Below are 72089 nucleotides of genomic sequence, written 5' to 3' on the forward strand. Positions count from 1 at the left end.
TTTTTGTCACAATACAATTTGACAGAGTTGCATGCAAAGCTCATTTGCTTTGTTCGCTGATTTAGTAATAGATATTTCAAACTCGGCTGACTATTCAGTGATCATTAAAGTGCTTTTGTAAAATTAGTTTCAGGTTTTAAGTGTTCCTGTTTATATAATTATTACATAACTTCCGCTCCAGTATATGATGACATAATTCATTATTGAAATATGATATTGAGACGGAAGACAAACTACGGTTCATTTCATTACAGCCAGCAGATCAACTTAAGGAAAGGCAAACAATGCTACCTTTTAGGGTTTAAATCTATTCACTGTGGATAACTAGTGTAACTGTCGTATTGTTCATGTCCTGGTAGCTAAGTCCGACCACACTAATGCGTTTTCAAAAGTATCCGTTTTCGTCTCAACGAAAACGAAGCAAAATATTTTGCACCACACTACACGTTTTCGTTTTGTTTTTTACCTGTCCACACTAATCCGTTTTCGTATGAAAACAAGTACTTTTTGATGGGTTTTCGATTATCGTCCACACTAGAACGACCGAAAACGTTGATGGAAACGACAGTATATGACGCTTTTTTTGGTACGGTTTTCAAAACCTCCGCTTTCACCTATCTACAGTAGAAACGGAGCGTTTTCAAAAACCTCCGCTTTTGAAATCGTTTTCGAAAGCCTTCGTTTTCATCAGCGTTTTCGGTAGTTTTGGTGTGAATGATAGGCGAAAACGTATCAAAAAGTAGGCTTCAGTTTTCACGCGAAAACAGATTAGTGTGGTCATGGCCTAAGCCTTGTACTTGACTTAATTTGCATTATTCTCCAACTCCACTCGTTAGATATCCCGCGGTATTTGTACCTAACGAAATTGGTCGGGTTAGCTGAAGCTCCTCTTAGTTTTCGTAAGAGTACGCTAGCCAATACTCAGTTCACTTTGTTTTCGGTAAAGAAAAACGTTTGATAGTAAATCTCATGTTATGTATTTCTTAATTTAGTGTAGTACCGTTGTGAATTTTCATTAGTGATTTATATGTTGTTCCCGTTTTATTTGCGTGTCAAAATATTGCAAGACTCGCAAACATGTACAGCGATACTATAGACAGAAATGTCCAACAAAATGCCTTCGATCTTGATACTGATAATTGGTCTTCGGGTCTATTTCCAAGTTGGGAAACTGGGAATGACCATTACAAGATGATGGAATCAAAGGTTCTACTCCATTTATAATAGTCCGGCGGCATAGCTACTCAATTGTGCGATTTTTGATACAAGCACCAAACTTTGTAGGATTTTGAGCATTCCAATACTGATCAATTCTAATTCCAGCTAGCTGGCGATAATTAGGTTTTTCACTCATTATACTCCCCCGCGAGGTTCTTGTTGTTTGTTCTTTTTAAAATTTATGCACGTTTTTACCTTACGTTTTTACATTATTAATGTATGTAGGATTAGAATTGTTGTTTTTTTCTCCCTGCATGTGTGCAAGTACAGAGAATTTCCCCCTAGAAATACTAAATAAATGGAGGCCTAAAGGTGGCTCAAAACAGTTTTCAGTACTTTCCGAGACCTAGATTTTGATGGGTCATTATAACCACTTTTATCACTTAATGCTACAATCGTGGTTTCAGAAAGCTGCCCAATTATTGGTGAACACATTATTATCATGTTTTGAAAATTTAAGGAGGCTCTGAACCCTATGTTCAAAATTTTTTCGTACTTTACCAAATGTTTCATCTTATCCTGCTAATCAAAATTTGATAAAATAAGAAGAAAATCACGGTGCCGTTTTTGAATTATAAGCCCTTAATACTATAATTAAGGGTGATTTTAGCAGGTCATACTGTTACTATGGCAACCTATTGTGTCACGATAATGATACCAACGTGTTCACCAATGACTGGGCTGGTTTGGGATACTATGATTTTGTAGCATCAACTGATAACACGTCGTCGACAACCGCCACACGTTTTCACAGTACCCCTTAGTGAAGCGCGCCACATACCAAGATAGATACGCATATAAACAAGCAACCATTCCAATTCCTGTACTTCCTGACTGCACATGTCGGTAGAGAAGGGCAGATGCAGTCACGGTGGATTACCCTACCAGCAGCAGCTCCCAGCTGTAAAGAGCTGGGCCATTTTCGTTACACAAAGAGCTATGGCAAAAGATGGTACGAGTTACTACCCTGCTTTGTGTGTGTGATGGCCAATACATTCGCGACTAAGTTTATTGTGATACGGCAAGCCGTAGAAATTCGTTCGATTTTCAACAAACGTAAGATTTTATTTTTTCGTTTCCATGGCAACGTGTATTTAAGGGTATATGCCAAGAAATAATGAACTTGGTAAAACAAGTTTGAACCACTGACATGAAAGAATCTGCTGATAAACTAGGATAAACAGAGGAGGTTCATGAAAACTTTAATAAATTGTGGTTTCCATGGAAATCAGCGAACGTCCATCTTGGCACTATATACCTGAAAACGCTCGTATTGGTGAGCGCTCGTGTGTCAAATTTAATGCTTGTATCAAAGAGTGCACAATTTACCTGAAATTTCGAGTTATGCCTTTGAACTATAATTAATGAATGAATGAATGCATGCAATCATGATGAATGCATTGTACATTAAACGCGAGACGTTTTAATGCTAGCCTGGACAACCTTTAGCCTGGACGTAACGCTTCTGACACCCATCTTTAAAGAAATAGACCAATAAAACAGTTTCTCTAATGTAATTTGACCGTCTTAGACTCAGTACACCTCTAATTCGAAACATATCTTGAACTTCTCAACTTCCTCATCTAAGTTTTTTTGTAATCCAACACGAGCGACAAAAAGTGTTGTTTCTATTTGGAACACTCCCATACTATTGGAATGCCCACAGGTAAGACGACTCGACTAGTTTCTTTCTTATTTTAACCGTACAGCTACGGCAATTAAGGGAGATCACAAATTCCGCTGATAACTCAGTCCATCTGATAACTCACTTTTCCTCTAGGCTCTTGTGAATGAACTACGCTATGGCTAAGTCTTGGGGTATTTCAACCCTGCCCTCGATCGAGGAGATTCTTGCCTATTGAATCAATGAGAACAATTTCGCCAGCTTTCGCCTCTATACTGCCGGGATTCCCGGAACAGGTCTAGTCGCAAATAAAAAAAAAAATAGAATAAATCACTCCGTGGTCATGGATTTAGCACTGCTATGCAAACTGGGTCCTATAAATGGAAAAAGGAAAAAAAATCAAACATTGTAAGAATCCTAACTGGTTGGCGGCTAACCAGTTGGCTATTTACAAGGTGTGGAAAAGTCGAATTCGGGACCACCAAACACAAATCAATCTAGTGGCAGGTAGTGTCACAATATTGCCTTCTATGTTCTTTATTTAACAACGCAACGGGTACTACACGACAACATGAGCGGACAATGTGGACCATATCAGAGGTTCTACTTCAAGCTCCCGAGGCCCGATGGGAGCACGTGGCATGACGTAATATAACATCTCCCTTCCTTTAAATGTAACAACAACAACAACGAAATGGAACGTATTCTGTCCCTAGAACATTACAATACTGATCAAAAGGGACATTCCTCAATGTGCTTATTCTAATAATCCTATTCCTGTGTGTCCTTATTCTTATAAGTCTAGCTTTTGTGTGGGTGTCACAGTTCTCCCAGATCTGGTCACATATCCCCCAGCCGTGCCTGAGGTCCTTCCCGGAGCGTTGTTCGGTGGGGCTGTATCGTCAGATCCCGGTCTAGCTGCTATACTGTCCTTCTGTGATGTCTGCGTGAGGCTAATTGGGGCGGAGCTAGTTGCCGCTGACCTTGGTACACTGGGGTTTCCATCCGTTGGCGTTGTGGGTCACTTGCTGCAGTTGTATCTGGTCTCAGTTGGGACCGTGTTCTTCGATAGGTGGCACCTGTACTGCTGGATCTGATGATATAAGACCTTGGCTGTTTGGCTGGCTTGATAATAACACCGGGATCCCAGGTCTTTGCTTGGTGATCGTACATGCGGATAGGTTGGTCAGTTTCAAGTGGCTTTTTGGATGGTCCAGAATTCAGAATTCTGGTTGTAATAATGAGCTTGTTTCTCTTGACGGGTCATAAACTTGGTTTTCACGGCCTCATGGTCAGTACTGTTGAGAAGGACCCTTTGGCAGAAAGGTAATCTGGTTTTAAATTTTCTGGTGGTGGGCAGTTCGGTCGGGGACTTCAGCTGGTGATCCAAAGGAGTGGCTTGGTAGGACAGAAGAGCAAGGTACGGGTCTTCTTTGTTTTCATCACACTTTTGGAGGATGTTCTTTACAGTCTGGACCATTCGCTCAGCAAACCCGTTTTATTGGGGGTACATTGGGGAGCTGGTAACGTGCTACACTCCATAGACGTTCATAAAGTCCAATGTAGGATCCTCCCCTGTCTCGTCACGGATCTGTTGCAGCTTTGTTGGAGATGCAGGGAGATTCTGTGTGATGTGGTGGACGCATATTTCTGGAAGTTGACCGTTGTTAGGGGGAGGCTCTGGGCTGACTCTTGAGAGAGTGTCGGCTATCGGCACATCGGGACCTTTCACGTAGTTGACAATGACATCATATTTTAATGCTCTCATTAGGAACCTCTGTAACTAGGTGGGCAACTGGACAATCTCTTCTTAAAAGTCGACTCGAGAGGTTTATGATCAGTGTTTACTGCGCAGTGCTTTCCAAAAATGTAATAGTTAAACCTCTCTAGGTCCCATACTACACCTAATGTTTCTCTCTCGATGTTGCTGTATTTTCTTTCTGTATCTGTTAGTGCTTTGGAGGCATAGCATACAGGTTGTCCTTGTCGCAAAAGGACAGCAACTAGTCCCTTCTGGGAAGCGTCAGTTTCAATGACAGACTCGACGCTAGGATCAAAGTATCTGAGAACTCCCATTGATGTAATTTCTTGTTTGCCCTGGTTGAATGAGTGATCATGTTCATGTCCTCATATATAGGCTATGTCCTTCTTGGTGAGTTTACGCAAGGGTGCTGTGTGGCTAGCCAATCGCACTGAGTATCTTGTGAGGTAGTTTACAAGGCCTAAGAAGCTTTGAAAGTCTTTGCGGTTCTCAGGTGGGGTTATCTTCTGGATTGCAGATATCTTACTGTCATCCGGTTTAATGCAATGCCAGGTCCACTTGTGTCCAAAGAAGCTAACTTCCTGACATTGAAATTGCACTTTGTCTTTGTTTAATTTGATTTCTCTCTCCCTGGATCTGATCATGAGATTTACCATATTTGCATCGTGCTCTTCCTCTGTAACTCCGTATACGAATGTGTCATCAGCAATGCCGGTGACTCCTTTCAGGCCCTCTAGTGCTGAGTCTAAGTGTTTCTGGGACACATCTTGCGATACAACAAGGCCAAAGAGGAGCCGAGTGAAACGATATCTCCCGAACGGGGTGTTGAATGTAGTCAGGTAGGAGCTGGCTTCATCTAATGGTATATGCCAGTACGTAGCCTTTCTTTGCATCAACTACACTAAAACATTTAGCACCACTAAGCTGCGTGACTACTTCATTAATTGTTTTAGTGTGGTAATGTTCAGGCTTTATTGCCTTGTTTAAGTCACGTGGGTCGAGGCAGACTCTGATTTTGGTGACTTCCCCTTTGTCATTAGATGTTTCAGAGAGGAGAATACTGTTAACCCAGTCTGTGGGTTCGCTTACTGGCACGAGCACACCAAGTTCTACCATGGCATCAACTTCCTTTCGAAATCAACTTCCTTTCGGTACGTGGTGTGTGAATGACAGGTTCTGCATTGGGGTCCAGGGTGATGTGATAAGACTTCACGTCAAAGGTTCCCAGGCCCTCAAAGCAGTCTTCGAGCTTGTTGAAGAAGTTTACCTTGTTCCAGGGGTCCAGTCTATTTTTGGTACTTCGAAACCAACCAAGTCACTCATTTTGGCTGAATCGCACGATAAGACCTTGTAGTCAACACTGTAAAATCGCACGTACCGGTTTCCTTGGTTGTCCTAGTACTGAAACTCCTCCGTCGGCGTAAATCTATCCCGCCTCTGACATCCATGTCACAACATTGCCTTCTATGTTTTTTATTTAACAACGGAACGGGTACTACACGACAACACGAGCGGACAATATGGCGCATACCAGAGGTTTTATTTCAAGCTCCCGAGGCCCGATGGGAGCACGTGGCATGACGTAATATGACAGGTAGGAGGATTTGAACCCGGGACCTCCAGATTACAAATCTACGCCGTCTCCGACCCTTCCAGTGTTCAAACTGCACTTGGTCCCTGAAATTTGATTGTTTTCAAATTTTGCATGTCCAGGCGTATGGTCTGCTGGGAAGAAACAGCAGTCCTCTCCAGTACTCTTTCTCGCCGTTTTCTTGCTCTGCTAGCCCAACACCCAGTACAGGCTATCGGTCAACCGGCCGTCGATAAAACCTGGACGATGATACATTTCGGGACACGCCGAAACAATAAAAAAATTATGAAAATTAAACTATATATATATGCGACTGGATTTACGAAATGAGGGGTTTGGAAAAGGAGTTTTTTTATTCGCACTAAGTGAGCTACACATTTGGATTTTATGACTCTTAAAGGCCTACAAATCACTCTATAAAGTGACTAAAAAAATGGAGAAGAACGCAAGAACGAAAAGCAGACAGTGGAGGAAAATACAAAGACTGACATTCCTTTGAATTTTTATATCGTGTATTTTAGAGTCTCCCGAGAAAACAATCGCCTACACCAGGGTGAAATTTCTTTTAGAGCCTTTTCATTAATCGAGATACATACATGTATACATAATGAAAGAACTATAAATGCATGCAGAATTAACTGTTCAAAAAAGCTAGCTAACCACCAGGAAAGTTGTGTGGAACTAAATGCAAGCAAACTGGAGTTCTTTATAGGGTGATATGCATACAGGCAAAATTCAGTTTAATGGATAATAATCTACTTTGGTTAAACTTGATTCTAATTTTCTCCCGGGTATTCTTTTGTGTTCCGGCATGTTCGTGGATGTTCCGAATGGTCCGTGTTCCTGTGTTTATCGACGTCCTCACCAGGCTTACTTTTCATTGAACAATCACTGATCATATCAGATTCATTGTAAGTGAAAGAAGTTCTGCTTACAAGACTCATGCACAATACTGAAGTGAAGTAATCGAGCCCAATCGAACTTCAATCGGTTCGATTGGTTTCGATCATGGTTGGTCAAGAGAACGCAGACAAACTCGCCAAAACAACAAGCCAAGGCCTTATTCAGTGGAACACAATTAATCGAACTCTTGAAGTTCGATTGGGTTCGATGGTTCGAGGGCCAAAAGTTTGATATTTTTATTCAAAACCGGCACCCCGTTACAAGGAAAAGTTCCTAAATTGAACTTGAAATCAGATATTATACAAGTAGAAGGGCCGCAGACATTAATCTTTTGCCAAATCTCCAATCATGACACAGCTCGATTTCCATTACTCCGGGTAAATTTGGGAAAGAATAGCTGTTATTGAGTCTGCGTTCAAATACTTTGTATATTTTGTTTGGAAAGGTAAACAAAAGAGAGTCAATTCAAAGCAGAATCCACTTTTTCCCGTCTCAGATATATGTCAAACCGCTGGGGCATTCCTACGAATTGAACGTCTCTTTTACAGCGCTGACCTTTTTTGAACGCTTTGATCGACTTTTTTTACCCGGTTAAAATTTTCGAGTTGAGTTCATAGACATCTTACGGTTTGCGGATAGATGTATTTTTGTCGATATTTGAATCCTCGATTAATTTAAAGTATTACTGTCGGGTAATGTTTCGTAGCGAAGTGTAGAATGGTCCAAAAGTGCAGTGCAGTACAATGCTCTATAGTGTAACGAAATGTAAAGTAAGTTCGTCCTGTATTGAGAATGTGTATTTTGTTTTGCTTTGAGTCGTCATTATTTGTCCGGCTTTTGATCTTAATTACTCTGCGTCAGTTGCTGAGCTGAACAGCTTTTAATTGCTGTCAGTTTTAATTTGATACCTCGCTTTAATGCTCTTATAGTCGACGAATATGTAAGTCTTTCTTTATCACTTTCAGTCTGAATAGGAGACGCCCTGACCTTTTGGTTTTATTCATAGAAGCTTGGAGGCACTGACATTTGTAAATTACAATTTGTTTGTCAATATATTGCGCTCTGTATTTCATTCGCCTGAAACTTCAAAAAGTAAAGAGGTCAAATTTTTATGAAAGAAAAAAAAAAAAAAAAAAAGAAAGAAAAGAAAAGAAAAGAAAGAAAACAACGATCAATGATTACTATAAAAACTGACAGCAGTCAGGTCTTCCGCCCTCTCACCCACCAATGCAACGTAATCATCTGCGGTTGGTTTAATTACGGGTCATTAGCAATTGTTATATCTCGTTTCCTTTCGCTACGTGCACCAAAATACCATATTGTCCTTATTGCCCGTGTATTTAGATATAGTGAGACGGTTGATTAATTAAGCTAGCACATAGTGCGTGCGGTGGACGCCAAGGCATCACTCGTATGCAAATTCAGTACGAAATCTCAGAGAGACATTCTAGCAAATCAGCATTCTAGTTTTGAACTGCAATATTTGAACATTGGACTTTTTTGTTGAGATAATTTTCTGTATACAGGTCTCTGGGGGTTAAAACACAAAGAAATATCTAGACTTATCTAAAGACAAATTGTGACGTCAATTGTCTGCAATTCGTCTTCCGCCCTTTGTGCGCACTTGTCGCTTGCGCGTGATTTGGTGTTAAAATAGGCGTCACTCGTCACGTAACTGACCTGAGTACCTGATACTAAGGCTAGACAGGAACATTTACTACGTCCTGTGAGGAGAAGCTGTCCTAGAATTGGAAGCAATGTTGTACACTTCGGTTGTGACCGTTTGCCTGCTTTATTTTCTGCACAGTTTTGGAACTGTGCAATGTCGAAGCTCAAGACACCTAAACGAATATAACAATCGCTCAAGTCTGACGCGACGGTGTTTGCGGAGTTGCTTTCTGGTAAGAAAGATTTCAATTTTGATTTGCAAGTTAAAACATTGTTGTCTTTCTGACAGCGGAATTTGTACGGACAAGTGCAAAATACGTTTTGGGTAATGAAATGTTCTCTGTAAGAATACCTGACGATCGAATCTTACTACAAACAATTGTCGTAATCTGTTCGTTGCAGCGATATGTGAGCAAATGCCCCTCTCGTGCCATGTCTACGTACTTGAATTGAATTTCGTCACGTTTTCCGACGCAATGAGTTGATACCTGAAGAGAATGTTTCCCATTCAATTGCAGGTTGTAGAAAAAAGTGTAGGTGAAAACCCCTCGCAAATGCATTTTTCTTCTGTTAATTTATACAGGCTACCGGAATCGATTTCGACTCGGCGGCGTTTATTTGACTTTCATTGTAAATCAATTGTAAATCAATGACATGTAATATTCAGGTTTGGTTGTCACAAATCAAACCGTTGTCTTGTGGATATTTTGATGGTCAATTAAAGTTAATTCTGCGATTACAGCCTGGACACCCACATAAATGAAACACGTCTGATTTCCCTGGGCACGTGGAATCTACGGAGAGACAAATGTTACCTCATGACTAGTTTACTCGCCGTATCCTAGTATCATAATGAGAGGAAGCCTCAGCATTTCACCTGGTTATTTTAAGGGTCTGGTATCTGCCCTTTACTAAATACACGCAATTATTTACTTTAAGAGTCGTTTGAAACGTGGGATTTTTCATGAACCGAACTATAAATCCCTGTTCCAGGTCTACCACAAAGATTAGGTTCGACGGTTCAGTGATTCAGATTTGAACCTCGATCCTCGAGAGGAGTCCAAATAATTATCAAAATTCGCTGCAGATAACTGTGGGCTGAACAAATCAGGCTCCCTTTGGACTAGAATTACCTCAACTATTTAATGGATTTTCCTGCTTGCGTGTTCCGGTTGCTGAGTGATATTTACCGAATCCACTTTCTTTAAAATCAAGTCATTATTCAAAGCAAACGTGTAGTCCACAGAAAGACTATTAAGAGACGTATTTTACATACTGTATGTAAACAAATGCAAGTAATTAACTTTGTTCTCTGTTTTCCTTCACACGCTAGGAGGTGTTTTATTTGTTCTCTTTGGCACTCGTACGTGCACGTATTTACAGCAATATGACAAACATTTTCCGCTTCTGCGATTTGCGTATCCGCGACGCCGCAAATTCGAGAATATCAGATGTCGCCATGACATGTCAACAGGAAGTTTTTACAGAAACGGTGAGCTTTCACCTTGGCCAAAAAGGAAAAGGAAAACGCAAACGCCGCTGCCTGATAGGTTTTAGTCTTATGCCTAATGATGGAACTGAAAGTTTCAATAAGCCTTGATATTTGCAAGTGTAAAAGATTTACAATTTGCAAGTGTAAAAAGTTAAAACAGGACGTCCAAGGGAATTCATACTCTTTTAGGACCTTTCGATTTTTACAACAGCAGTATCATGTCTGACAAGACGTGACAAACTTTGATCTTCTTTCTTATCACTTAATCTTATCATACGGGAAATCAAACTTTCAGAACTAATGCACCAATGTTAACAATCTAGCTTGATGCTAATCTGTTGCGGTTTTCGGTTTTTCCTCTGTAATTAGTATTTGGCTTTCGAGTTTTGGAGATAAGAAAAGCTGTTTATCGGGTTGGGTTTGCTTTTGCTTCGTTCCTAGACCTGTTTATTTAACCTCTGTCAATCCGTGTACGTTCACGTGCTGTACGATATGGATAATAATCGATGCTCGGATGCAGCCAAGTGTAGGCCATTTGGTCGAAACGCCCCTCTCGTGCCATGTCTACGTACTTGAATTGAATTTCGTGATGTTTTCCGACGCAATGACTTGACACCTGAAGTGACTGTTTCCCATTCAATTGCAGGTTGTAGAAAAAACTGTAGGTGAAAACCCCTCGCGAATGCATTTTTCTACTCTTAATTTATACAGCTACCGGAATCGATTTCGACTCGGCGGCGTTTATTTGACTTTCATTGTAAATCAATTGTAAATCAATGACGTGCAATATTCAGGTTTGGTTGTCACTAATCAAACCGTTGTCTTGTGGATATTTTGATGGTCAGTTAAGGTTAATTCTGAGATTGCAGCCTGGACTACCACATAAATGAAACACGTCTGATTTCCCTGGGCACGTGGAATCTACGGAGAGACAAATGTTACATCGTGACTAGTTTACTCGGCGTTTGCTTGTATCATAATGGGCGGAAGCCTCAGCATTTCACCTGGTTTTTTTAAGGGTGTGGTATCTGCCCTTTACTAAATACACGCAATTATTTACTTTAAGAGTCGTTTGAAGCATGGGATTTTTCATGAACCGAACTATAAATCCCTGTTCCAGGTCTACCACAAAGATTAGGTTCGACGGTTCAGTGATTCAGACTTGAACCTCGGTCCACGAGAGGAGTCTAAATCATTATCAAGATTCGCTGCAGATAACTGTCGGCTGAACAAATCAGGTTCCCTTTGGATCAGAATTATCACAACTATTTAATGGATTTTCCTGCTTGCGTGTTCCAGTTGCTCAGTCATATTTACCGAATCCACTTTCTTTCTTGTTTCCCTTCGCTACGTGCACCAAAATACCATATTGTCTTAATTGCCCATGTATTTAGATATAGTGAGACGGTTGATTAATTAAGCTAGCACATAGTGCGGGTGGTGGACGCTAAGGCATCGCTCGTAAGCAAATTCAGTACGAAATCTCAGAGAGACATTCTAGCAAATCAGCATTCTAGTTTTGAACTGCAATAATTGAACATTGGACTTTTTTGTTGAGATAATTTTCTGTACGCAGGTCGCTGGGGGTTAAAACACAAAGAAATATCTAGGCTTATCTAAAAACAAATTATGACGTCAATTGTCTGCAATTCGTCTTCCGCTCTTTGTGCGCACTTGTCGCTTGCGCGTGATTTGGTGTTAAAATAGGCGTCACTCGTCACGTAACTGACCTGAGTACCTGATACTAAGGCTAGACAGGAACATTTACTACGTCCTGTGAGGAGAAGCTGTCCTAGAATTGGAAGCAATGTTGTACACTTCGGTTGTGACCGTTTGCCTGCTTTATTTTCTGCACAGTTTTGGAACTGTGCAATGTCGAAGCTCAAGACACCTAAACGAATATAACAATCGCTCAAGTCTGACGCGACGGTGTTTGCGGAGTTGCTTTCTGGTAAGAAAGATTTCAATTTTGATTTGCAAGTTAAAACATTGTTGTCTTTCTGACAGCGGAATTTGTACGGACAAGTGCAAAATACGTTTTGGGTAAGGAAATGTTCTCTGTAAGAATACCTGACGATCGAATCTTAATACAAACAATTGTCGTAATCTGTTCGTTGCAGCGATATGTGAGCAAATGCCCCTCTCGTGCTATGTCTACGTACTTGAATTGAATTTCGTCACGTTTTCCGACGCAATGAGTTGATACCTGAAGAGAATGTTTCCCATTCAATTGCAGGTTGTAGAAAAAAGTGTAGGTGAAAACCCCTCGCAAATGCATTTTTCTTCTGTTAATTTATACAGCTACCGGAATCGATTTCGACTCGGCGGCGTTTATTTGACTTTCATTGTAAATCAATTGTAAATCAATGACATGTAATATTCAGGTTTGGTTGTCACTAATCAAACCGTTGTCTTGTGGATATTTTGATGGTCAATTAAGGTTAATTCTGCGATTACAGCCTGGACTGCCCACATAAATGAAACACGTCTGATTTCCCTGGGCACGTGGAATCTACGGAGAGACAAATGTTACCTCATGACTAGTTTACTCGCCGTATCCTAGTATCATAATGAGAGGAAGCCTCAGCATTTCACCTGGTTATTTTAAGGGTCTGGTATCTGCCCTTTACTAAATACACGCAATTATTTACTTTAAGACCCGTTTGAAGCGTGTGATTTTTCATGAACCGAACTATAAATCCCTGTTCCAGGTCTACCACAAAGATTAGGTTCGACGGTTCAGTGATTCAGATTTGAACCTCGATCCTCGAGAGGAGTCGATATCATTATCAAAATGCGCTGCGGATAACTGTGGGCTGAACAAATCAGGCTCCCTTTGGACTAGAATTACCTCAACTATTTAATGGATTTTCCTGCTTGCGTGTTCTATGCTGAGTGATATTTACCGAATCCACTTTCTTTAAAATCAAGTCATTATTCAAAGCGAACGTGTAGTCCACAGAAAGACTATTAAGAGACGTATTTTACATACTGTATGTAGACAAATGCAAGTAATTAACTTTGTTCTCTGTTTTCCTTCACACGCTAGGAGGTGTTTTATTTGTTCTCTTTGGCACTCGTACGTGCACGTATTTACAGTAATATGACAAACATTTTCCGCTTCTGCGATTTGATTATCCGCGACGCCGCAAATTCGAGAATATCAGATGTCGCCATGACATGTCAACAGGAAGTTTTTACAGAAACAGTGAGCTTTCACCTTGGCCAAAAAGGAAAAGGAAAACGCAAACGCCGCTGCCTGATAGGTTTTAGTCTTATGCCTAATGATGGAACTGAAAGTTTCAATAAGCCTTGATATTTGCAAGTGTAAAAGATTTACAATTTGCAAGTGTAAAAAGTTAAAACAGGACGTCCAAGGGAATTCATACTCTTTTAGGACCTTTCGTATTTTATAACAGCAGTATCATGTCTGACAAGACGTGACAAACTTTGATCTTCTTTGTTGCCACTTAATCTTATCATACGGGAAATCAAACTTTCAGAACTAATGCACCAATGTTAACAATCTAGCTTGATGCTAATCTGTTGCGGTTTTCGGTTTTTCCTCTGTAATTAGTATTTGGCTTTGGAGTTTTGGTGATTAGAAAAGCTTTTTTTCGGGTTGGGTTTGCTTTTGCTTCGTTCCTAGACCTGTTTATTTAACCTCTGTACGTTCACGTTGTGTACCATATGGATGATAATCGACGCTCCAAATCAGTCAAATGTGGTCGATTTGGTCGTCTTAAAAGAGGCCTCTTCTAAAAACGTATATTTCTTGTCAACGCTAATATTGAAGGCCTCGTTCTAAGTTTAGCCACTCACGGATGTTTCACCCTCTAAAGTGCAGGTTTCCCTTATGAAACTCGTCTTCAAAGAAGCCCAAAATTCGACATCGTTGCCGTCATTGTGAACAGTACGCAGCAGCCAGGTTGCGTTTTCGTGATGTCATTCCGTCCAAGAGATTTTGTTTAAATGGCTTCTGTGAAGTGAATAATCGCTTTGAAGAAAACATTTTGCTGACCTTGTGAAGGATACAAAGTCAGTTGCAGGTTTTTCTCCTTGCCGCCAATTTTGAGTCGGACGGAATGATGTCACATAAACACGGCCTGGCTGCCAAGTACAATTCAAAACGGCGGCCTCCGAAGTCGCTTCATTCGAGACGTATTTCTTCAGGATAGCAGGCACTTCAGGGGCTGATATTTTGGTTGGTGGGATGGCTGAATGTGTACTATAGGCGAAGACAAAAAAGGAAAACTTTTTGGAGTGACCTTCTCCTTTAAGAAATTTTCAGCGAAAACAATCGCTCACTCCCGTCGACAAGTTCTTCTATCTGCGAGCGTCACTCCGGGACTCTCTTGCAGCCACAAGCGATGAATTGAGCTTGTCCAATACTAGCCTGCGTAGCAAGCGTTCCCCTACGAATAACGTTTTCTTTTACTGCGTTCTGGCCGGGTTCGAATTGGAGCGAGAGCAAAACAATCGACGAAGCAGGGGATGGTGGAGGCAAGCAAGGCTGTGCTTGTCCGCGAAGCAGTGGTCAAATTCAACCACACCCATGCTAAGAAGTGGAAATCGACAATGTTGAGATGTCCACTGCAAAAACTGAGAATTCAATCGCAGACAACTCAGATATGTCTGCCAGGGCAATGAAGAAGTTGAAGAACGGCTCAGACGTGAAGCAGCACGTAGAGTAGACAGAGAAAGGAGAACGTTGATTGAAAACCACTCGCTTTAAAAACGCCTATAAACAGTAAGCCATTCGGTCGTAGGCACCTCCACGGACAAAACATCTGCTTGAGAGTGGCTCGATCGTTTTAGTTCGTTTGCTTGTTGTTGTTGTGTCGAATTGAAAATTGCTTTTTGTGTAACAAGTCGAGTTATCCCTGTAGTACTCGGTCCCTCTGGATAAATTTTTCTAATAAACAAAATTATTAAATTAGTGTTTATTGCTTGAATAATGATTACCACAAAAAATACACAATGTTCTTCGGAGCTGTGTTCTTATTCTGTGAGACAGATTTAAGATCAATTTTATGGTCATCATCTATCCAGTTGACAAGTCTCATCACCATGCTGTTTTATGAAGTCACATATTACATATACACCAAGGGTAGATAGATAGATAAGATAGATAATCTATTTATCCACGGTACAAAATTCGTCAGCCTTAAAAATACCAAGTGTCAGCAATTTGATTTTGAATTCTTTCTGAACAGATATCAAGACATCAGACTTGCTTTGAGAAGTGCCTTGGAAAGAACAAGGAGGGTGATTTCAATTTGAATGCCACAATCCTGCGTATTCCACCTCATATAACTCCAACGTTAAAGAGAAGGAAGCGTTACACAGAAGGTAAGCACATTGAATATACACCTTGGTCAAAACATTGTCCACGGCATTACTATCAAATCGATCTCGATAAGGCAAAAGATATTTCGTCATTTGTTCTTAGAAACTCTTCACTTTATGGGTTATTCGTTACACGAGAAGTGCCCCCAGCAATGTTCTCTTAGGTCATTGGCTCCTGGCACGGCGTATAGCCTTAACAATTTGATTTCATTTGATAATGAATATTAAAAGAATAAAACTACGACGTTTCGAAGTCATCTTGACTCCATTATCAAGAAGAGGTGTTAGCTGTAGTCTCGAGATTAAATACAAATAAAGGTGATAGAGTACATTAGAATAATAAGTGTTTCGTTGTCATTGGTGTTCAACGTGACAGTGCGCGCGGTATATGTTTAAATAAATACTTTTGCACGTAGTCAGACTCAATACGTGCAAAAGTATTTATTTAAACAAATACCGCACGCACTGTCACGTCAAACACCAATGACAACGAAACACTTATTATTCTAATGTACTCTATCACCTTTATTTGTATTTAATCTCGAAACTACAGCTAACACCTCTACTTGATAATGGAGTCAAGATGACTTCGAAACGTCGTAGTTTTATTCTTTTAATGTTCATTATCAAATGTATTTCGAAATGTTCTCTTGTTAGAATTTGATGTCAGCAGTGAAATTTTAATTCTTAACATTTCAATGTGACCAAAGGCACACCACATCTTGACACAGTTTAGGGCATCACTTGTCCGATGTTGCGGAAACCATTATTGGCTAGCTATCATTTTTTGGCGTGGCTATTGTCTATTGCCTTTGCAATTTCTCAGTTTAACTTCAAAGGCGTTTTAAACACCAGGCATATTGGCGTTTCGATTAATGCCTTACATTATGCCAAAGAGCGCATTCGGAAGGTAATCTGCCGGGGGAGGGACTTCCATATAAAAAAAAAGATGAGGGTGCTCTTCGTACCTTCTGAGGGTTAAAAACGCGGTTTTGGTACCTCTTAGGGTGTTCAGGCTTCAAAGGTTCACAACGGGAGCTTTTGCAGTACCTTTTAGGGTGTTGAGCCTAAAAATATACGACAGTAGATAATGTGTTGTTTTAGAATTGGTACCTATTAGGGTGAAAAAATTTCAAGCCACGCCCACAAAACTCTTGGTACCTCTTAGGTTTTCTTTTTTCGAAATTTCCGACGAGCATCCCTGTTCTTTTTATATGGGAGTCCCCCCCGGGGGTAATCTTCAGTTCCATTTGAAACCCAAGAAACGCAGCTCCAACAGAAACAAGGTTTTTTGCGAAAGTAAACAAATGGTTAATTTACAGCTTAGGTTGGGACGAGGGATTACTTCTTTAGATAGAGATCTCTTCGATATGTTTGGCCAGCGAACAGGAGACAGCCGGCTCTACCACAAGGTGGTGAAGAAACGGAGCTGATGTTGCCTTCCATTTCATCACGTTAATTTGGTTTAACTTTTTTATTTGCGTTTCATATAGAAAAGATACTCTGTAAAGATAGGGCATTAGGCAACAACTCGTTTCCATTTGTGAGAACCACAGAGCGTAAACAATATGAAAACTCAAACAAGTGGTATCTCAACATATCGTGGGATCCTATATCAGGTAGGTAATCGTGTTATAGTATATTTATGAAAGTTTTAAATAATACTTAACACTACTTACAATATAATACTTGAACTACCTGCACCACGATCCAAAAACTACCGACGGTGATGAGTGCTTATGTTACTACGAAAACACATTCGAAATACTTAAAAAGGAAACTTAAATTGTGCCACAGTAGTTAGATTTCCGTAGGATGCTAATAGCGGAGCTCCGGCGGAGCCCCATACCCATATAAGGAAGAAAAGGAAACCCATGAATTGATTTTCTCATGGTTATCATGGCTAGCGGTATTACTCGTGGGCGCGTACGCACGACGGCGACGACGACGACGACGACGACGACGGAGTCGCGCAAGATGGCGGCCATACTCAAACTAATAGGCTGACAGAGACATGCACCCTCAGTTGGTAGCGGGTGAATGCCATTTTTCTTGGCGGGATTTTTAAAGAAAAACGATAGCGGAGGTTGATTTAATATTTTTAAGACAGGGTTGCGCTGAAGCAAAAGACAGAAAGCAAGAATTAACAGGCAAAGAAGTAGCGAAGAAGATCGCGAAAAAGACTGAGCGGGCCAGCGCTGGGGAAGGAGGCGAAACAGCACCGAACAATGCCGTGAATTATAGCTAGTCAAGAGCTAGAGAAAGGAGGTGAAATAATATACCGAACAATGCCGTGAACCAAAGCTGACGAGGGCTATAGAAAGGAGGCGAAAGTACCCGACAAATTGATTCAGAAGACTGCCGAACTCTCCATGGCCAAGTTCAAAATTCGCGCGAACGTGATGCTGTGCAGCCGTGCAAGAAAATTCAAAAGTCACCTGATTTGGTCAGGTGATGAACAAGAGAAATCAAACGTACCCGAGTGTTTTAGAGAAATTGCAAAACAATAAACGTAGTGGAGAGAAGTGGTTGATTCGTTGATCTATCGAAAATATAACTTCAGTTTAGTCTTCACAACTTTTGCTGCAAGTTTCTGCCTTGAAGATTTACACTGGCCGAACTGAATTGCCAACTTGCGGTAAGTGACTTTTGTTGTTGCGTTTGCTATGAAAACTAACAAGTTTCCTCGGCGATATAAGCTTATTTTCAATTGGAATCCATTAAAAGTCTTCCTTATTTGAAGCCATGCTGTAAGAGATTTTAAAAATTGCATCGTTTTAATTTCGCTCGTCTCTAAACAATAACACGTGGGTCGCTTTGGAGGTTGGAGGTCGTCAATTTAAGCTTATAACCTCACATCTAAAAATAAGCTTAACCAAAATCGTACTTGTAAACACGGCCGGGCGAATTTTGAAGTTTTCTCTGATTTAGTTAGCACTGCCGCTTCGTAGACTGCTAAAATTTGTTCTTCTGTTGTTGAAAACTGAACCAAGAAAGGTCTACAAACCATTTTAAGCCGAAGCGAACAGGATTTGCTAAATTTACTTTTGTTCCTATGTGAATATTTGCATATTGTGATTACAAAGTATGGAGATTTCCTCGTTTTGTTAGTTCAATTTATTCGGTTTGGCGAAATGCTTTTGTGAATTCCGCGGTTAAATTGGTTGAAGACTGGTAAAGCTACTGCCAATAAAATGACTGCAAAGCTAAATTAAGCCGTCGGCAAAAATACAGACTCTCAGTAATATTCAAATTTAAGTGTGAATAATTTTTAAACTTTAACACCGCAAGCTTAAACGAATTTTCTTTATCCTCTCTTTTATTCGGTCACCGTTCATTGAAAAGGGATTTGCTGTTGATACTCGAGCTCAGATGTAGTGATATGCATCTTGTGTTTATAATGTAGATTTCCTCGTTTTATTTTGTTGTCTGTCCAATTAGTTCGGTTTGGTGAAATGCTTATATAGTCCAAAATGTCGAGTAGACGATTATGCATGGCAATCCTGTCTGCAAATAAAGCTCTGCTTTGATTTTGATTGGCTATTTCATGTTATTTGTGCCATTGCTTTTGGTTGGGGGTACATGGACCCTATTTTCGTAATAAGAGGTTATTCCCCAATGCGGTATTTACACTTAATATGGAAATGTTCCAAAAAAGTGAGATAGTACTAATTAACTCGGTAAATTGAACAGTGTAATAGAAGTTCTTGCCCTGACCATTTCTCAGTAATAAGAATAACTTTTACATACATATATACACAATTTAGTTGGAGAGAGCACTCTCCTATCTCCACTTTCTCTCTCTTTGCTCTCTTCTTCACACTAATTCTTTATTTACTAACTTATTAAATGAATGTCACTGACTGTTTTCTTTGTTGTGCGTGCATACTTTTTTGCTGGTCGAAGAAAGTTTCAGTTTCTTCCTGGCTGTACAGTTTCCTTTCTCCTGTCCTGTACCAATTTGTTTGTGATATAACTTCGTGAATTCTCTATTCTCCTTAAATTTTATCTCATCAGGTTGATAGAATGCACTCTCAGAGTGTTCCATCATTGTCTTCAGTCGCTACAATTTTCCGGAAAAAAGCAATAGTTTTCTTAATTTCCTTTTACTTTGTGTTAGGACTTCTTAGCATGCCTGTAATTGGCCCATGGGCATTACAGGAGAATAATTTTCAAGTAAAGAATTACATTCGTTTTAGTGTTGAGTATTTTAAATTGTTATGAATTAGGCATTTCTTTTTATTTTTTATATTTTTTATTTTAGTCGCACGCAATGTTTTATGGTTTTACCAAGGTATACCATGTAAATGTAAATAATGCACTGGAATTGGCCAATCAGAGTGTGCATTATATCGGCTTTAAACACAAACCACATATTACAAATGACTCATATGTAAATGATATTTTTATTACAGAGAACTGGACAGGGCAAGAACTTCTTCTTTTGTGAATTTATATATTAATTCCTCTCAGTGCTGTCAAAATGTCTCAGGAACCTTCATTTCTGATAATCTGTTATTTTCCACCATACCTACAGCACAGAAGCTCACCAAATCCTAACTGATAACTAACATGTGTGTATCTCTAGCCTTTGCTGTGTGGTACATGTATATTCTGTTATCCTGCCTTAACTGCTAGGAAAAATTTTGGCAGAGCTGTTGCAACAGTTTCACTTAAATTGATTTCCAGTGACAGCGCTTCATGTAGCAGTGTTATTGAGTATGAACTTTATGGAGGATTTTAAATTTTTATTTTTTTATGATTACAGATGACAATAAAATATACATGTGTATACATAACCTGATGTTGGTGTTGGTTACAAACCGTAGTTCATAATAGTCATCCTATTACAGGTAAGGGGGAAAAGTTCCGAGAGTTTAGAACATTTCTTCCCCCAGCACACCTTCTGTCTATAGGTGCAATAATTGAGAGGTTATATATATGTACGAAGAGTAATGTAAAGTTACTGTATAAACTTAGCATTAAAATCTGACATTTGAACACCTCCTTTGCTAAAATTAGTCATGATTTAATTGTTATCACTCCCTGTGAATTCATAGAGATTCCAGAGGCAAATTATAACCTAATGTGGAAGTCCTGTCTTCAAGTGAGGGAAAATGACACAAAAGAGTTACAATGAAAGTAAAGAGAATTGTGAATGTTGATATGGTGTACATTAACATCATGTAAAGGTATTTGGTGAGTGCCAAAGGCATAACATTTCATGTATTGCTTTTTCAGGACAAATTATATAACAGTGACATTTTAAAAGGTGTGATCAGAAAAATAATGAGTACATTGTCCAGGCAGCATCAGTTTATGGACAGCATATGCAGACAGTAAGAGGAACTGTAAGCACTACCATGTAAGTTAGTTTTATGCTTATGACTTCTTGTTCTTGAATTTTGTGTCATTTCATCACAAGAATAGGTAACGAAAGATGCAATAGTTGTTGCAATATATTTTTGAAGGAAAACTTAGAAGTCTGCCTATGCTGGATAACAGCCATGTGTAAACTGAATGTGAAGCAAACAATATGTTAAATATGGGGCAACCCTAAAACCCAGAAACGGGAATCCGGAATCTGGAACCAAAAACCGGAATCCAGAAACTGGAAACCGGAATCCGCAAATCAAAGAAAATAAGTTCTTCAAATACGCGAAAATTGTTTTGCTTAGCTTTTTGACTGTAAAAAGTAAGCTGCCAAGTAAAGAGGACCTCAAACTTAACCTTTTTTGAAACGAAAATTCCCCGTCTGTTGAAATTGGGCAACCGTTATTTTTAGTGAGGGCTATGATTATGAGAATCTCAGTAAAGTGCGTCTTAATTTTATTCCAAGCACCTCGAGAGTGTCTAAAATAAGCTTGCTGGTAATTGCCATTTTGTTTAATAAGTGATCTTCAATTTACCGGAAGTATAAATTTATCCTTTATGTCTAGTACATACTGAACAAGATAGAAAATGTCATAGAGAACAGGATATCCATCAGTGGCAGCCCCCTGTACATTGATGGTCACGCCCCCCAATTTCGAAGTCCAAGGGCTAACCCATCTGATCTAAATATGAAATTTGATTTTTCCGACAGATACGAGACCAATTCCAGCTTAACACAATTTCCACACTGATACTGTGACAAATCAGCATTTCATATTCTTAGCGGCCATCATATTAAAACAATTTGTAGAAATGTTGCACACTTACTTCTGTCTGCTTCTCACTTGCTGACAGATCAGACCACATGCTGTTCAAAGATGCTAAAAGACTGCCAGAAACTCACTGCAATATCCTATAATAGCTTGTTGTTAATGTGCTGCTCACCAGTCTTCTCAGAGCAATTTGATCTAGACAAGAACCGGGCTCTCACCAGGGCCAGCTTGAACAAAAGATGGGTAACTTAGCCTATGAGCAGGCTCTCGTGTTTGGGCTGGGGGTGTGAGTGGCAAAGCCGCATGAAGGCTCTTGGTGACATGCCAATGCAGAAAAACACTAGACACCTATTTAGCCTGCTCAGACAATAGAGACAGATACTACCAAAAAATCAGTAACCCTGACTGGATAGTGATGTACCCAATGAATAGCTTTATGCAGCTTTTGAACAACGGGGTCAGATATATAGCTAAGGGTTGTTCAGAACTAGTCAATAATTTTTTAGCAATTACAGTCTGTGGCTGAAGTAAAGCCAAGAAAATAAATAACAACAAAATGATTTTTGCTCATATTTATTTATTAGACATTGCTGAAGTGAATTATTTCTATCATCATTCATAATATCTGGATTCCAGATTCTGGATTCTGGATTTCGGTTTCCAAATTCAGTGTTTTAGGGTTGCCCCAGATGATGTATGTGCATATGTTAATCTTGAATAATCTGAAATTTTAGAGAGTTTAAAAATATCATATCATATCTGTGATGGTTCTGAGGTGGAGGGCTGTTACATGTACATGTAAAATTTGTCTCGTGCACGATTTTTCACTCGTTATGATTCAGGTGCAAATAGTTTCTGTATCTGTTGATGTGCAACAATCTACACCAATATTTCAACCTAATAATGTACAGTGTATATTAATTACCCAAATTATGCTGTTTGTTTTTAGTTGGCCAGTGCTACATAGTAATGTGATGTTGAAGTGCACAAATTTACAAACATGCCCAGTGTCAACTTGTCAAATACATGTATATGAACTGGCCAGACAGTGTAGATTACAAAATTCTCTGTAAGGTAAGATGTTTCTTAAGCATTATTTTGTAATTAATGATTTCTCAGACATTGTTTTCTTCAAGAAAAGATTCATACCCCACATGGAGGTTTTTTCTCTATTAGAGCTCTTGATTCCTGATACTTTAATTTGGAATTTCTAAAGACTGGCCGTGAATGGGTGTTGGGTGTGAATATCTTCTGGAACGGCACATTCATTCATTGAGTAAGCAAGAACATCAGTATTTATCGTGACAAACTCAGATTTTCTTCTGGAAGCTGAACTCATATACAGTTGTACAGTTATATGTACAACCAAACAGCCTGGATGACCCTGTGATTGGGACGGTGCACATTGTTGTAACCCTCAATGTTCCAGTTGCTTGTTTGAAGCAAATTGCATTTGCTCTCGAAAGCAAGTGGCGAAGTTCATAACAGTTATGTAAGTTTGCTTTGTATCTCAGGGCAGAGCCTGCCACAATGAAAGTTGGAGTACCAACCCCTAGCATTTGATTCAATACTAACACTCAGTAAACAGCTAACAATGAAGTACACTGTATATCAAAGAAAGGAATTACATGCCTGTTCCTGTCAGTCAATATATGAACAGGTTACAGATGGGGAGCCTGTATTAAAACATCAAAGATTTTCAAAGCAACCATGCCCTGGTGAGATATTTCTGAGGTAATATAAATTTAAGGTCCTTATGATTGCTTATAGGCATTGATTTTTATTGTAAACAATATCTTACTGAGTGTATTTTTCTTGTGTGCTAATTGTTGGAGAACACAGAGGTCACTGTTATGACAGAGATATTAATTTGTGAAAAGTTCTATAAACAAATGCATCTGGGAACAAATTAATTTATCATGGATGCAGCTTCTGAGAGATCCCCAATATTAATGGAACATACACTGTTCATACAGTACATGTAAAAGAGTTCAGTAATTCATTACTTACGATTGTAATGCTTTGTTTGGTTTCTCTGTATTTACAGACAACTTGATGGGATTATAAATTCTGCACCAAGTTCATTGAATAAACTGACTTGGAGGTTCAGTTCTGCAACCCATCCTGTTTGTAGTAATATCCTAGCTGCAACATTGTGACAGATACACTGCATTACATTATTAAGAAACACATATTAACTAATTATTTTTAAGTGCCTGTTAATTTAATCAGTTTTTCTTAGAGATAATTTACTCATGGTTTATTTAAATAATTGGCTTTTTGGCTTTAAAATGATATTTATTGAGCTTTTAAATCAATTTTGTGATATTCTGCATTGGACATGGCATAAATTGATATTTAGCCAACACGAAATGGAGAACTGGTCTTAAGCAAAGTTGCAGGATTAGCATTTTTGTAGAAAGAAAGGTTTGAGAAATTTGTGACATTCTACAGACAGCCTTGCCATTCGCAATGTCCGATAAGGTTAATTTGTTCCATTCTGTTGTAGAAATAGTGTTCTCTAATTTATAAATTATTTCAATCTGTTGTTTAAACGATTGCCTTATAACCCCTCTCCTGGCTTTGGTGCATGTAGGATATTGATGTATTTTTTATCCATTTTGCTGTAAATTATCTTAATTGATGTGTCAATCAAAACATATCTTGGATATGCTGGGCTCTTCTGACAAATGTACCCATGCCTCATAACCTTTGAGTGCATTTGGTTGTGTAGTGCAGACAAAATACATGTACATAATATAACTTCCTCTTAGCTCACTGATAATTCTTGGTATAATTTAATCATAGTAAAATTAATTAATGGAATCCAATAACAGCTCTTGTAGTCCACAATGCCAGTCGAAAAAAAGAACAAATCACATTGAAATTGAATAATAAAATTATTATTAGAAGCCTATGCAAGTATTCATGATCAGCAAAAAAAAAAAAATAGTAATTACCATTCATGCGAGGGTGATTTTGCTCATTGCAAACCCGTCCAGCAGGAGGAGACTCCATACAATAGTGAAGATGGCTAAATGTATCTTTGGGGACAAGTTAGAAAACAAAACTTTCCAACTTTTCACATATGTATACTGTTTTGGTACTTTTGTGAGATTTCATTTGGTAGAGATTCAGGGACTGAGTATATTGTAACCACTGCATTTCAATCAGTCCCCACAACAAAAAAATGTGTAAACTTCTTTTGTGTGGGAGTCCCCATGTTAGCTAAGGAAGAATATAATGATTAATAACAATGCCTTGTCTTTCTGAATAAGGTAGGAAAGAACAAGAAATGCCACCAAAAAGCACAGAAGACCGTTCTGTTATGTGATCAAGATTTTTGGTGGCTTCCAAGAAATCCTTGAAATCATGGCTCTATATTTCATAATCACACCATCTTACACCTCGATCTGCTGATGTAATACTAGTTCCGGCTGAAACTATTAAATCATTCGCAATTTACCTCATACAAGTTGGATTATTTTCATTAGTAACAACATTCCGAAAAATAACTGAGGAGCTCCGCTTTTAGGCTGGCCTAAATCTATATATTATTTCTACATTAATTAACTTTGCGTTTGTCTACTTTTCCACAGGATTGTTTCATGGCTGGTTGCTTTTTTTTATCCTAATTGATCTTTCAAAGTTATCGATTCTTTATTGGGTATTCAGTTTTTGTTGATTTTCGGCAATTTCGGAAAGTTTTTCCATCATTTTACATTGATTCATTACTATCACTATGAAACGTTCATTTTTCAACTCAGTAGAGGTGATCATAAGGGCAGTGTATAAATGATTACAAATATCCTGTTGTTTAGTCGGATTCAAATGATAATTATATCATAACTTGTCGCCTACGGACATATAATAAACATTCTATTTATTTGTTGGTGAAGAAGGGGCGTTGTCTGAACCATTTTTGTTATGTTGTTTTTTGTTTTTACATTTTAATGTGATTCACCCTACTTAGCACTACTTCTAAGGACTGGTACGGCTACTTACATTACTAACAAAACTGGTTATACAATGCGATTACTTATACACCACTTGCAATACGATACGATTACAGATGCAATACAATACGAATACTAATTCTTCTTTCGATACTAATACTTACACTACTTACAATAAAACACGATTACTGATGCCACTGATGCTACTTGCATTGTTCAAATTTTACTGCTTCTGTTGTTGTAGGACAATGATGAAGATATTTATTATGACAATGATATCATAAGCGGAACTTTGGGGGCTATCCCTAGTTGGCCAGGATCCTACCCAATTCAGTTTAGTTACCTTAAAAATAAAAATACGATTATTTAATTAGAAGTTGGCACACACGAAAAAGGTCAATAAAATATAGACCCGCGGGTTCAGTTTGTTTTCGGAAATTATCATAGACAGTGAACCATTTACAAGCAAAGCCGTTGCAATAATTACTGACGTAAGGTCCTACAAGTTTGCAAGTCTGTAAAGCCGCACTGTAGCTGTAAATAAGATTTCGGACACTAATACGATGGGTATTTGCAAGTATGACATTTACATGTAACTTAACCCTTGATATGGTTCCAAAAAAAATTTCGTGAACTTTCATGTAACTGTCATTTTGTAAGAGCCGAGGTTACACGGATATGATATCCTTTGTTCAAAAATTCCTTTGTTAGATTCTACGAACTCAACGGAATACGCCCTCTTTTACACGTGTGACGATAACAGTCATACCACACGCTCGTTAAAGATGCAAAAGGTAAGAAGTTTATCAATTGCTGACGCTCGTAATGCTCCTCAGATAAGTTGTCCTGCTGCTGTTTCTACTTTTCTTGATAATGTTTTACCCCAACAATAGGCTTTTCATCCGTTTTAATCGATTAGTGAGACCATGCCAACACTAACGAGGGTCTGAATGGGGTTAACTGACTAGCCACAAAGGGCGAAAAATATTACTGACTATTGACAAAACCAGGAAAAAATTACCGACTAGCGACAACAACAATTTTAACCGACAACCGACATGGTCCGACGTTATAGGGATGTTTGAATTCAGAAAGAACAGCATTTTGAATTTATTTCTAGCTCAGGAAATCACGGTCCAGATCCTTTCGTGGGCTCTATTCCACCAGACGTAATCACATTAATTCCAAATTTGTATAGGTAATCATACGGTTTCGAGTTCAATTTGGAATTGATTTGCACGAGCTTCGGCTCGTGCAATTTCAGCTTTTTGAAAAATAGGTACCCAAAGGGTACATTTGTGGCAGACAATCTTATTTGCATTAACGGATATACACGAGCCGATGACAATGGTGTGGGATACCACATGTATCCCACACAAAACTCACAAGTGCAAATTAATTCCAAATTGAACGAGAAAAACCGTATGATTACTTATCGATAATATAAACATGAAAACATTCGCGTGGAGGAAGTGCCGGGATATCTTTCTTAAAGACATCTTTTTCTCATTCGAGAAAACTTTTTTCAAAGTTTCTGCACAAAATTTTCGTCATCATTTTACGTGATATCATTGGCTTGGAAAATTTCCTATTGCCTTTCAGTCAATCATAATCCAGAATTACGATGTGTAAGTTGAACTTCTGTCACACTTTTTGCACTGGTGTTACACTTGAACTGCACTGCTCTCAGCCAATCAGAATGGAGTAATTTTTTCATGTATATTATTAGGTCAATTATAGAATTTCCTGTCTTCAAATTACTTTAAAGCCCCGGGATCCTCCTATTCGGGGAGCAGCGGGGTCTCATTTCTGGAACAGCGGCCCGTAATGGAGCCGACGAGACGCCCTGCTGCTGTATTTTCACTGCCCGTTGTTTGTTCATGCGGTCGGGCCATGAGTGGGATTGTTAAGGTCATCGTGAGTTTTTTTTTCGAAAAGGTGAAGAGGTCGCCATCGAACGCCATCGGAGCCGGGTTCCGGTGGACAAAGAAACTCATAAAAGAGTATCTGAGCTAAAAAAACATCTTACAGAGTTTTTAGGACTAAAGGAGCAGGCACATCAATATAAGAATTGGCGGGTTCTCATTAAAGTTATTTCGCCTGGCCAAATCACCTGCAGGCGAATGCGAAAATTTTGCAATTGTGACGGATGGGCAGTGGCAAACAAAATTACGTATACCAAGGGCTTTAGTGGACCTTTATACTCTTTGTCTAATTTACCTCTCTTGATTTACTTCGATGCCCCGTAATCGACAGGAAAACAAAGTCACATCTAGAATAAAAGGTTTGGTGATTTTGTCGGTATACTATTGCAAACAAAAGTGGGGTAGACGATCACGTTCCTAAAAAAGCAGAGTTAACGAGGTTTAAGTGCAATCAAATAATGAATTATTACAAGTTTTACACTTCGTCTAGAGTTTAAAGTCTTAAACTGCACGAATTACATAAAAATGTTATAATTAACTTGCACTTTTAATTATTAACCGAGATTTACCGGCAACTGAAAAAGGTCGAAAATTTTAACCGACAGCCGACAAAGTAATGAAATTTTAACCGACAACCGACATGTGGACCCCCCTATTCAGGCCCTCAGTCAACTTCCAATCAAACAGTAAGCAACGAGCAAACATTCAAGCACTAAGCTTTAAGCATTAATATATTCGTTTCTGAATTGGAAAGTATAATATTAATATTAATAATATTAATATTATTACTTCCTTGGATTTTTTAGTGAAAGTCCATCTGCCAATTGGATAAAGAGGAAGATTGTTTCAATTCAAATACAGTCGAACCTCTCCCCAACGGCCCTCTTGGTGACAGAGGAAAGAGGCCGTTGTAGAGAGGTGGCCGTTGTGGGGAGGTAGGGGTGTAATATGACACCTGTTTTATCGGGGTGAACCATTTTTTTTTTTCATATATTTTTTTAGCATATATAAATCAAAACGTATCAATAAAACAGAAACTTGACAGAAACAGAGACCAACGACGCGCGGTACGAATCACGTTTGGCGCCCTTTTACAATAAGAAAATGGGGTTTTGTATGCACCTTTCGTCAATTACTGGTTAGCACTGGCCATTGTCGAGAGGTTATTTTGGCAGTCAGGACGCGTTTTAGTGGCCGTTGCCGTTGTGGAGAGGTGGCCGTTAGTGGAGGTTCGACTGTAGATGTCAGTTGACAACAAGTCCTAATCGTAAGAATTTTGTTGCAGAAACCTTTCGATAAAGAGGAACTGAGAACAGCTCAGTTAAAGTCGTTCTTGACTTGACCAGTGCCTTTTTAAGCTCTCCCCAGATCCCCATTACTAAATTTAGCAGTTACATGTTTCAAACCCCTTAGGACTACATTCTTCTCTTTTCAGAACGAGACGTTCGCAATCTTTAATGAATCCGAGTCTTGTTGGAGTTACGATATGGATTTTAGATTTAAAGTAAGTATTATATTGTCATAGTCACTACACATATATGTTTATGTATGGGTGAATAAAACAACATGGCAAAAATCAACAAATAACTCTTTCTCCCTCTCTTATTAAAAGTTAAGAGGTTAAGAGCCTCTGCCTCTAAATTTGGAGAAATGACCAAACGTAAATTACTTACTGTGTGAATGTGAAATCAAGGCAAGTTTCCTTCTTTCTGTACTGGCCTGTTGAAAATGAGGAGGACAGCCTAGTGAGTTCCGACGAGAGCGCTTTCCATTTGCGCGGAAAAAAACCGCCCTATGGAACAGTAAAAGTTTTCAATAAACAAAATGAACCTGAACGTGATAAATTTGTATCATTTGACAGCATTTGGAAACCTTCCAGTGAAAAGTACAGTTTCATGATCAATTTATGTCCCACCTAAACCTTGGGGCTGCGTACTTCATCAAGAAGCATCGGAATAGTGTGAAAAAGCAAATGGTACAGTAATTTTCTGATCATTCCGGTAAAAACAAGAAAAGAGGGATACCTCAGAAAGTATTCCAAATTGTCCGAAAATGTTCCAATGGAAACCGGTTTTTCCATCCAAATCGAAGCTCTCATTCTCCTTTTGGAACAAGAGATAACATCCCTCAGTGCATATTAGGAAACCGACAATCTTCCTTTCTGCAAAGCTTCGTTGAACTCTCTGCAATATATCAAAAACGTTTTTCTAAAACTCCGCTGTAAAACCGTCTTTACCTTCTAAATATTGGGCAACACCTTTCAGAGATGGCGGAGTCTATTTTGAATTGGGGAGGGGGTGGCCGAGGGGGAGAGGGGGCTTACTTGTAGGGGGTCTGGAAATATTTGTAAAATTGTTTCATGTATTTTTTGTTTGAAAATGGGAAAGAGGGCTAAAGCCGTTCCTGTCTTTTTTTATTTCTTCGAGGCACAGGCCATGTTCAGGCGTTGTTTGATCCTCGTTCGTCAGTTTAGAGAATTCTAAGTTCTCAACAAAGTTATTGAAACTTCTTCCCTCTCGCAGTTATATGGAATATCAGCAAGTTTCATTGTTGTTTTCAATCGTTGCGAAAATTGCACATGAAATGCAATTTATCTTTAATTTTTCCAGGGACAAATTTAATCGTTAGCAACCCTGGCGCTGACAGATTCGAATTTTCAGGAAACTTTACAAGGATTTGAGCCAGCGACCTCAAGATATTAAATGCACAATAATCCTTAACTTCAACAATTGAGCCCAGATCGTAACGTTGTACGAGATTTAACAATTTTAAGTTTCGAAGCAGTTAACAATTACTCGACTGTTTAATAATTCTGCCCAGCTAATTTCTGATGCATGACACTAATACTCAAGAATACAAATTATGTTTGGAATTGAAGAGAATGCATCAGGCCGAGAGCGATTAAAGGAGACCTATGTATTCACGGACTAAGAATACATGGGAAAGTTATCGTAGAATGTATAGACATGCAGTTTTAATAACAATCACAGCATACAATGATACTCTCCCTCAAATGTGAGGTAAGAGGTCTCATATTTACGCTGTAGAATTATTTGATTACTTCATTTGCTTTGTTTGATATCTTGTTCTGGTAACAATGATTATTATGTTTATTTATTTATTTATTTATTCTTCCTTGCTGACAAAAGGTAGTCGTACTTCCATGTTTCTATACAGATGACTTAGTATTCCAAGGTAAGCCTGCGCTGATAGAGTAGAATTCTAAAAGTAGGGGCGAGTTGTCCTTAAAGCTAAAGGCACGCCTAAAGGAATTAACTATCCATACAGGACAATTATGTAAACATTATTTTGCAGCTTTGAGTTGGTTTTCCTTCTTGTCCTCTCCTTCTAGGAATGGAAATGTACCCCCCTTTTTTACGATACAGCGTATTCTTGGGTCATCTAAGCAACGTGCATTTTTAGTAGCACCCATTAAGTAATTAAAAAAGAGTAACAAGTGAGAAAAGTGATTACTCTGCTCTTTTCTAATCACTTATATTATATATTTGATACAGATAGAAAGATTATATTTTCACGCAACCGAGAAAAAACTTTGAAATCGATGAAGAATCTTTTAAGACTTAGACTATTTTTATCGATTTTCGTTGGAGAATTAAAAATCAGTACGAAAAGATGACTAGTCCTTGTTTTCCTTTACAAAATTTTAGGTGAGTTTTACCAGAATCGAATTTTTTATCAATCTGTTATTGGTGCTTTTGATCAAAACTTTGCAGTTCTGGAAAGAATCGGGTATAAAAATGCAAAAATTGTCTTAAGAACCGTAAATGCTCAATTTAGAGCCCAGGCGCTAAAATGTATTTTCGATAGCTCAATGGAGGGTGGTTACTTTGAGAAAGAGTACTCTATATTAGCGATGGGCGCTAGTTTCTTTTGGGACACAAGTATTTGATTGTGATAAGGCACTCAAATGTACAACAATAGAAACTTGAACTTGAGAACTGTGGCAATAGAGAAAAGAAGGGGAACGGGAACGAGCACGAGAACGGGAAGAGTGCCGGCATGATGAGTCACTAAGCCTCGAAACGAGGTTCACTGTACTGCTTCTCATTCAAGGAAATAAGCAATCCTTTTTCTTACCTTTTTTTAGAACTACCCTGGATTCATTTTTCAACGGCAGCACCGAAAATCACAGGTGAGCTATGCAAGAGGATAAAATGAAGAATACATTCTGACCGCCCTCTGTTTAGCAATTTTAAGCTAGCGGATAACCAAACGTTTCTCAAGGCCATCATCAAATATTCTGAGCTACGGTTTTTAACCAGATAAGTACAGTATAGAGATGCATCCTGAATTACACTCTCAATTGGTACGATGACCTATATACATTTAGTTAATGTATTTTATTATTTTTACTGAAATATTACTTCATCGTGATTGGCTGAGAGTTGGCCAATTTATCATTAATTCTTAATATGCACTGCGGTGCAAATTAACGGGCGCGTCTTCGTAATTTTCTCAATCATATAATAAATGAGTAATCGTATGAAAGCTCGCGCAGTTAAAGATTTACACTACTCGTGATATTTGAAAATTCTTTCAAATTTTGAGAGAATTTAAAATATCGCTTTTAGCTAGTGTAAACTGCTTAATTGAACTCGCATTCATACCTTTACTTATACTTATTTATTTTATATCTTGCTTGTGTAATAATTATTTAGGTGGCAGTAGGATTTGGATTTAAAAAGATATATATTAATACACGAAAAGATGTATATTGATTGATTGGTTTATTCATTTCAGCCACTGTGCCCACTACAAATCAAATACGCAGTACAGGTAATGTAGCCAGGAAGTTGAAGTTTTTATCTGTCATGTCTGCCAGAGCGTGTATCTAACACAATATCAGTAAACGGGCTTCCGTAAAGAATCAATTTACAATTAATTAAATTTATTTCATGTCTTGTGCGCATGTAATAATTACTTAGGTCCATGTGTGTATATTTAACAAACTGACGTCAGTTTTTCATGCGTCTGTCCTGTTATTTATCATAAATTTCGTCATAACATTGTCAAAGTAGCTGTGGATACGCAGACATACTTTGACGATGTTATGACGAAATTCATTGTCAGTAACAGGACAGACGCATTAAAAACTGACATCAATTTGTTTTTTGCGATAACAAATTGTCAAATTGTCCGCTCTCGCTCGTTGACGCATCGCATATATTATAAATTCATGTGTCTGTTTGCTTATTGACAATAAAAATTAGCCAATGAGCGCGCGAAAATTTCTGCAGTTATCGTAAAATTAACAAATCGAATGTGGTTTAGGGTGGTCTATACTCTTATTGACAACGATATGCCTCGTCACAGTGGTCAAAATGTTGTGGAATCACGAGGCGCAGCCTCGGTATCATGAGATATCCCACGTGTAATTTGTGGTTTTTGTTATACACACGAGCCTTTAGGCTCGTGTGTATACAAAGAAAATAGAAGTGGCAAGTAGGATATTCCGTGGTATGTCACGAGAGAGCGTTGCATAACTATTTTATACCATGCCATAGAAGATACAGTGGCCAACATACGCGCGGCTCATGATGGGAAGGTTGGATGTAATACCGCCAAATATACGACGGATTTCCTGCATTCTGATTGGCTGTATTTTCTATGGCATGGTATAAATAATGATATAGTTATGTAGATGAAAAAATAATACTCTGGATTCAGTTACTCTTTGTTTTTGTTCCTTTATCAGTAGTTCCGCTGACTGTCATAGGAATTACTGTAGTCCTGGTATCTGTTATCTCGGCGACTTATCTTTTTCTTTTTCTGTCTACCAAATTTCAGATGCGTAGTTTAGTTTTATATTCAAGCTAGACAAGAGATTTACATAAATATCAGTATTACACTTCTGGACACGCTATTACAAACCATGTATGGTGCGTTACACATAATTGCCAATTTCTCGGCTATTTTTGATCCAAACCAAGCACGAATTTGTTGTTTTAATATCAGTCTTAGAGGGATACTTTGACCAAATCTAATTTTTAAGCTGTACCAGTTACATATTTTATAATATGACCGACAAAATTAATTCACTGTGATTGGCTGAGAACAGCCAGATTAATCGTTTATTTGTAATTTACGGATTAATGGGCGCGCTTTCGTTATTTTCCCAGCCATATAATAAAAGGGTGATATGAAAGCTCAAGCAATTTTGGACTTGTACTATTCAGGAAATTTGAAAATACTTAGTGTAATTTGGAGAGAATTTAAATATCGATCGTAGTGTAAATCCTTAATTACACTCTCAATTGGTACGATGACCTATATGAATTTAGTTAATGTATTTTTTTATTTTTACTGAAATATTACTTCATATCGTGATTGGCTGAGAGCTGGCCAATTTATCATTGATTCTTAATTTACACTGCAGTGCAAATTAGCGGGCGCGTCTTCGTAATTTTCTCAATCATATAATAAATGAGTAATCGTATGAAAGCTCGCGCAGTTAAAGATTTACACTACTCGTGATATTTGAAAATTCTTTCAAATTTTGAGAGAATTTAAAATATCGCTTTTAGCTAGTGTAAACCGCTTAATTGAACTCGCATTCATACCTTTACTTATACTTATTTATTTTATATCTTGCTTGTGTAATAATTATTTAGGTGGCAATAGGATTTGTATTTAAAAAGATATATATTAATACATAAAAAGACGTATATTGATTGATTGATTGATTAAAAATGTTCGGTGTGTAGCCAGGCATGTTAAAAATTGGTAAAAAGGAATTAAATGGTCGTCACTGGCTAAAAATATGGTTATCGGACGTTTCGGCCACTACTGTTGCCTTCTTCAGCAAAAGATGAAAAATGCAAATGTTAAACGGCGTCCTGCTAGAATATGTAAAAGATGTGTGATAAAACTAAATGAGCAATAGTCTCTAGAGTATTCTTAATGAGTGTAAAAATTCTTAATGCCATTGTACACGTTCGGTAGCGCTATGTGTTCGTTTATAGCGTTCCTGTCTCGCACGGAATGCCAAGCTTCAAGAATTAGTCTTTGTTTCCATATTGATGATCTGTCGACAATTTCAACGTTCTCCAAATCTATTTGGTGACCGTTGAGCATATGGTGTTTGGCCAATAAAGAGTTTTTGTCCAATGTTGCTATAGCCTTTGCGTGTTCTTTCATACGTTCTTTCAATTCCATCAACCCTCACATCAAATTTACAATCGAGATAGAATCAGAAGGTTCCATTACCTTTCTCGAGACAAAAACAACCAGACAAGAAGATGGCTCGATCGCTGTGTCTGTTTACAGGAAAGCTACTAACACCGACCGTTACCTTGATTTCAAATCACACCACCATCCTCAGCATAAACACTCGGTCGTGCGCACTCTCATGGATCGCGCAAGGAACATTCCTTCCACGGAGGAGGAAGTTTCACGGGAAACTAAACGAGTAACGAAAGCCCTTGCCACTAATAACTACCCTGCAAATTTCATTCACAATGGCCGCCAACGGAGTAGACAACAAGAAACAAATGATACCGACCATCGCGGTTTTGTCATCCTCCCCTACGCCAAAGGTTTTTCCGAAAGAGTCGCAAACGTTCTTCGAGGTTTCAATATCAAGGTCGCCCATAAACCTATTCGTACCATCTCGAACATACTCAAAAAACCTAAAGACAAGATCGAGAAAGAGGCTTCCAGAGGCATTGTTTACAAGATCAAATGTAAAGATTGTGACTGTGTTTATGTTGGTCAGTCATCACGCGCGTTAAAAACACGTATGAAAGAACACGCAAAGGCTATAGCAACATTGGACAAAAACTCTTTATTGGCCAAACACCATATGCTCAACGGTCACCAAATAGATTTGGAGAACGTTGAAATTGTCGACAGATCATCAATATGGAAACAAAGACTAATTCTTGAAGCTTGGCATTCCGTGCGAGACAGGAACGCTATAAACGAACACATAGCGCTACCGAATGTGTACAATGGCATTAAGAATTTTTACACTCATTAAGAATACTCTAGAGACTATTGCTCATTTAGTTTTATCACACATCTTTTACATATTCTAGCAGGACGCCGTTTAACATTTGCATTTTCCATCTTTTGCTGAAGAAGGCAACAGTAGTGGCCGAAACGTCCGATAACCATATTTTTAGCCAGTGACAACCATTTAATTCCTTTTTACCAATTTTTTGATTGATTGATTGGTTTATTCATTTCAGCCACTGTGCCCACTACAAATCAAATACGCAGTACAGGTAATATAGCCAGGAAGTTGAAGTTTTTATCTGTCACGTCTGTCAAAGCGTGTATCTAACACAATATCAGTAAACGGGCTTCCGTAAAGAATCCATTTCTTGATTTTCACCTTACGTCACGGCGACCATGTTGGAGCCCCTAAACAAAGAAACGATGGCCATGTTGGAGCCCAAAATTTAACCTCTGGAAGTTAAACTCTATTTTTATGTAAATCTTTTCTTTGTTTCGGTGAGAAAACACGGCTGTTGATCCCGTGAGTGAAAACCAAGGATTAATTATATTTATTTTGCCTTGTGTGCATGTAATAATTACTTAGGTCCATGTGTGTATATTAAACAAATCGAATGTGGTTTAGCATTGTCTGTACTCTTATCGACAACGATATACGTCATCACAGTGGTCAAAATGTTGTGGACTCACGAGGCGCAGCGTCGATATCATGGGATATCCCACGAGTAACTTTTTTTTTCTTGGTATACGCACAAGCCTTTAGGTGAGTGTCTATACTAAGAAAATACAAGTGACAAGTGGAATATTCCACGGTATCACACGAGAGAGCGTTGCAAAACTATTTTATACCATGCCATAGAAGATACAGTGGCCAACATAGGCTGCGCGGCTAGTGATGGGAAGGTCGGATGTAATACCGCCGAATTTACAACGGATTTCCTGTATTCTGATTGGCTGTATTTTCTATGACATGGTATATATAATGATATAGTTATGTAGATGAAAAAATAATACTCTGGATTTAATTACCCTTTGTTTTTGTTCCTTTATCAGTAGTTCTGCTGACTGCCATAGGAATCATTGTAGTCCTGGTATCTGTTATCTCGGCGACTTATCTTTTTCTCCGCAAAAGAAGAAGGGATAACCGTGACTTGTCAATAGGTTCGTGCCCGTGTTAATGAAGTGCGTTTTAAGTTTCAAATTCGATATCAATACAAACAAGTTCATTTCGTTTGCTTGTTAATACTGACAATACACTCCATCCACAGTTGGGTTGCAATATTTACATAAGGACACAACACTATTTGGGAACAGGAGACTATGATCTAACCAGATAATAACTGGGGGGGGGGGGTGGGGGGGCGGGGATGAGGGTACTCCCAGAAACATTGGGTCTAGGTGTGCGGCCGAGGGCTTTCCACAAGTTGCGCGAGATTTCCCAAAAGGTTGCTCAAACGTTGCTCAAAAGTTACTCAAAAGTTGCTCAAACAAAGTCAAAAGTTGCTTTTTGTAACGAAAGTTGTTCAAAAGTTACTCCAAAAAAACACACAAAAAAGTTTTGTTGCTCTCTTTCTTTAGTTGTCTGATGCAAAAGTACAACAAAAGTAAGATTTCTAAGCATTTTGTACAATTTTGCGGCGTAACCAGCGTTGCTAACTACCTTTTCCTTAACAAGAAGATCTGTTAGATCTTATAACCGCGCTTTTAAAATTTAACTGTTTGCTTACCACTACAGTCGCAACGCAGTGCACATTCCAAAGCAGTCCTTAATGATTCTTTTGTTACTGTAGACATCACATCACTTGATTAACACAAACTCTATTATTGCACCATCAGTCGTAGCTGTTGTGAAATCTCCGATGACGTAATGGTCTTAATCTGGAACCTTCTTCGGGATATGTATGGGCATGAACGATATAAACGATACCATAATAACACTATCAACAACAGCTTTGTTTCTTAAAAGTCATGATTAAATTTAATTGGTGTTTTCCACGAGTAAAGGGCTAGCAAAGTAGTCACAGGAGTCATATAATGTAAGACTTCCGTTATCCACGGCTACCTTAAGTATGGTGGTTATTTCCCTACCAATGACGTAATCCTTACATATTCTGACATGTTCTTTGCTTGGCTTGCAAATATTTAATTTTTCTTCTGATTACCCAACTCGCTGCGATGAAACAGCCAAAAAATTTACTTCATTTGCCTAAAACCACAAGAGCTATTCGCAAAATTGCAAATAAATTGATGACCGTCGCTTCTGCCGAAATAAACCTGCAAAGTAAACACGATCTTATTTGTCACGTAGCGAAAGTGAAAGCTGCAACGTCAGCGCATTCCATGGCTGACGTAATACCTTTTTTTAGCGTATTTATTATTTCCCTTCGAATCCAACGCTTCGATAAAACCAAAAGAAAATATATTTTACACACAAATAAAGAAAACAATATCCGTAACATTGTCGTTGTATTAATGTTTCAACAGCTTTTGGCGAGTAAACATCACAGGTTGCGTCATTCAAAATTTGGCCGAGTGGAAGTTTGGGTCTGGTCACCGACAAAACTAAAAAAATAAATAAAATAAACCACGGGTAAACCATGAACCGCGCTCGGCCCTTGTGCGGTTCATTAAAACCAAAAATTGTAGGCGTAAAGACTACGCATCAATTTAAATGTTAATCTTGTAAAAATTCTTCGCCTGAGACACTCGACTCCTTCGTCCGCCATTTTGAATTAAAAAACAACCCGCTGACCTAGCAGCCCGGCTGCATGCATCTTACACCCATGATCTTCCGCAGGGGGGAGGGGGATCTGGCTCCTTTTTCACAGGAAGTTAATAAATTGTCTGCTAACACATTTTGAAATATGACAGGAAGGTCAATTTAAGCAATTAAAAGCTGTTCCGATTTCTCAGAATTGGTAGAAAACTAGAAATTGCTCCGAATGCAAAAAGATGCTCGAAATAAAAAAAAGTTGCCCGAAATACCAGAAGTTGCCTAAAAGTTGCCGAGCAACTTGTGGAAAGCCTTAGTGCGGCCCGCTTCCCAAAAACCTTACCCTATATTTATGACCAAAATCTGCGATTTTTGATTTTTCTCACCCTATTTGATTTTGATTCCCTATTTATGACCGTTGCGGCTGGAAAAATTGCCCTAAACATAGTTTGTGAAGCTTTTGTTGATGGTCTTATCGATATATAATGATAAGAGAGTAGCTTCCTCGGAAAAAACATACTCAGTTCAAGACTAGAGTGCAAAACTCAAACCCTATTTATGACCAAAAGGGCCATGTAAGGGGATGACAATAGTACTTAGTGGGAAATATTAAAATTGAAAGTTCAAGCTAAAAAATATTACATACAATCTGTAGTCCCAGCTTGTCTCTCTGTTTGTTTTTGTATTTTTTTTACAAATATCCTATGTTTGCAGATGATGCTGATTACGACGCCTTCATAATATTCAACCAGCATGACCAAAAATGGGTAGATGAAACCCTTCTGCCAATCCTGGAGAGGGAGTTTCATTACAAGTGTTGTGTCCACTACCGAGATTTTGTTCCAGGAGAGCATTTTGTAGTAAATATGACAGAGAGCGTTCGCAAGAGTAGAAAAGTAATTGCCGTCATATCGAAGACCTTCTTCTCAAGCCAATGGTGTAATTTCGAGCTACAACAAGCTATATATCAGCACTTGAAGATAGGAGACAACGGCGTTATTGTTATAAAAATCGATAATGTTTCTACTGAGATGTTCCCGAAGGCTATTCAAACGAAATCTTTTATCGATTATTCAAACAGAATCGAGAGACCATTTTTTAAGGCGAGGTTGTTAAAGGTCTTAGAATCCAGCAGTAACGCGTATAAAAAGGAAATAATTCCGATGCAAATTGATGGCTAGTACGTGGCTCTGTTGAAGGATCGGAGGGTTTCACGGTTCGGCGCATGCCCAAACATTCGCGCCAGTATAGTAACTTGTTTCGCTTTCTTACTGAGGGACATGTTTTTCAGCAATCACAGACTATCATTTGGGTATGCAGAATGATTGTGCCCAAATTTGGCGGAAGATATCGACAGATTTACGTATAGGAAAGAGCGAATTTAGTATCGAGCATCGAACTGTTATTCGGGCCGAACGATTTATTCTGGACACACACAGGCGTTATTTACTCGCACCCGATTGGTTCATAAACCTTGGAATTGAGTGGTGCTTGGGAGTTGGTAAATACCAAAACAATACTGATGAGAAACACCTCTATCGGAGCGTGGACGCGACCGACCGCGCAACTTTCAAAGAAAAATTTCGCTGAATCAAATGGGCTCAAGTTACTACATGCGCGGAGCCGTGAAGCAATCCCCTTACATCATTCGCTATACCTAGGCAGACGCTCTCTGGGGTCGTCATGCAATTTTCCTTAAAAATAAGTATGGTTCTTTATAAAAACGAGTGATTTGTATCGACTCCTAAATGACAATGCAGAGAAATTCCTTATTGTTTTTCAAGAGGGCACGGTAACAAATCCTGCAATCTGATTGGTTCTTAGCATGGTCCGGATTTTCCTATCTCTGAAAGCTTTCGCAGCGGGTGATATCGTCGTGTTGATCAATTTTCGTGAGTGAACTAGCGGAAATCGTGAACCTTTGCCCTTTTTGCACTTCCATCGACGATTAATCTACACAAGTTTGTCTCTATTCGCTTTAAAATGGCAAGGAAAGTCACTATAAGTAAATTCAAACGAGTGTTTCATTTGTGAGAGTTGTTTTGGTTCGGCGCTGTAATGGCGCGTAATCTTGAAGTTCTCTCGACCTACAAATGATTTTAAGTAAATCATGAGTCAATTTCAGTCGAGATTACCTCTTTGTGATCGTTCGTGTATTTGAGGGAGTTTTAGTGGAATACACTTAACTATTCAATTTCCGGTATAAAAACCTGATTTCAAGTGATTCGCAGCGGCTGACAAAAATTGTTTTTGTAGTACAACTTCAAACTTTACACAAAATTTCACACCGTAAAACAATTTTGTAGAACTTAAGTGGTGAATTATATGCACTAAATATTATTTGTAAGAAATGTATCTGCTCTCGACATGTTTTTGTGTACTGTGTATATGTAAGAAAACAAAATAAAACTAAAGTTAAAGTCCTACAGTATCTGAGTTAGTCGTACGTTGGGAGGACTTTTTACGAATGGTTTGTAAGCCGATTCAGAGACACAGTGGCGTGCGTAAACAACCAATTTACCGCAGGAAAGTGAAATAGTGAAAAACTGTGACTTGGACTTGAAAATGGTGCCTGAAGCCTGCGGCCTCGCGGGCAGAACTTTCAAGACCTCGGTCACAGGTTTTTACCATACGCACCGACCTTAAGCCGAGAAATAATGTGCTTATTTTTTCCTGCGGTAAATTGGTTCTTTACGCCACTCTGTCTCTGAATCGGCTTACAAACCATTCATAAAAAATCTTTCCGTAATCAAAATTGATGACTGCCCTAGGCCAGTGGGTCTGATCAAGACCAATGGAAACAGAGTGAAACAAATGTAAATGCAATAACGCGGTTCAAAATGGCAGATGATGCAGTTAGCTGCGTGGCCCAGGAGGTTGAGCTCGGGACTACCAAGAACTTTGAGAACTAACAACTGGTCAGGTCGTAGCTTGAAACCGCGGCTCCCGGATTTCATGTCTCACTCTATAGCCACACATTCTAAAATGGGTCGGTACAAAACGAAGGCAACGGACTGTAGCGTGCTTACTGCAGACTACAGAGTGCAGACTACAGAGTGACGACTGCAGAGTGCACACTGGAGAGTGCAGATTGCAGAGTGTAGACTGCAGACTGCAAACCGTAAACTGCTAACTGCAGACTGCAGACTGCATATTGCATACTGGAAGGTGCAGAGTGTAGAGTGCGGGCTGGAGAGTGCAGACTGCAAACCGCAGACTGCTAACTGCGGATCAGGTGTAAACCGAACACTAATGGTAAGATGCAGACTGCAGAAGCATTCAGACCAGAGGTGAAATGCAGACAGCAGACTTTCTAAGTGTGTGGTGTTACCAACTCCACCATTAAGAACTAGAAGCTAATGGGGCTGGGTATATTAAAGTAAATAAAGTGAACCGTGTATTTTGGACAAATTTTGAGGTATCTGGAAATCAGGGGATGAAACGCTTTCTCCAGTGTTTGACATTGTAGCCATGGAGAGTGAATTTATTTATACTTTCAAGGTTGTAAAAAAATCTGTGGCAGCTTTAAACCTTTTGGAAGTTGGTCAAAATATCGTTTCTCTCTCCGGTAAAAAAAGCAGCAAAGCCAAAAAAACAATATAAAACAAAGCAAAGCAAATGAGGCAAGAAATCAATAAGAGAGCTCGCGGATAGATTTTATATTGGCCTTTGACTGGTCACTTTACCACAGCAACTAATTTCTGGTATCTCCACTTCTTTGGTGGAGAAATTTTCGATTTAAAGTCGTCCTTCAAACTGCCGCGTTGGGCTATAAGTAGATGAAATCCTTGTGAGCGAACTCTCACTTTAAAGTTTATTTGACATGCATTGTCCTTATCATGCTGTAAAAGATGGCGTACAAGTCTGAAGATAAACCATTAAAAGAAGAATTATCGAGCAGCAGTATCATCTTGTGGTATTGTTATTATTCCATTTTCCTACGCAAGGTAAATTATAGACTGTAGCCGAGTAAGTAAATTTTACATCACATATTTTCAGATCTTATACTACAAGTTACACATTACCAAAACAGTTTGTTCCTAAGAAGTTCCATGAGACGGAAATGTTTCCGTTTGTAAATTAACGCCTGACAAAGCGGGGAAAACACTGGTACGGTTCAGTCCCACTTCAAATCACGAGATTTTCGTATGCAATTCGAATCTCGAAATAATTATCTTTCTTTCAAGATTATGCGTGGCATGGAAATACCTCTGGTATCTAACAAACACGGACCTGACAGCGCTCTCTGTATTCAACGGCAGCTTGCTTGCAATAAATTTCGCTACAGCTAACAAATCTTTATGTATTTCTCATTTAGTGTCAAAAGAAACACGGTACAGTCGACTCCTGATAACTTTGATGACTCAAACCCTCACTAATTCGAACCTCGCTCTAACTCGAACCAAAATTGATTTCTCCTGGATTTCCGTCATACATTTATCGCAATTTTTCCCCGCGATAACTGACTGTTTAACTGGAACCTCCTGCTTACTTGATTTAATTTTCATTTCCGTTTCGGTTATTCTCTGTATCATTTCACCTTCAATAACACGAACCATGTTGGCCAACACGTGACAGCTCAAGACAATCAGTACTGTAAGCCCGGAAAAACATTGAAACTAATAGTCGCATGAAGTCCATGAACACTTTAGCAGTAGCCCGCCGTTGTTCCTTTCGAAACCTGCAAAGTTCATTTTTTCCAGGTTTGACCCCGTTTCTCCAGGTGTAACGACTTATTTTTGTGGGTGTGACCTTTTTTCCACGTGTGACTCATTTTTTCAAGTGACCCATTTTTCCAAGTGAGACCCATTTTTCCAAGTGTGACCCAATTTTTCAAGTTTGACCCATTTTTCTAAGTGTGACCCATTTTACCAAATGTGATAAATTTCTACAAGTTTATTCGATTTTACCAAGTGTGTCCCATTTTTCCAAGTTTGAACCATTTTTCCAAGAGTGACTTATTGTTCCAAGTGTGAACCATTTTCCCAAATGTGACTCATCTTTCCAAGTGTGACCCATTTTTCCAAGTGTGGTCCATTGTTCTAAGTTTGACCCATTTTTTCAAGTTTGACCCATTTTTCTAAGAGTGGCCCATTTTTCCAAGTGTGACCCATTTTTCAAAATGTGACTCATCTTTCCAAGTGTGACCCATTTTTCCAATTGTAAATACTTTTTCAAGTCAGACATATTTTTCCAAGTATGAACTATTTTTCAAATCTGATTCATTTTTCCAAGTTTGACCCATTTTTCCAAGTCTGACTCATTTTTCCAATTGTGACCGATGTTTAATGGAGTGACCCATTTTTCTAAGTGTGAGTCATTTTTCAGTGTGAACTAATTTTCCAAGTCTGACCCATTTTTGCTATTGTGACCCATTTTTCCAAGTGTGACCGTTTTTTCCAAGTGTGACCATTTTTCTAACTGTGACCCAGTTTTTTTCAAGTATGACTCATTCTTCCAAGTTAGACCCATTTTTCTAAGAATGACTTATTTTACAAAGTGTAACTCATGTTTTTCGAGTGTGGCCCATTTTTCCAAGTGTGATACAATTTCTAAAGTGTGACGTATTTTTACAATGTGACGTATTTTTCCGACTGTGCCCGATTTTTACAATTATGAGTCATTTTTCTAAGTGTGACCCATTTCTACTGGGAATGTGAAGAAGTTGTGACCAGGTTCAAATCGTTTGCGTGTTGTATTGAAACCTAAATATCGCTGCAGAGTTCGTAATGAGTGTTCCGCGCGTGTCGTTAATTTTAGCATCCACTGATAAGTTTCAATGTCAAAAGCGAAGAGACTACGATTAATTTCGTCAGTAGAACAAAAAGATATTATTCTGTGACGATGTTACAGTTATAATGGTTCTTGTTTACTACTGGAATGAGAAGATACGTTTTAATGAAACTAAATCTTTTCTCCTCAATGTTATCAGGGTTTTCGCTTATTCACATTAAGAGTGATTTTCTGAGTGCGTCGAGGATCGGAAGACAGTCACGAAAAATCGATTTTTCTTTTATTTCGCCAAAACATACCTTTGGGTTAACTTATTCAAGGAAAAATAGTTTAAAGTTCCAACGATTTATTTTACGGCCAAAATTTAAGAAAGTTCGAAATTTGCATATAATGGCGGTTTTCACGGCTTAAAATGTTTAGAATTTCACGCTTCTTTACGAAAACAGCGGGGACGTAAAAACAATCCTATGAAAGCAAAACTTAGCACAAATATTATTTCATTCTTATACTTTAAAATCGTGTAATAAGTTTCTTGAAGTTTTGTTTGTAGCTTTGTAACGAAGGGTATTTGTACAGCCGCCATTTGTGTCTCTTGCCAAGGAACAAACAAAGGCCAACTTTGACTAGTACAAATGGCCTCTGGTATATATCATTTGGTCAAAGTATCTACATTTTAGGAAACCTTGGTTATTGTTTTTTTCACCCGAAAAGTTATAGCGCTGGGAATTAAAATGTTCTCCGTCAGTAAAATAAAATGTTACGGCATGTAAGCGAGTTCAAATTTATGCAAATCACAAGGTTATTCTTTGGAAGCTAGTCAACGGTTTAAAACAAAAAACAACGACTTACCGTTACTTACGTTCCTTCTGCTGCTATAGAAACGATTTTAACTTCCCAGTGCCCTTGTGGGCTGCTCTTTAAAGTATTTCCAGTAAAACAGCGAGCATAAACGGCCATAAAATTCGACAAGGTCGACAATTTTTATATTTGAGATGAGACACTGAGTGCCATGGCACACACAGTCCTGGCTGTTTTCATCGTCTTGCTCAGTCGAGAGTCCTTTAAAAATATGATAGAATATTCGCTTCAAACCGTAGCAAATTAGTTTCTAATATCCATATGCCTCATGTCGACTCATGAGTAAATAAATCAGTCTCCGTACAATGAATTAACCACTCGACTAACCTCTGAGGTCAGGAGGTCACCTGATATCTCATTATGTTACTTTTTCCCGGTTTCACATTACAAGCGTAACGCCGTATTTGAGGACGCTTGCGCGAAAATTTTCCAGTCGATAGATTTTTTCTTAATTTTTGCGGCAGTCAGATAATGAGTTACTTGAGTCATAAATGGAAAAATATAAAAAAATGAGGGTCACCGACTTCGTTTCAGAGATAAAGCGTGTGGAAAACGACCTGATTTTGAAAATTCAGCATGGTCTACAGGGGTTTATAGTTAAAAATATCGAATGTGAGTCAAAGGAGGCAAACGATCTTACTGGATAGCACCCCTGCCTGTGGTTTTTAAAGGAGCGACTATCTGGGTCAGATCTCCAGACATCGTCAGTCACACGAACTAATAAGTGGAGATAAATAATGCCCTTGGCAATGAATGCGTAATTAGAGGCACGAAAGGAACGAGCTGAATACGCGAATCTCACGCGAAATAAGCTTTGCTCTTGCTGCTCGTATATCACCAGCCTTTGCTAACTAAAACGGCACAGCCTGTGTTTCTGTGTTTTAGTCATTTCAGTCACTTATGACGCTCAATTTTGTTGTTACGATTAGGTCTTAGAAGTAGCGCTAATCCACCCCCACCCCACTCCCAAGAAAAGTAATTTCAAAAGTCGATCGTGACGGCTAATACTCCCGAAAGCAGAATGCAACCTGCGTTTGTATTGAGAGACACTAGCCTGCGAGCAGGCATATATTGGAGAAGAGAAAGTAGGAACGGAAAAAAGGAATTACAAGTGCCACCCAAGCCTGTTCGCCTTAAAAGAATCTACCTGGACATACTTAAAAAAGCCATATTACCATTAAAACGGATTAACTCGGTGCTGCTCTAACTGAGGATCACGTATTAAACGTTTGTTTAATTTTCCACACAAAATGTCATGCTGCTCTTGACAGACATTGCAATAACTTTATAAGGAAGTGAACATGTTTGATTTGCATTAACAAGCGCAACTTAAAACTATTAAGAGTACAACTTCAACAAGTAAGTAATAAATGTCTGAATTTTTTTGACGCCTTCAACGACACAGGCAAATATTGAACCTCCTCAAGATATGTGATTGTAAAGTTTTACAGTAATCAAATGAGAAGGAATGTCTTCAAATATGGCCGGGATAAGAAATTGAACGGTAAATTTGGAAAGAAAATCTTAAGCCTATATAACAGAAATTTCAGATAAGAAAAATAAAAGAATGAAACAAATGTAACTAAGCCTTTATTTCATAGAGTAAGTTTGTCACTTTTGCTAAGCGGCACGAAGCGTTACTGAAAGCAGGTAGCTTGCGTTACTCGAATAAATAATAGGCAGAATTTAAAACATTATTATCTTCGGCGATCCAGCTTTTCCTGTAGATAAACGGTTTCTTATTTTTGAGTATTTATCTTTGTGCACGTTTAGATGTGTGCCAAATGTCACTAAGCGCAAAACTATGAATCACGTCGACATCAAAGAGATCAATCCAGTGTTGAAATTATGTCAGAGTATCATGCATCTATGAACGATATCTTAGAAGCTAACAATTATGTCAAAATGTTGCTTTTTCAATTTTCTTTTTAAATCAAAATGTCTTTAAAGAGATTTTGAATACCGTAATTCAACTAAATACCGTGATGTTCAATACGGCGTTACGCTTGTAATGTGAAACCGGGAAAAGGTAACATAATGACATTATCAGGTGACCTCCTGACCCCAGAGGTCAGTGGTTTATTCAGTGTACGGGGACTAATTTATTTACTCATGAGTCGACATGAGGCATATGGATATTAGAAACTAATTTGCTACGGTTTGAAGCGAATATTCTATCATATTTTTAAAGGACTCTCGACTGAGCAAGACGATGAAAACAGCCAGGACTGTGTGTGCCATGGCACTCAGTGTCTCATCTCAAATATAACCATTGTCGACCTTGTCGAATTTTATGGTCGTTTATGCTCGCTGTTTTACGGGAAATATTTTACAGAGCAGCTCACAAGGGCACTGGGAGTTAAAATCGTTTCTATAGCAGCAGAAGGAACGTAAGTAACGGTGAGTCGTTGTTTCCTGTTTTAAAGCGTTGACTTCCAAAGAATAACCTTGTGATTTGCATAAATTTGAACTCGCTTACATGCCGTAACATTTTATTTTACTGACGGAGAACATTTTAATTCCCAGCGCTATAACTCTTCGGGTGAAAAAAACAATGACCAAGGTTTCCTAAAATGTAGATATTTTGACCAAATGATACATACCAGAGGCCATTTGTACTAGTCAAAGTTGGCCTTTATTTGTTCCTTGCCAAGAGACATTAATGGCGGCTGTACAAAATACCCTTCGTTACAAAGCTACAAACAAAACTTCAAGAAACTTATTACACGATTTTTAAGTATAAGAATGAAATAATATTTGTGCCAAGCTTTGTTTTCATAGGATTGTTTTTACGCCCCCGCTGTTTTCGTAAAGAAGCGTGAAATTTTGAACATTGTAAGCCGTGAAAACCGCCATTACATGCAAATTTCGAACTTTCTTAAATTTTGGCCGTAAAATAAATCGTTGGCACTTTAAACTATTTTACCATGAATAAGTTCACCCAAAGGTATGTTTTGGCGAAATAAAAGAAAAATCGATTTTTCGTGACTGTCTTTCGATTCTCGACACTCTCGGAAAATCACTCTTAATAACCAACACGAATTGTAGTTGAAGAAAAAGGAAATTATTTTTGTTCAAGATAACTTAAGGGAGGTATATGTAGTCTTGAGCGTTTTATTGTATTAAACACAAGGACTCGGCTGGTAGTTGAAAAATAAAGACTGACGTGTATGTTGCCGGTTTGTGATTTTCAATCCGGTTTGGAGCGGAGTGTGACAGTTACATACATACATTGGGTTGTCTTAGAGTGCATAGTGTTCAGTGTAATGGTGGCTAGTTATGAACGAGAGGCCCCTTGAGTTTTGAAACAGTTCATCAGTTAGTAGGCCGTCGATAAAACCAGGAACATGGAATATTCCGGAACATCCCGGAACATTCCGGAACATCCCGGAACATCGAATAATTATCATAATTACGCGAAAAATATGTAAAATGAAATTTTAAAAAACTGAATCAAACAAAAATAAACTGGTATCAGCTCGGAAAATAGAAAAAAAAAAACCAGTAAAAAAAGGAAGACAGAAAGAAAAATGAAAGTGACTGCAATGAGTGAAGGCTCCTCTTCTTTCCCGCCAATTGCGTCACGTCGCTTTTCAGCACTCTGTTTCTCAACACAAACATGGACGATTCTGACGATGAATGCCAGGTAATTCATTGCGTCTCCTTTTTTGATCCGTGATTTCTTCAACATCTGAGGTGTTTGTCTGAGCGTCATACAGTTGCTTGTTAAGTCAGTATTCATAGTTTTGTCCCTATTCCATCTTCACGTTGGTATTTATCATTCCCAGTAATCGCGCCGCTCCGCTAGGAACGCCTGGCACTATGACCCGCTAAGTGCAGACTCGGCCTTTCCGGAAGCCCGAGTAACAAGCAAGTTATTATTAACAAACTAGTGGTAATCAAAGATTTATAGAGAAGCGCGTTCACGCGCGGTTTTCGCATGTCTGGTTTACTTTGGTGGTGTTCGAATGGCTCGATAGAAAACTACGTTTGATCGAATGTCAGATAACGATCTACACGTGAAGTTGAACTAGCGATGAATAGATTATAGCCTGCGGTAAAAGTATTTTTAATTAATTAAGTATTAACTTGTACTGGACAAACATTTTCCAGGAGATGCATTTGAACTGCGGGCGACTAGGTACGAGTTAAGAGTGCCTGCCTGTAAAAATCAGACAAATTCTTAATTTCGCGGCAAGGGTCGAAAATTCGATTTCGCTCATATTCCTATGGTAGATAGGCTAGGGTATGACAAAAACTACTGGATAGTCTTTTTGGCCAAATATCCTTTTATTTCAAAGAAATATGCACATTACCAAATTCCGTTAAAATCGTCATTTGACGCACCATTTTATTAAACAAGTTTGAGAGCCTCGCATGCAAAACCACATCATTCTTCCGTCTTTAAAACACTCAAATATTTTTGTGCAATGTTTAATTGTGTACTGGGTTGATTTTAGGGAATGTTGCGGTTTTTGTTGGGTGCAAAATGATTAAATTTCGAAGACATGTATTTTATTCGCTTAAAAGTACTTCGTAAAAATAATTCATTTTCACCATGTGCGAAACCTTCAAATGGATTAAGCTTCTGGTGGTTGAATGGCAGAAGGATGGTCTACAGATTCCTGTAAAAATGTCTTTGGGCAAATGATTGTGAGCGACGCGAGAGCTTTTCAAAGTACGTTAAAAATGCAGATATTTGACCGTCCGTCGTCAAATTTCAATTTACGGGTTAGACATATGTTTTAGCACGCGCCACATGTCTTGAGCTATATTAAGTTGAAATAGACACAGAGCTGATAATTTCGAAATGTTCTAACCTTAAATGCTGTAAAAGGCAGGTCCAAACGCCGATTTGAAGTGTTTCCGTCACCATTCGTCGCACATGAAGCAGAAGTTTGCTTTTGTTTACACAACGTCCGATGTACATCGCCAACTGTCAACTTATTTAATGGTGGAATACCATGAATCTATGACCCTCTTTCGACACATATGATCAGCACTGCATCTAAGTCAAAAACGGCTAAGTGATTTGTAGATAGTTGCTTGCTTTGCACTCCACCAAAACATTACGTTTGATCATCGTTTGATCTATTGCTGCTTGAATCCTTGCTTGCAGCGGTTCGTTGTTTGTTCGTCACGCAATGCTGTCATCCCATTTTAGGGGCTAGGGGTAGGACAATTTCTATCCTAATACGTAAGGATCCGAAAGGCTTGGAACCACAGGGAGCACACAATCTTGTTGAGTAGGAAGAGATTAAATTAAGCAATGAAAAGAATGAATAGTTAACCATTGCCCGTGTTGTCATTTGTTACTAGACAACCGCTACCTACACGCCCTGCGTAAATACTGTAACGCTAAACTCGTACCTAGGTCTTTTCGCGCTGCGCAATTATTTTTGGTTTACATATAATACAGTGGGCTACCCTCGGGGAAATGGGAGGTGGCCGCTTAATAGGGGTTGGCAGCTTAATAGAGGTTTGTGTACCTTGAATACTTTTGAATACTGTGGTTCCAAGCCTTTCGGATCCTTACGTATTAGGATAGAAATTGTCCTACCCCTAGCCCCTAAAATGGGATGACAGCATTGCGTGACGAACAAACAACGAACCGCTGCAAGCAAGGATTCAAGCAGCAATAGATCAAACGATGATCAAACGTAATGTTTTGGTGGAGTGCAAAGCAAGCAACTATCTACAAATCACTTAGCCGTTTTTGACTTAGATGCAGTGCTGATCATATGTGTCGAAAGAGGGTCATAGATTCATGGTATTCCACCATTAAATAAGTTGACAGTTGGCGATGTACATCGGACGTTGTGTAAACAAAAGCAAACTTCTGCTTTATGTGCGACGAATGGTGACGGAAACACGTCAAATCGGTTTTTGGACCTGCCTTTTACAGCATTTAAGGTTAGAACATTTCGAAATTATCAGCTCTGTGTCTATTTCAACTTAATATAGCTCAAGACATGTGGCGCGTGCTAAAATATATGTCTAACCGTAAATTGAAATTTGACGAGGGACCGTAAAATATCTGCATTTTAATGTACTTTGAAAAGCTCTCGCGTCGCTCACAATCATTTGCCCAAAGACATTTTTACAGGAATCTGTAGACCATCCTTCTGCCATTCAACCACCAGAAGCTTAATCCATTTGAAGGTTTCGCACATGGTGAAAATGAATTATTTTTACGAAGTACTTTTAAGCGAATAAAATACATGTCTTCGAAATTTAATCATTTTGCACCCAACAAAAACCGCAACATTCCCTAAAATCAACCCAGTACACAATTAAACATTGCACAAAAATATTTGAGTGTTTTAAAGACGGAAGAATGATGTGGTTTTGCATGCGAGGCTCTCAAACTTGTTTAATAAAATGGTGCGTCAAATGACGATTTTAACGGAATTTGGTAATGTGCATATTTCTTTGAAATAAAAGGATATTTGGCCAAAAAGACTATCCAGTAGTTTTTGTCATACCCTAGCCTATCTACCATAGGAATATGAGCGAAATCGAATTTTCGACCCTTGCCGCGAAATTAAGAATTTGTCTGATTTTTACAGGCAGGCACTCTTAAACAAAACACACATGTAAGGTGAGGGTTCTGGCGCCGAAATTCTTGCAGCCTTTCCCCGAATCCCGCCACCCCACCCCACCCTGGGATTCGGGGAAAGGCTGCAAGAAAATCAGCGACCAGAACCCTCACCTTACATGTGTGTGTCACAAAAATAAAAGCGCGCGAGCGGCGCAGCGAAGCTGTAACGTCTGCAATCAATCGGCACACAAATTCTTTTTCTTGAAGAAATGCCTGCACTGATTATATACAAAAGTGCGCCAGAATGTTTTTCCTGTTGAACAAGTATATGCACAGTATATACGCAGACATGGCTGCCGCAAGATATTCGTCCGATGTTCTGCTTTCCGAAGTGTGCATTCAAAACCTCCCTCCAGAGCTTCGTGAGATAATTTACAAGAAGTATCTCGCCACAAAAATGAGAGAAAGAAAGGCAATGAGCTGGGATGAGGTGCATGACGAGATTGAAGAGGCGCCCTTTTGCGAAAAACGATCAAGAATTGTGAAGGTCATGTTTTGCCGTAAATGCAACTCCTGTGGCCTAAAAGGACTCTGTTACGAGTGTTATAAAAATGGAGAAAAACACTATCTCGGCTACCCCGTGTATGACGGGAAGGAATATGCCGAAATCTTTCAGAAATTTTACTGAGAGGCGACGCTATTAACCTTCGTTCGAAGCAAAAGTTTTGTTTTGAAATCTGCGAGTTGCGTGACATTTTTCTCAGAAAGACTGGAACCAAATATTCCCCAGGCCCCTTGGACGAGCAGTACTGAAAAACATGGAGGACAACTCAAGATTTTTTTGTTTGGGCCGAAAAAAACGAACCAGAACAGAATTTACAAAAAAAATACGCCCAGTCAACGCGCTGTAAGTTATTTTTTCACCACAGAAGCTGCCGAAGTGAAGCGAGCAGGAGGAAACGAGAAAATAGCAAGATTTGATCGCAGCGTTCGATCGCTCGTAACATGTGATATTCCTTGAACAAGAGCCTCAATCGAGCCTGTTTAAGTTTCCTCTGCTTCTCGCATGGCTTCAACGACTTGATATGCTATCTGTCTGGCCTCTTTCTGCCAAACGGGTGTAGAAAGTTCCGTGAAAATAAAGCAAATCGCGTGGAAAAGCACAATCATTTTGGCCTTCAGAAGTACTGTTGTGATATAATTTATTCATCCAATCTCTAAATATAGCTAAAATATGACATCATCTCGCCTCCCAAAAGCGCATGCGTAAGTGTGAAGACCTGCGAAATTTAGGAAAAGAACAGAGATTCTACACCACAAGTGAAAGGGGAGGCAAAGGGATCAATGTATATAGCTTGAAGAATTGTACTATCAGCGAGCAAATGAAGGTGCTTTTGGATGTGAGGGTGGCCACCTCTGATTCCTAATACGGCACGTACATGCGCTTGTCAGGGGTATGGGGTGAGACCGTCCACGGTGACAACCCCGGGTGAACCCGCCCCGGCCCAGGGGAGACTGGGGGGTGCTCAGAGGTCCCTCGGGACCTCAAACCTCGTCCGGAGATAAAACGGGCGCCTTGTCAGCGGCGGGAAATTCCTAGCCGAGGCTAGGCAAGAACAGCCAAAAAGCACCCCCCGACAGGGCTTTTGCCCTTTTGTGTGACCTGTCACGAAACGTCACGCGTGACAGTAACGCGGTGTAACGCAATCATCTGTTTTTTTTATAAGAGAGATGGTTTTGTGTTTTTTCGTTCAAAATTTAGTTCAAATTTGTGCTTTAAGGTTACAGTATACCTTCAGATCGGCAATTTTCTTCAAATTTGGATTTTTGGTTCAAAGTAATGGTCTAAGATTAATCTCTAATTTCTGAAAACAAAATTGAAAAAAACTTAATATTGGCGGAGAAATGGAGGTTTTACGTTACGGCCGGAAGTAAAAGTTCCCTCTTGATTGACAGCCCTATAACGTGTACGCAATCAACCAAGACTACTTTCGCGGGAATATGTGGATACCACGAATTGGCTGGCTACTCAGATCCAAGCATTTTTCGTATTAGATGTAATTCTATTAAGTTATAAGTAAACATGGACCACGGAAAACTCTGTTTACCAGTTCGAAAAAGTGAAGAACGAATGAAAACTCGTCAATGAGTGAAGAAGCGAAAGTTGGCCTCGCGGATGAAGCTATAGCTATCGTATCAAGCGGGCAAAAAGATCGAGTCAAGAGAAGAGAAAGGTTCTGTAAAAATTTGGGAACTCGACAGCTATAACAGCGACGTTTACATTGACTCTTTTGTTGACTCCGATACCGATGAATCGTCCAACTCATTGAGATCCATTGGAATATAATCCATGCACAAGTTTGCTCCGCCGCGCTTTCTTTTGTTCAGTTTGTTCTCGTCTCCCAGTCACTCTAGCGTTCGTATCCTTTTTCGTCTTCCCCATTTTGCCAGACCAGCTTCAAGAAAAACCGAGCTACAGAAAAATCATCTCTCCGCCTTGAGCGCATTGCGAAACACAAGGGTTTTTTCGAGATTCACGCGTAAATTTCACCGCGAGTTAATAGTAGTAAATTTTCCAAGCGCTAATTGGCTCAGTGATCTGAGAACCCAGCTGAAGGCGTTTGTGGGCGGAGTCTGTTTGCGAAGCAAGAGATTTTTCTTAGCGCTGTTTTCTCGAATAAATTTTTTCGCTTGAAGCAGACACTTTAAAGAGTTACAACTCAAAGGGGATTTGTTTGATTGCCCTCAAATTTGGACAGTAGCTAGATTAACATATAAAAAACAAAAACCTGTCTGCGAATTGTTTATTTCGAAATATTTTTTCTCCGAGAGCAATTTTTGTACGATCACTTCACATTTTTTAAATCCTATTTCGAAAATGTTCTGTAACTTTTTACTGCAATTGAATGTGGCAAAACGTAGACACGCTTTTTTAGCGCTTTTTGTCCTGAAAACGAGGAAAAAAATAAATTGGCGAAAAACAAAATTCGCTTTGACTTGTAGCTTCCAAAAGGTGATTAGGACACTCGCATTTAGTGGCCGTGAAAAACTCGGCAGCTCATTTTATTTCAAAATTTTTGGTATGGTTTGATAGCCAGCTCTATATGCTTTAATTTGATATAGGGGTTAAGGTATCTACAGCTTAAACCGGACGCGCTACATCGCTTGGACGTGAGACACCCCTGAAGGTATACGGTAACCTTAATCCGCAAGTTTTTTTCTATATTCTTCCCGAACCTGGTCCCGAACCTGGTTTCTTATTTTTTAAATATCTGGCTGGATTGGATTTGTTTGTATTTGCGCAAAGTTTGAGCGTAAAGTCTCTTTAAGTTGGCGATATTTCTGCATTTCACGTGTGATCAGTTGAAACTCCGTGTCAGAAACCCGATTATCATTCAGAGCTTGTGAGACAGAGCAGTTTATCGAGTCACGTTTTCCAATAGCCAGAGAATGGATTCTCGAGTGCTTATTAACTTTGCGTTCAAGCTTCTTGTTGACAACGGACAGGCCAGTGGAAACTGCGCCAGATAAAGCTGCTATCCCGGCAACAGGCGCGCCGATAACAATTCCAACACCAGTGAGTGATGTTGCAACAGCCCCAGAAGACAGAGCTGCCGTGACGGCGCCAAGGCCAACCACGGAATAGTGAAGCGCTTTCCGGGCTTTTTTATATTTTTTCAACACAAGCCTGTAATGCTCAACCTCAGCAGATATTTCTTTTTGAATTTTACTTATCTCAGTTAGCCGGAAATTCTCGGCATTTGTCGTTTCGGGAAGGCTTGGATAGATTCTTCTTTCATTCTCGGCAGGCGGCGCGCTTGGAGGTAACAGATTTGCAGAAGACATTGCGTATATATAGAAATTTAATTTAACTCTAATTCAAAAAGAAGCGGGAAGCCCTTGAAATCAAAGAGTTCGTCATTTTCATCTTTGACGCTAATGGTGATGCTATTTATGAACTCGTCTGTAGAGTAGTCTCGCAAAACCTGTTGCGGAGAACCCTGGTAGCTCACCTTTTCATAAGGCTTCCCTTTCACATCAAACAGGGCTAATACATCTGACCTTTTGCCATTGAACAGATTCCGTTCTGTGTCGAGCAAATTACAATGAATAAAATATGTCGTTGGAGCTGTAATCCTTTTTACGAATGTTATAAAACCCAAATTTCGCCTAATATTAAACAAATTGGCTAAATCGCGATCAAGTGCAATCGGTTTTAACCCAAAATGTTTGATTACAAGCTGGCCAACAGGTTGATTTATTTCTGTTACAAGGTCATATTTATATTTTGCGAACAGACCGTCTATTTCTTTTGCCAAGCTTTCTAAATTATAATGTCCTGGGGGTAATTTACTAACTGACAAAGCTATATCTTTGTTTTTATCTCCCAAGGAGGCCGAACCTTCTTTTTTCAAAGTGTCCCAGCTGTTGAATAAACTACAAGATATTAGTTTCATGAAATGCACTTTCGGTATCGGTTCTTCAAAAGATATTGTCCCTCCGTTCTCTTGCGTGACAATAGTGAGAACAACCATTTTTATATTCAACAAATAAAATTGTGTTCAAATAAAATGTCGAATCGGTGGGACGATATCGATTAAGATCCCGGGTTTGATGATCCCAAGTTTTTGAAAAAAGAAGATGCTGCGAAGAAAAAGGCGTGGACAAACTTTTTAAACCGCTTTCCAAAAGCAGACAAAAGCAGGTTCATTTCACAAGAAATGATCGACGAGAAAAACAACGTAACCGCAGAGGTGTTTTTCAAAGAAAGCGAAGGCTCGCTTCAAAGCGTCTTCGGCTCAGACAGAAAATATTGGAGCGCTGAAATGAAAGAAGCGCTTGGTTTGGGAGACAGTGGAGGTTTTCCTTACCAATTGTCGCCACTTGGCTCAAAAGTCTCCCTGCCCATCCCTGCGGTACCTTTCGACGGAAAAGCGCTAAGCTTGAAAAAAATATTCGACGCCGAAATCAAAATCTACGTCACGCCAGACCAATATTTCACGACAAAATTCAGAGAAATATTCCAAACACCAAACTCAGGCACACTTCTGGAACCGAAGCGAAACACTGGTTAGGAGGGCCTGATATGAAATATTGGCCGCAACAGCTCAACTTCGCGGTTTTCTGCGCGACACAAGGTTGCGGAGTTTCTCGCGAAATCTTTGACAGTGGGATGAATCTCCCACCGCAGATAAGAGCTTTTTATATCTTCCACGTGTATTTCACGGTCAGGCGCATTTTGTACCAGCTAGGAGGAATTCAGAGCATAAGCGCTTTGCCCGAAGAGCCGACTTTCAACCAAATGAATAATCATTGTGACGTTGCTTCGTACAAAAGGATATGCGGCGAGTTCGGGATAGACCCCTCAAGCGACTTTAGGTTTACTTCGGGTGCAAATAGTGGTTTGGGGGTGTTGTATGTTGAGCCTTGGGGGGAATCGCCAACAAAAACAGATTATAAATATCCTGGGTGGAGCAAGTTTAGCGACGATGGTTGAGTTTATACGGCCTGATCTTTTTGGAGATCGGCAGTTCGACTGGTTTGCACCCAACACCGCGAATGGCTTGACCCAGGCAGGCCTGACAAGAATAAACCAGTCAATTGAGGCTTTCGTTTACAGCGTTCTGGGTGCACAAGTCAACGTCCGCAGCAGCATTCTCGGTTCTGGTGGCAGGGCGAAAGAAGCCCAAAGCGAGTTCCTGGTGCTGATGGAAGACGCGATCAGACAGCCCGACTTGGCCGCGAGCGTGCAAAGGTACCAGCTCGCGGTGGATCAAGCGAAGGTCAGGCTCCATCTTGCTGTAGCCCCAATGGCCTGGCTTATGCCCGCGCAAGTGATAATCAACACCGAAAGCACAATCGGTTACAACAACAAGCTGAAACAGGTGGTCTCCGGGATGAAACTGGGGGTCAACAACGAGGTAAACCCGGAGACAAAAAAAGCTGGGCTCAAACTCATGGCAGGCGGCCCGTCAAAAATTAACCCGCCCAACACCCATCCGTCCAACCCGATACACAAAGCCGCAACAGCCGAATCAAGGAAACCAGCTTCGTCCGAAACTCAACAAGCACAGGCGCAAAAAATAGAGCCCGAGGCTCCAGATAAAACGTCACAACACGAAATAAACAGAACAGCGGTAATTGTCGGTGTAGTTGGATTATCGGCGTTGCTGTTCATGGCTTGGCGGTAAGTTAACGCTGCTTCTTAAGAAATTGTTCTAACAAAAAGGCCACCGCGGCAAGAATAAGCAGCCAGGTGTGCTCGGCCAGAAACCCGACGACTTGGCCGGCGGCTTTGAAAAGAAAGCTCACAATCGAGCCAATCAGCCCGGGCAATGTGGAAGCGAGTTTTTCGCCGAGCTCTTTTAGCCCATTTCCCAAAGCCTTACCGGTGGCTTTCAAACCTCTGGTGAGGACCCCGATGACAGCTCCGATTGTGGTCCCGGCAGCAATAAATATTGCCGTTAGCGTCACCCCATATTTTTTGAAGATGTCTTTCACTCTTTCCCAAAGAGATATCTCTCCAGTGGCATCTCTCCCGATTTCTTCAAGCCGGGCATCAATTCGACGGATCTCTTTGTCACGCCAGTCCACTCTTTCTTCTGCCGCATCTTTTTCGTAAGGCGCCCGCGTCTTTATCGTTCATAATCTCAAGGTCGTTTTTCTGCGCCTTTTCCAGTTCTTCTTTATCGATTTGTAGAAGTTTCATTTCTCTTTCCATGAATTCATTTCTCGCACCAAGTATTGTTTGGAACTCTTTTTCTTCTTCGTCCAGTCTTCGTCTTTCTTGATCAATAGCTGAAATCTTTTTTTCGGCTTCTTGTTTCCGTTCGGGGGTAAAATCTGTTTCTTCATTATCCAACAACTTTCCCAATTCAAACTTCCTTCTCTGCTCAAGTGCTTCTTTTCGTTTCTTTATCGATTTGAGAGCTTCGCTCGCTTCTTCTTTTTCTTTTTCTGCAACATCTATCGCTTCCGAATCTTCCAGCACCTGAATATCTTCCTCCAACATTGATCTATCTTCTGCCGCTTGAACACTTCCCTAATAAGCGCTTCTTGACTTTTGATGTTGTGTTTCAAGACTTCCCATTTCTCTTTTCAGTTTGTCAATTTCCTCTTGTGAACCTTCTTCATTTTTAAGAGCTTCGATCTGTTGTTGTTTCTTTCTCATGTTTTCTCTTATTTCATCCATTTCCTTTTTATTTTTTTCCTTCTGCGAAGCCTCGTATTGCTTCTCTTTGAGCTCTTTTCGTTTTTCGTATACAGTTTGTTGAACCGTCTCGTATTTGGAAGCCCCGAGAGCCTTTTTTATTTCTTTCGGAAGGTTTGGATTAATCTGATCTCTTCCCCTTCTCCTAATTTTGGTAAACAAGTCATAGGTTTTTTTGCCAGCTCCAAACATTTTGACTTGGAGCTTCCCCGTCGAGCTGTATGAAACCTCAAGCTCACTTGAGCTCATATCCGGGTAGAAATCTTTTGTAGCAACCCACGCTTGTCCACTCAAGGTCTGAGCTCCGGTGAAAGGGGTTTCCGCGTAAGAAGTTTCAGGAAACCCGCTTTTTTCTTGCTGCATTGTCTGCATTGGAATTTCTTCTTTACCATTTGGCGTAGATGCATTTTCTGGGAAGAAAGGAGTCGTTTCGTTGGCATCTCTACCTTCATCATTGTCGTCATCATCATCATCCAAACCGTCTGGGTCATAAGCAGGGTTTTCAAAGCTTGTTCCTTTGTCATCCGCCATAGCGATATATTTCAAGCGTGTTATTTTTTAAATTAGAAAATAATCGCCGGTGTTTTATACACAATGTCAGTAGTGCCAGAGAGCCTTCGCCCTTCGCACAACGAAAAGACATTATACGCCATGAAGGCCGAGCGCGCGGTCAATCGAATCACCTTTACCCCCTCTGAGGCCAACCCCGGCAATACGCTGTATGTTTCCGTGCCCAAGCTGAACGAGAACGAGGTTCTGGTTCCGGGCTCGCTAGCGCTTGTCTTTGACATCGACCTTTCTGGAGGGCACGCCAACAACTTCCTCGTCCAGAACGTCACGCGGGCGCTCGTTGACAGGCTCGTCGTGAAGTTTGCGGGCACTATCCTGCAAGATACGGTTGGGTATGACATCTACAAAACTTTCGAAGACCTTTTTCTTTCGCAGGAAGAGCGAGACAACAGGATTCTCGAAGGGATTCAGAGCGAGGATCTATGCAAGATCCGCTCAGACGCGGGAGAGAAGAAAACTTCGGGCGTCGAAGCTGAAAACAAGCTGAACGAGGTGTACGGAAAAAAGTACCGGATCAGGCTTGACCATCAGATCTTAACCGACCACGGAGTTTTCTACCCCCAGGCCCTTTACAACGACCTCACGTTCGATGTAAAACTTGCTGAAGCTATACACGTGGTCAAAGGCTCCGACACAACCCAGCTGAAATACAAGCTGAAAAACATCCAGCTCGAGTACAAAATGATCCGCAGCAAGACTCTGGCAGAAGGGGCGCGAAGCGTTTACTCCAGCGGCAAAGAGTTCCTCTACGACCACGTGATGCATGACAAAGAGGTCACCTACAAAAAAAATGGAGACACGAGGATCAACATCAAAGTCAACGCCCAAAGAAAGTCACTAAAAGCCCTCCTCCTCCTGTTTGTAGAGCCGTATACTGCGGGCGACAGAGATTCAGAAAAATTCATCTTCCCGGATCTGACGAAAGTCAGTGTCACGGTCAACGGCACGCCAAACATGCTTTACAACAACGGCATCGAAGGCAAGGACATGTGGGAAGAGGCCCGCAACTTGTTTGTGAAAGAGAAAAATAAAACCGAGCACATGAATATGCCAAAATTTTACACCGAGGATAAGTTCGGGCTTGTGATTGATATGCGCTCCATGGCGGACCAAGAAATGCACGGTAGCGGCACGCGGATTGTGAACAGTACAGACGGTGTCCAGCTGGAAATCGAGCGGAAAGCCGAAGGCTCAGGCAACATGAAATGCCATGTATTCGTCATCTCAGATTCCCAGTTCAACCTTATGGAAAGACAGCTAGAATCTGTACAGTTTTAATATGGACCCAAGCAAGATACCCTTCAACGCTCTCATTATGGGGCCGACGAATTCAGGCGAATCAAGGTTTGTGGTGGACCAGATCTACGGCCCTTTCCGATTCAAGTTCGACTACATCGTGCTCATCTGCCCGACGTTCACGCACAACAAGACCTACCACCGGCTTGGCGAAAACGATCCAAGAATGGATGTGATAGTCTGCGATCAGCACGACGTGGAAAAGTGGTTGAAGCTCATGAGATGGCTTTCCGAGGGCACCAACACGCTCATAATTCTCGACGACTGCGCGGCCTCCAAAGATGTGAAAGGGTGTACAGGCGAGCTGGTGAATCTCGCCTTTTCTGCCCGACATATGGGCATCAGCGTTTGGACGCTGACCCAGAAGATGACCGGCATAACAGCTTCCTTCCGGGAGAACGTTGCGGCGATCGTCCTCTTTTACACCCCCTCGGCCAAGACTTCGAAAGCCATCTTCGATTATTACGCCGGCGAACTCTCCCTGGATGAGTGCAAGGTCTGGTTTCAAAGTTGAAAGAGCGAAAGTTCTCTTATCTTGTGTTCTCGCTTCACCACCGCTACGGGGTAAAGTTGTTTTGAATAAAAAAATGAAAGCTGTATATAGCCTTGCACAATGGCTGGAGAAGAGGTCACGTTAGCAGAAGTTATGAACCTTCTACAAACCGAGCCCGAGCCGTCGAGTGGTCCCGCAGGTGGCCTTGTTCCAACTGCTCCCGGACCTGACATTCCTGCTCTTCGCGAGCAGCTGGCCGTGCTGGTGTCTACAGGCGAAGCCAAAGAGGCCATCGGAGTGCAGTTAACCCACGAACAGGTGAAGCGCCTGAGTGACAAAGATGTCGAGAAATACACCAAACGCTACGAGACGTACGCAGGCTCAAAGACAAAAGAAAGCCTAATCGACAGCTTCATTTTTCTTGTATCCAAAGCGGTTGGAATGGCCGTTAACATCAAAGACATCGACGCTTACCAAAAAAAACTCAGAAACGACTACATCATAAACAAAGAGCTCTCCAATCTGGCCGGCAACCTCGCTTTGAAGTGCGGCCGGTTTCTTGCTTCGGCCAACGCGGCGCTGATCACCACAAAACATGTTGATTTTAGTCCACAGCTGTCGGAGCAGAGCCACCCTTCTCGTGATGAATACGGATATCCGCCTGAGGGCGTTGATGAAGTACCCGGCTCAGCAACTGCAAAATGACTGGTCACCAATCATCAACAACTGCTGAGGGCTTGCTGACAAAAACATTTTATTAATTAAACTTTTTTCATTTGCTTAGAATACACCTTTGTTTCAGAATGTCTACCGAACAATCCGAGAGCGCACCTCAGGTCGAGACCCAGACAGCACCCGCCGGTGATATCACACAGCAAGCGACAACACCGACTGCAACCACGCAGCGCGTAAAAAATCCAAAGCGTGCGGCTGCTGGAAAAATGGTTGCTGAAAGAACGCGGCTGGCACGGGAACAACAGAAGAAAGCAGCTGAGGCTTATCAGGCGGAAAACAAGGAAAAAGCCGCCACAGCTGCTCCCGAGCCAGCCCCTACAACAGAAGGCGAAAGCCCAAAGTGCGGCGGAGAAAAAAATAGCAGCCTCAGCACCACTCAATGGCTTGCTGTTGCCAGCATAGTCGTTTCACTGGTAGGGATTTATTACAAAGGGGAAGAGCTCAAGGGTATGGCCAAGGCTGCATTCGACAAGAAAACGCCAGAGCTCGCGCCTGAACCCGCGCGTGTTGAGCCAGAACCTGCTCGCGCGACACAGACAAAAGGATTTAAAAAAATGATTTAAACTTTTGAGTGTAAAGTATATCGCGATGCCAAAACTTCACATTGCGCATTTTCTCTTCGATACAGCCGCAATTTTTGGTATAGGGCTTGTATGGTACGACTTCAACAAAAAGGTTTATGAAAGAGTCTCCCATCTTCTCGACATAATGTGGTGTGAAACGGACCAAGAAAAGGAAATAAGAAGAAGAAAAGAAAAAGAAGAAAGAAGAATACAAGAAGAGATGAAAAGGATAGAAGAGAAGAAAAGGATAGAAGAAGAAGAAGAATAGACAGATTAATTTTGTTTTAAACTTTTGTTATTTCCTTATATCAAACGCACCATGTCCGACAACAAGCTTGTCAAGACCGTCATTGCAACCGTCACCGCAACTCTCACGGGATTAGCCGCGGGCATCGGCTGGGCCGCAAAAAAGGTTGTGAAAGAGAATTTCACTTCTGATCCCAGCAGCAGCCCGATGAATTACGTGAAGTTCACCGCCGTCATGGCGGGCAGCATTGCGCTCAAACAGTACCTCGAGGACCAAAAAATCCTTCCCACCAGAGTTTGAAATTTTTGATTTGAAAGAAGGACTCTAATATATAACACCATGGCGAGCATCGCGATTATGGTTGGCTGGGCTGTGGTGAACGCCGCGGCTTTTATGGGTGGCAATTATCTGGCGAGGGCGCTTGGAGGTGGCGACAAAGCTGCACTTGAAGAAAAAAAGCGCCATGACAAAGCTCTTGAGGCGTACCAAGCTGCCTACGCCAAATACACGCGCGACCGCACCAAACTTCTCGACTGGATTGCGACCAACGCGCAAGTAAAGGAGCAGGCCAAGCAGAATTTCACCAACACCGACTATGCCTTCAAACTCTAGAACCAGGCGCATCCTGACGAACAGATGATACCCCCAAAGGAGCCCAAGTTCTCAGATTTCTATCAGCCAAGCGAGCAGCAGAAAAAGGGTGAACTCATGTTCGTGGGCGCCGGGGCGCTCGCTCTGGGCTACGCAGCCTTCCGGTTCCTTTAAACTTTTTTACACCTTACTTATATGGACGCTAAACTCGCAAAGATATACTACGGCCCCGGGGGCTACTGGAAAGGAATCGCTGCGATAAAAAAATTAGCCGAGGCCGCCAAGGTACCTGAAGAAGCTGCAAAAAAGTGGTTAATCAGGCGAGCGCTCTGGCAGATATACCTCCCCGTGCCGAGGCGAATTCCTCGACCGAAATTCGACGTTCCCACACCCGACAAGGTCCACCAGGCGGACCTTCTTTTTCTGCCGCACGACAAGCTACCTCGCGGCCGCAAAGTTTACAAATACGCGCTGACCGTTGTCGACGTGGCCAGCCGCTACAAAGAGGCCGAACCCCTGACTTCAAAAAATTCTGATGAGGTCGCCCTGGCCTTTCAGAAGATTTACGAGCGCTCGCCTCTGAAATGGCCTCAAATGCTGCAGGTTGACCCCGGGCGCGAATTCATTGGCGCTGTCACAAAAGAGATGGAAAAGCACAAAACATATATCCGGCGCGGGCGCGTTGACATTCACCGCGACCAGGCCATTGTTGAACGTTTCAACCGCACACTGGCTGAGCGCTTGTTCGGGCACCAGTACGCCGTGGTAATGCGACTCCCTGAGTGGCAGCGGTCCACTGCCTGGGTGAAAAGACTTCCTGAAGTTGTTTCGGCTTTGAACAACGAGGTCACAAGCCTTATCGGCAAGAAACCCGCCGTTGCCATCAAAGAAAAAGCTGTTTATGCAAGGCCATCGACATCTTATTCAAGGTCTGTTGGAAAAAGCGAAAAAATCCTCCCCTCTCTTGTCCAAGTTCGTTATCTCTACCAACCCGGAGAGCTTGAAGGCGGTGTAAAAAGAGCCACGGATCCAATCTGGTCTTTGAAAGTTTACAGCATTGAAAGATCTTTCACAAAACCGGATCAGCCCTTTCTCTACTATCTGCGCGACGGTCCCAAGCGGGGCTTCGTGCGTGAAGAACTGCTCGTTGTCCCTCCAAACACGCAGTTGCCCCCTGAGCAACTTTGAAACTTCGGCTTCCAACTCTCTTCCGTGAATGCGCACAGGATTTTTTTGTTTTGAAGAAAAAGAAATCTATTATATCTCGCCATGTCATCCGTTGTGGACATCGAGAATTTTCTTTACCAGGCCATTGAGTTTTCCGCGAAAGAAAAAGGGAAGAGCATCAACGAAGAAGTCAAGTATTTCGCAGAGCGTTTCAATGAATTTGTTCTCGGCCACGGAAAAGAACTTTTCTTGGTTGGCGAGGCGGCCACGGAGTATGAAGACGCTCGAGAACAATACAAGAACGCACCCATAGAACTTATCGACTGGATCGTGGACAGCTCGCGAGATAACAAGATTTCTCTCATAAATTTTATGAACTGGCACCACCACCCTCCAAACACGCCTTCGGCTGCCGCGAACTAAATGTGAAACTCGATTGGTTCGGTATGAATCCCGTTGGGCAGCACCACGGTCCCAAGCGCGGCTTCGTGCGTGAAGAACTGCTGGTTGTCCCTCCAAACACACAATTACCCCCAGAGCAACTTTGAAACTTCAGCTTCTAACTCTTTAAGTTCATCATCCGTTCATGTAGGAAATATATCAAAGCTGGTGTACCCGTAAGCTTTTGTATGGATACCATCGTCACCTATCCATCGCTTTGAATCAAACGGCGAAAGCGAAATTTTGTTAAGATGCATGCCATAGATCTCATGCCCCTCGCTTCGAAGAATGTTCATTCCATGCCATAGCTGCTTCGCACCGAAAAGCGTTTCCTTGTACTGTTCATGCGTTATTTGTTTCTTGACAACGCTCTTTTTTACGCCCTTCGCTTTTTTGATATTTTTTTCGTCCGCCTTCAAGATGGAGTACATTTTTGGTCTCATACACACGCACTCTGCTATGGGGATTCCGGCGCACTCGTCTTTCATCTTGCCCAAGACCTTTTTGTTGGTGTTTGAGTAGAGTGGATGATCCTTCGGGCAGTCGCTCGTGTCGTAAAGGTCCATGTTGTTTTTCATGTCTTCGTAGACGTCTTCTGTTTCGATCTCGACAAGAAGGCTGTCGGTGTCCGTGTATAGCAGCTCGCACTTTGAGCCGTACTGCTTTTTAAGCTCATTGTAAAAGAAGTCGTACATCAGGATCTTGCTGTTGTCAAGGATCGTCATCCCTGTGTAGACCGGCTTGTTGAGAAGCAGCTTGCTTTTTCGCATGTCGATTCCTGCCATGTCGTTTGAAAATAAAACATGCCTTGAGTACGAAGGGCTGGCGATCAATTTCCTTATTTTGTCCGTCTCATTGCTGCGCACTATTTTTATGTCAACACGGTTACGCAGGTTTTCCATGGTTTTCCCGAAAACTGAGTTGTTCATGAGCTTGTAAAAGGTCTTTTCAAAGTCGCTGTTCGCTGTCTTCCTAAATTCTGTGTTCATCCGGATGTAAGGCTCCATCCAGCATTCTTGTTCGAACTCAAGGACCTTGTGCACGCGCTTCAGTTTCATGCCCTGCTTCAGATAAAACTGCAAGTTCCTGTAATGCACAACGTAGTTCTTTTTGTCCTAAAGCGTCAGTAGCAGCTTCTTGCCTTTTTTGGTAAGTCCGACATCCACTCTTTTTTCACGACCTTTTTCTCCGGCGCCAGGGGATAGCTGTTGTGCTCCTCATGCAGTTCTGCTGGATATTCAAGATCGACCTCAAGAATCCAACCATTCTTCGCGTTTTCTTTTTTCTTTAGGATCTCCTCCTCTGTGGGCGTAACACGTTTCCATTTGAAATCTCTTTTCGGGAGGGGCTTGCTCATCGCCCATCCGTAAAAGTTGTTTGCGTCGAGATACATGATGTATTTTTTTGACTTGCTTGGGTCGTAGTCCGAAACTAGCGGGTTGTTTGTCTTAGCGTACCTCTTGCTCACCATGGAGATTCCGCCCCGCATTTCCCTTTCCATGAAGAGATGCATTTCAAGGTCTGTGAATAACTCAAGCTCGACCCCCGTCTTTTTCAAGAGAGCGTCCCAGGAGAGGCCTGGCGACGTGTAATGATGCGCCGGATCTAATCCGTACTGCTCTTGGCACAGGTTTCGGAAGTTCTCAAAAACGTCCGCCAGCAGCGCGACATCCGTTTTCACGTAAAGATCGTGATAATCGCCCAGCGTTTTGCATCTGAAAGCCTCCCAGACAGCCTGCGCGTGCTCGTACTCTTCGTCTGTTATGTGCTCGTCGTTAAGCTTGCTGTAAAACTTCTCTTTGTCCGGAAGCCTTGTCTCGCCGAATCTTCCCCATGAGTCAATGTACTCGTAATGGTAGATCCCTTTTTTGTAAAGCAGGTCGCTGCCTTTCGAAATCGTTGATGTTATTTTCAATGACTCCTTCGGTGTTGCGCTTACAAGTGAATCAAGGGTTCCTTGCAAAAAGTTCAAGCTGTCGATAAAACGCAGACCTCCGACCGAAAATGTGATGTATTTCTCCATGTTGTTGGTGACGCATTTCACCTCTCTCTGCAGCTGCGACATCGCTTGCACCAAGTGGTGCGCGTCGTAGCCCCTCAGGTTGTGGAATACAACTGGTATTTGGTCCGTCTTGGGATTTATTCGCAATTTATTATTGCATTCGGTGTGCGCGGCTCCGCGGTACCTGCCCGTTATGTGGCAATGGTCCTTTACCGCGTCTCTGAAGTTTTTCTGAAGTAAAGGGTTTCCGCAGTACTTACAGTTCTCCTGTGATTTCGCTTCCAACTGGTCTTTTTTGTCTTCCAGTCTTTTTAACCTTTGAACGCCCCATTTCTGCTCTTTCTGTGCCATGTAGAAACATTTTTTGTGGCCTTGGCCCCAATAACTGCATTTTTCACTGCCTTCTTCACCGGCTTCTTCGATGTTCCAAACAGGTAAAGAATCTAAGAATTCGTCTTTTATCAGACTTTTGTTACAAATGTGGCAATCAGTTGTTTTTTTGAAATTTTCCCAGTCTTCGGCCGTCATCGCAATCCGCTTTGGGGTGGCCAAACTCTCTCTTATTTTCACCTCTTCCTGCAGAATGTCACTTAAAAACTTTCCCACCGCGTTTTCACCCCTGTAAACTTTTGACCCTGAAACTTCACCGTCGCTTCTCACAACTATGAAAGAATACCCGCATGCCTCGTGCCGCTCGGTCTTCTCTGTGTAGCTTTTTTGCATTCTCTCACGCTCACAGCCCGGAATCTTTCTGACAAGAGCCTCAAAGTCCGCATAAATCACGTAGGGCATCTTCATCTGTTTTTTGTAGTTTTGGAAGGATAGGATGTTTTCCCCCTCCTCTGGCATCACGATCCTTGTCGGCACGCCGTTCACTCCGTTGCAATATTTTTTTGTGACTCACGAGCAAGTCTGCTCTTGAGAAACCGGTTAAGCACAGCATACAATAGTGCTTTGCGTTTCTGTTCCTGCTCTGATCGAATAGCAAAGCGCTTTCTCTTTTTACGTAACAATAGTGCTGAATTTCCCCTGACTCAATTAACATCAGGTTTATCCGCGGCACGTTCGCTTGTTTTTTGCTTATCTGGTGCACAATCACACAATCGTTTTCCCAGCCAAATACGTTTATTGCGAGGTTTGCGTTTTGCGCCTCGAGCTTTTCTATCTGTTTTACCGGTGTTGGGAAATCGATGCCTCTGTAGTTAATACCGTCGTTAGCCGGATATTTGCTTGGTCTTTGCGGGTCTTTCCCGTCTTTTGGAGGGAATAAAGCGGCTCTGAGTGCCCACTTCAAACATTCGTTATCCTTGTTTTTCACGTTGATTATTGCCTTCTTTTTTGCCAGTTTGGCTGGAAGAGGCAAATAGGTCCCTCCGCGAAGTGGCTGGTAGCGTGCAACATTCACGTACGCGATCTGTATCTTTTCAACTTCCCATCCTGATCCTTTCTCAGACCAGTGTTCTATTTCTCTTTTTGCGTTTTCAATGAATTCATCGAATTTTTGTTTTATCTGTTCCTCATCATTCCTTTTGAAAACGTGCGGTTTGTCGTCTTTAAAATAGTGTTTCACCGTTTCTTTCTATTGAAAACTTCGGACGAATATCTTGCGGCAGCCATGTCTGCGTATATACTGTGCATATACTTGTTCAACAGGAAAAATATTCTGGCGCACTTTTGTATATAATCAGTGCAGGCATTTCTTCAAGAAAAAGAATTTGTGTGCCGATTGATTGCAGACGTTACAGCTTCGCTGCACCGCTCGCGCGCTTTTATTTTTGTGACACACACATGTAAGGTGAGGGTTCTGGTCGCTGATTTTCTTGCAGCCTTTCCCCGAACCCCGGGGTGGGGTGGGGTGGCGGGGTTCGGGGAAAGGCTGCAAGAATTTCTGCGCCAGAACCCTCACCTTACATGTGTGTACAAAAAAGAAGCCGCTTTCATTTCTGGACGGTTTTTACGTCTCTTCAGTAGCAGTTTAATATTTTTATTTGGTGAGCATTTTATGATATTCTTTTCAGTCCGATACTTTAAAAGGTAAAAAGCATAAAAACTGTTCAAATGTTATTTGAAGACTGCGTGGCACCAAGTTAAAGTGCAACTTAATTAAATCAGACTTTTAACGTGTCAGAGAGGTTTTTTTTCTCTTTCTTTCTATTTTCGGTGAAGTAGTGTTGTTGCGTTGCGTTGTGTTGTGTAAAAAGGGTAAACCAGGGGCGGGGGAGAACACTCTGCGACGCCTGGCACTTTTTTTGTGTTTGGATCATCCAACAAAAAGTGACGTCACATCCGGTAAAAAAGCGGGCTGAGCGGCAAAATAAAATTTGACTGCGACATAATCGTTCTCCCTGTAAGTAAAACAGCAATATTTCGCAATCGGCGGGATATTTCTAACGTTTTATTTGGCCATGATAAACAAAATTTTGTCTTCTTCCTCGCCATATCGTTTGTTTGAGGAACAGAACAATTATTTATTCAAAGAGACGCTGTTTTGAAGGCGTGTGTTTTTACGAAATGTCGTCGTTTCTTCGTAGCTGAATTCCACAGGAGTCATCGTTTACGTGGAAATAATGAATTCTAGGTAAGTTGCACTCAATTCAAATATCCTATTCTCTTAGGTAGGCATTACACTGAGAGAAAAGCGCAATGTCAGTTTTCTACCCGTGGGAGAACCTATTTAACAGAAGCCCATTTTTTGAAAGTTACCATTGACAAACACTTGAGAGTATTGGAGAGCTGTTAATCGTATCACACTGTAAAGATCCACACACATAACGGGGCGGAACTTTCCTGCCAATCGACACTAACTCAAATTCTTGTTCTTGCTTGTGAATCAAACTGGCATTATAGATTCTGTTACGATTTGTTAAGAACCTAAAACGAGATATCTTAACGTTTCCCTTGGTAATCCCTTAATAATGGTAAACGCTTCCTTTAACATGTACGTAAGCAGGTCGTGAACCCCTTAAATATAAACAAGAGGATATTTTTATGGGCGATTCAGTAATCGGGGCATGTCGTGTTTTTTTTTTTTTTAGTTATAATGTAATTTCTTTTTCTTTTTCAACAGTGTTAAATGTCAGTGACACTATAAAGTTTCAATACACCCCCCCCCCCGATCCTCTGAGGTCAAGCATGCATGCACCTTTAATTGCTTCGATTCCTTTCAATTGCCTTGTTTACAGACCAAGTTCCCTATCTTTTAATCCCTAACTATCAAATGTCTTTGCAACTTATTTTGAAAGGTTACTTAGACATTTTGCCCTATTTTCAGTCTGCTTTCTCTATATAAGCTTACATCAAGACATTTCAGTTCCAGGGAATGAGAGAACCCTAGCAATTCTGACAATTCTCTCTCATAGAGTTCAATTATTTTAATTCATCACGCTTTCAATGTGCGATCTTAACAAACTGTTTGCAAACAGTAATGAAATATCATGCCCCGACACCCAGCCATAAAAGGAAGTCTGGGAACAGGTAATAGCAACAACGACACAACCAGGCTGGTGAATGTTACAAGCTATTATGAACTCATGTCTGACAATGATGAGTGACCATGAAGCATGGTGCGGTGAAACTGAACAACCAGACTGCGACTGACATTGCTAGTGTTAGTCTTGTGAAAGTGATTGCTAGCTAGTAGTGTCTGTGAACTTGGACCAGACCAGAAAAGAAAAGGTTCCATACAAGAAGTTGACTGAGAGTAACAAGTTTGTACTCAAAAACTGAAGAAGCTGCCTGATCAGACAGTCTTAAAGCCAGCTTCATCGCAACTTGTCAAGAGTTCCTGGATTGTGTATGTGGAAGGACTCCATGTAATGACATATATCGGGAAGCTCTGCTCAAAAGTTTTCAGGCTTCAGATATAACTATTAAAGGGTAAGGGATTTCTGACAAGTTGAATTCAGGTGTATAATGAAAGGGTACTTAAATCTTTCTTTTAGGGATTTCCCTTCCTCTAGTTCTAAAATGTTGTTGATAATCTCTCATTTACTCTCATGAGCCAGAATGAGGGGATTCTGATATATTGTTCAAAAAGATATTTTAAAACTACTTTCTAAGGGTTTAGAAAAGGGATACAGTATTAAGGGGTTAGACCTTGAGGTGGAGCTTCCCCATTTAAAACTATGTAGAATACCCCCCCCCCCCCCCTCCCCCTTCTCCTTGTGTAACAAGGATGTTCAAATTGTGTTCTGGCAAAAAGCAAAAAAAAAAAAAAAACAGTGCCAATTTAAGAGATTGTGTGATTCTCAATGTAAGTTCCCATTTGTATTTTGAATTAAAATGGACCTAACGTTATCCACAACAGTATAAAATAACCATACTTTGCAGCTTCAGAGAGAGACTCAAACTGACAATGAAAACAACTTTTATTTTTGCCCCTTCCTTTGTACCTTGTGATATTTTTAGGGAAATTCTCAAAACGACTCTGCCCAAAGAAAATAAAAAATACAAATGAAAATCACATTTTTTTTTTATCTTGAAAATGCTGAGACAAAAACGTCCTTTCTATGGCTAGTTATTATCTTACAATGTGTTGTGAAGAAACTGCTTGTAGGAAAATATAAATGTTCAACAAAAAAAATGAACAGAAAAAAAAACAACAACAAACTTTTGCAGAGGAGCTCCTATATTCTTCAACTTACATGTAGGGTAATAGAATCTGTTTTTACACTTTCACACCAAAGAAAACACCACGGAAATGAGAATTATTGTTATTGTGTCTGAGCTGCATATTTTTTGAATGGAAACATTTCCCATAAAATTTCTACATCATATTCGTGCCAGTACATGTACAACAACATACCAAATATATTTTGGAGAGAGGAGTACTTATAAAATTAATACAAACTGGTGTAGTTTAATTTTCCATTTAATTTTGGTAAACCTCTTACAGAATGCAACTCGTGGTTAGGTTGCACTTCACTGTCAAGGAAAAAATCACACCAAGGTGGCTTTGCATCTTTATTATGATTTCCATTATCAGTAAAAAAAATCACACTTGGACAGGTCTCTTGATCATGAGGGTATTTGCTCATTTACCACCTATAAAAACAAGATATAATGTATCATTTTTACCTGTGCTGTAAATTTTTCAATTGAAATCAGTTTGTTTTCACTTTTAGAGTAGTTTTTGAAAAGGATCACAAGCACACCACCCACACCTCAGTCCCTATTCCTACCGTACAACAGTACAGCCAGGATCCCATATCAACCCCCCAACATAAGTGATAACTTACCATAATACTCCTATACTACAATACAATCTCTGTACAGACAGACCTAGATTCAAACATCAGATCTCTGACTTTTTGGTCCAC

The 72089-nt window shown here is 40.3% G+C and overlaps 3 protein-coding genes, 1 long non-coding RNA gene and 1 pseudogene across 5 annotated transcripts; all 5 read left to right on the forward strand.

The window, feature by feature from the left end:
- The first annotated feature begins 3298 nt into the window (after positions 1-3298).
- LOC145478117 (uncharacterized) lies at positions 3299-31114 on the forward strand. Of its 2 annotated transcripts, XM_081456046.1 has the most exons (7): positions 3299-10377; positions 10410-12209; positions 15475-15610; positions 17101-17226; positions 26421-26503; positions 29070-29138; positions 30784-31114. In XM_081456046.1, the coding sequence occupies exons 2-7, from the start codon at positions 12066-12068 to the stop codon at positions 30850-30852; spliced, it is 627 nt and encodes a 208-aa protein (XP_081312172.1). In that variant the 5' UTR covers positions 3299-10377; positions 10410-12065; the 3' UTR covers positions 30853-31114. The 2 variants fall into 2 exon arrangements, with proteins under 2 accessions (XP_081312172.1, XP_081312165.1); XM_081456039.1 differs by having other exon boundaries at positions 3299-12209.
- On the forward strand, positions 17429-25313 carry LOC145478234 (uncharacterized). Its single transcript, XR_014048216.1, has 3 exons — positions 17429-20460; positions 20849-22827; positions 23268-25313. It is a non-coding gene; the product is annotated as an uncharacterized LOC145478234 (long non-coding RNA).
- A 352-nt stretch (positions 31115-31466) lies between the features above and the next one.
- Positions 31467-40353, forward strand: LOC145489630 (uncharacterized). The gene is made up of 6 exons (XM_081468645.1): positions 31467-31536; positions 31671-31787; positions 32396-32431; positions 35845-35880; positions 36665-36772; positions 39039-40353. Exons 1-6 carry the CDS (start codon positions 31467-31469, stop codon positions 39503-39505), a joined length of 834 nt encoding a protein of 277 aa, XP_081324771.1. The 3' UTR covers positions 39506-40353.
- A 15563-nt stretch (positions 40354-55916) lies between these two features.
- On the forward strand, positions 55917-58056 carry LOC145490310 (uncharacterized; annotated as a pseudogene).
- A 1204-nt stretch (positions 58057-59260) lies between these two features.
- On the forward strand, positions 59261-60514 carry LOC145478037 (uncharacterized). The gene has a single exon (XM_081455928.1). The coding sequence runs from the start codon at positions 59261-59263 to the stop codon at positions 60512-60514; it is 1254 nt and encodes a 417-aa protein (XP_081312054.1).
- The last annotated feature ends 11575 nt before the right edge of the window (positions 60515-72089 follow it).

The sequence above is a fragment of the Orbicella franksi genome, chromosome 1 (assembly GCF_964199315.1).
Source record: "Orbicella franksi chromosome 1, jaOrbFran1.1, whole genome shotgun sequence".
In the NCBI taxonomy this organism is placed as follows: Eukaryota; Metazoa; Cnidaria; class Anthozoa; order Scleractinia; family Merulinidae; genus Orbicella; species Orbicella franksi.

Coding starts and splice junctions, on each gene's coding strand:
- LOC145478037 (XM_081455928.1), top strand. CDS start 59,261: ATGTCAGTAGTGCCAGAGAGCCTTCGCCCTTCGCACAACGAAAAGACA.
- LOC145478117 (XM_081456039.1), top strand. CDS start 12,066: ATGTTGTACACTTCGGTTGTGACCGTTTGCCTGCTTTATTTTCTGCAC. Junction 15,611..17,100: donor AAGGAAGCGTTACACAGAAG/GTAAGCACATTG, acceptor CGTTTCATATAG/AAAAGATACTCTGTAAAGAT. Junction 26,504..29,069: donor GCTCGTTAAAGATGCAAAAG/GTAAGAAGTTTA, acceptor TTCTCTTTTCAG/AACGAGACGTTCGCAATCTT.
- LOC145489630 (XM_081468645.1), top strand. CDS start 31,467: ATGGAGGGTGGTTACTTTGAGAAAGAGTACTCTATATTAGCGATGGGC. Junction 31,788..32,395: donor GGCAGCACCGAAAATCACAG/GTGAGCTATGCA, acceptor TATTCATTTCAG/CCACTGTGCCCACTACAAAT. Junction 36,773..39,038: donor TAACCGTGACTTGTCAATAG/GTTCGTGCCCGT, acceptor CTATGTTTGCAG/ATGATGCTGATTACGACGCC.